Below are 72089 nucleotides of genomic sequence, written 5' to 3'. Positions count from 1 at the left end.
AGTTGTTTGTTCGTTAACATTGCAGCTTGAGAGAGGGTCATCAAAAATTTTCTGTCAAAGGTCACATATAAAATATTTATGCTTTTCATGCTTTTCATATAGTCAGCCATTCAGCTCTGCCAATAAAGTAGACAACTTTGACAATAATAAATGAATGAGTGTAGCCAAGTTGCAATAAGTTATTTAAAAAAAACAGGTGGTGAACTGGATTTGGCTATACATAATTTGTAATTTATTGGTCTATCATAATGCTTCTCAAAGAAGAGTCATCTAATCTCACAAAAGAAAATATGGCCAATATTCCAGGAGCATTGTAAACATATCTTAATGAGAATAGGATAAAAAGAAACCCCTGTACACTGCTGGTGGAGACATAAATTGATGCAAACAGTATGGAAAATATTTAGAGAAATAAAATAATACCTTTTGGGATAAAAATGATGGTAATTATGCTGAGTGGAATCATTAAGAAGTGATTAAAATTATCAAATAGTTTTTTCAATTATATGAGTGACTAAAGCAAAGAAATTGACAAAAACAAACAAGCAAAAAAATAAAACAAACCAAAAAATCAAAACAAAACAAAGCACACACTCTACCAGTGAAAATAGGGAAAGTGGTTAAGAAGAAAGGACAAAGGATCCTTTTGGTAGTGAGATGGCACTAGCACTTTATTGATGAAAATGGTGATGATGTCATATATATACAGGTATAAAGTTAACTCCTGAAATTGCACAATTTTTAAAACAATGATAGTAAATGAGAAATTAAAATAAAGTAAAATGAGAAATGAACTGCAATTGTCTTCTTAGTGTATGTCTAGTTAAAAGAATAATACTTTAAGGCCAGAGAAAGTGTTTGCAAGTAGCTGATGTTGGCATTATCTCCAGAACTGCCTATTGTTATTTCCTAAAGCACAACCATGAGTTACCCCCCAAAAAGACAGGAGTAAGACTGGAATACTATCAGGTTTGGTCCAACCTTCAACCACACATTAAAAATATAATAATAGGGGCCGGAGAGATAGCATGGAGGTAAGGTGTTTGCCTTTCATGCAGAAGGTCATTGGTTCGAATCCCGGCATTTCATATGGTCTCCCATACTTGCCAGGAGCAATTTCTGAGCATGGAGCCAGGAAAAACCCCTGAGGCCTGCCAGGTGTGACCCAAAAACCAAAAAAAAAAAAATATATATATATATATATATATATAATAATATCAAAATACAAATTATCATCTCATTCCATTTGCAATTATGATTTGCAAGAATTTTACAAGATACATTTTCCAATTTAAAAATCTAATCCTTATGATTTGAGTGATAGTGGGTAGGGCACTTGCTTTGCTTTTAGCAGACCTTGATTGGATCTCCTGCATCCCATCTGTTTTCTCAAGTACACCAAGAGTGATCCCTAAAAGTAATCTATGCATATACTAGGAGCAAGCACTGAGTATCACCAATTGTGGTCAGAAAATAAAAACATCTCTGATCCAATAAGAAGTTGCAATTTAGAAATCAATATATTGTCTTCATAAGGCATATTTTCAAACTTAAGTTTAAATAGAATTTAATTTATAAAGAGGCCACATCACTCAATGGTTTCAATTATATTAATTAACTGGAAATTTTAATTTTAAATAATACCAGATATGTCTAGGAATTAGAAAACTTTTATATATAATCTATTTCTCTAAACATTTATATAAAATTACATTTTCTTTGCCGAATGTAGTAGTTTGTCTTTAAAATTTGATGAAAGTAATTAAAATTATTATTCTACCAGGACATGTACAATTTGGTTTATAGAGATTTCATTACATTTCAGATGAAACTTATATAGAAACTTCTTTAAAAGAATCCTGGAATGAAAAAGGACTTGACTTTAGTAGTTGTTTTCTTATTAATTTTAAATCAATTGAAGACATAATGCACTAAACATTTTGCTATTTCCTCTTCTTAAAACATTAGAAAAATCTTTTTGTGATAGAATATAAGCAACCAGAAGAAATGTCTAGCTCAAATTAATGTAGATAGAAAATGAAAAATGCCCTTTGTTAGAAACAAGTTTCACTTTAAGATTCCTATGAAAATTTCCCCATAGTCCATGCAAAAGTCTTATTTTATTCTGGTCTTTATAATGAACAACTCAATTTAGAGCCTTTTATTCAAAAAAGGCATGTCAACTTCCATCTTCTTAGTTAACTTATTGAATGAGATAAGTGTTTAGGGTCTGGAGAGTTAGCAATCTGAGGTCTTCCTTTTATATCAATAGAGTCCTTAGTTCATAACAACTGTGAGAAAACCAATAATTCCATAAGCACTATAAAATTACATAGCATTTTGGAGCCAAAGAGATAGCATGGAGGTAAGACATTTGCCTTGCATGCATAAGGTCAGTGGTTTGAATCTTGGCATCCTATATGGTCCCCCGAACCTGCCAGGAGCGATTTTTAAGCATGGAGCCAGGAGTAATCCCTGAGCACTGCTGGGTGTGACCCAAAAACAACAATTACAAAAAAAGTATATAACATTTTAAAATATATTCCTTTGGGGAAAAATAATTATGTGTATGTAGATAGAAAAAGAGTTCAATAAACTATGGCTTAAAAAATGTTGCAAGATTCCATATTCATCAGATTCATAAATTGCCCAGTTATAATAGCTATCAATGACTTGTTGAAATAATATTAACATTCCATTTTAATTTGACAGTCAAAATTCCATTTATGATTTTTAATTGAAATGACTCTGAGTTAAAAATATAAGAAAAACAAAGAAAAATTCCTCTGAATTCTTCTATTTGAACTACACATTTGATATAAAAACATGGACAGATAAACTAACCTTTTACAAAGACAATTTGTTTCTTTAAACAAAATAAAGAAATAATACTGTATTTAAGGGAGTTTTTTACTATATTAATTCTTCAAATGTCGTTTTAGATCATTTTAAAATTATTGAAACATTTAAAATATATTCTATAAGGGGCCAGAGTTATAGCACAATGGTAAGGCATTTGCCTTGCACATGGCCAACATAGGATGGATCCCAGTTTGAATCCTGGCATCCTATATGGTTCCCTGAGCCTGCCACAAGCTATTTCTGAGCACAGAGCCAGGAGTAATCCCTGAGTGCCACCGAATATGACCCAAAAACCAAAATTAATTAAATAATTTAATTTAATATATTCTATAGACAATCAATAACATTTTTCAAAAATGATTTGATATATAATACATAGGAATAGCAATATGTCTGAATATTCCAAACAGTTGTTTGCAGGAGAAAACCCTGGAGGCATGGACAGTAACGAAAAATTCCTAGATTAATTCCCTCAATTTGACACAGGCATATTAATACTATATTGAATAATTAAAATCTGCCTGTGCAAAATATCTTATCACCACGTTTTGTGTAAATAATAATTATGAAATATTCTACATGTATCTCTACCCTTACAATGAGAATACACATGAAGAAAATTCCAGCCATAGATTTATACTACATCAGGACAAAATATAAGTATGAATTTTTGTTCATTGTATATTCACTAGTTTTACAATTGCACCCTCTGGTGTGAGATGCTGACAATACAGAGAGTTATGCATAGGAGTAGAAGTCCTGGGAAATCTTTACTTTCCTGTCAAATGTGATGTGATCATGCAACTGCTTAAACACTGCAATATTATTTTAAAGGGAAATTTTTTATTTTTGTGTACGATTCTATTTTTATATGCTATAGAGAATTGTTTTTATATACTTAGAACAATTAGGCTAACATTTATACAGATTTTTATTGCTTAAATTTTTATTTTATTATGTTTGTACAACACATTTGTTACTAAACTATGTTTAATTTAATATCTTCTAAAAGCATCAAATATAAAATACTTTAATCAAGCACACATTTGTTTATTTTAATATTTGTTATATATTTCTACTAAATTGAGTTTTAACACATAAACAAAGAAAATTATCAACCAAGTCATATTCTATATTTGCATGTTTGTAGACTTATTTTAATCTGTAAATAATGTCATACATATTGAAACCAGCTAAGATCAAGATCACAGAATATTAGTATTTAGAAGGAACTAAAAATGTTTAATATTTTATATCAATAATGATGCAAGTTTTTATTGTAACTTATTTATTTCCTTAAAAACTTAAGTATTGTCATTCATTATGCAGCTAACATATCTGAAAAATGATCTGAATAACAATAAACTTCATTAAAGTTTATTGGTGGTGATTTGGGGTTTGAACCAAGTAATCCAAGTACAGATCTCATGCTACTAATTTCTAATTCATAAAACTTCCTGAATGAAAATTATTTAGATATTTAATTACTAGATGGTATGTACCATACTGTCTTTATAGAATCTTTCTTATGATCTTAGAACTTTGTTTGAATCATGTTTCCTTGTATTTTATATTTATTGGTTTTAATACTTTCATTCTAAAACAGCTATAAGAATACAGAGGGGGCCGGGCGGTGGCGCTGGAGGTAAGGTGCCTGCCTTACCTGCGCTAGCCTAGGAGACGGACCGCGGTTCGATCCCCCGGCGTCCCATATGGTCCCCCAAGCCAGGAGCGACTTCTGAGCGCATAGCCAGGAGTAACCCCTGAGTGTTACCGGGTGTGGCCCAAAAACCAAAAAAAAAAAAAAAAAAAAAAGAATACAGAGAACCAAATTTTGAGCCAAAAAGACAATATTAATCTTTCTGATTTTCCATCAAGAGCATTTAATTTAAATTTAAATTTAAAAAGACTTAGCCTGCCTAATTAAAATACTCTCCAAATCCTTTAAACTGATTTCTCTTTTCAAGACACAGCAAATTGTCAAAATTATTTTAAATTTTGGTATGCAAAATTAAATTTGACATATAAGATACAGCATATTGCCAAAATCAGAAACATTTTAATGCAAGTGATAGTATGGTGTTATGGAAAAGAAGTACCTTTTCTGCTTATATGTATCATGTACAAAAATTAGAAAAGTATACTGTGACACAGTGGTTCTTTTAAGATCAAAGTCTATTCCAATGTTATTATATAAGTACAAATTGAGTCTTTTATTTTTAAAAGCATATAAACTGTAAATTTTTTTATTTAAACCATTGTGATTTAAAGTTACTTTAGGAGGGTTTTAGATATACAATGTGTCAGGACCAATTCCACCAACAGTGTCAACCACTCTTTACAAATAATCCCAGCATTTATCCAGTGACACTACACCCACCCCAGCCTGCCATCATAACAGGTATCTTTTTAAGTTTGGTTGTTAAAGTTTGGGTTTCATGATTTCATTCTTGACTCTGAATATTTGACAGGAGCCCTTAAAAACAGGCAGAAAGCTCACTGGATATATGACACTTCTTTTTGTATTGGTGGAGTGTTTCACTTTTTTCTCCTTCGTCTCTCTGAGGAGGAGACCCTCTAGAAGAATTCCGCTTATTTTCTACATATTAGACCTTTACCCCTGTTTACTACTATTCCCTACTTCAAACAAAACCACGTAAATGGAACTAGCTACTCCTGCCCCCCAGTTAGAGGGGGAAATAAGGGAGGCACCAGGACCAAACAGGTGCAAGACTACTAAGTATTAGCCTAGATACAGAGGGAACAACATATTCTGGCAGCCCTAAGGGTGAGGGAAGAGCATATGGGAGGCAGGACAAAAATGGAGGTGTAGGGAGGACAAATTGGTGATGGAAATCCCCCCTGATTTTATGTAAATATGTACCTAAAATATTATTGTCAACAATATGTAAACCACTATGATCAAAATAAAAATTAAATTAAAAAAAACAGGCAGAAAGCTTAGCTAAAAAGCAGGGCCTTGTGACAAACACAGAACTATGGTAAAAGCAGGCAGACTTGAGAATTAAATGTAAACATTTAAGATTTAAGGCTTAAAGGACAACAAACAGAGAGCTATAATAAAAGCAGACAGCCTTGAGAATTAAATGTAAACATTTAAGATCTAAAGCTTCTTCAGAAACAAAGAAGGCACAGGACTTTGATTCTGGGAAACTAAGTCTAATCTATAAGGTCCCCTTATCTGTACATTCCACCTGTAGGAGATAGGTTCCATTATCAATGCATCATGGTCTGATGGAGACAGGTCTTATTATCTGCGTATTCCATCTCACTTGCCAATGGGTCCTATTATTTGGCCTGTTCATTATATCTATCCCCTATTGACACACTTATGAGTGGAACTGTGCCCACAAAAAGTATATAAGCCGGGCCTTGAGTTTCAATAAAAGGAATTGGATTTGGATTTGGCTGGAATCCTTTTCCCACTTTTGTCTGTCTCCGTATCTGTCTTTGTCTCTTTGTGTATGCACGATCTCCCTCCAAAAAAGAATAATCACATCTTAATTGGTGTCCCTGCAGGAGGGGCACCCATAGGTATTTAGTTCTGTTCTTAATATCACCAATGCACCTGAGATCCCTTAACCCATCCCATTATTTCATATGTGTCTTTATCCTCCTCCACTCAATTTCTTTACTTCTCACTATATTCTTGTTAGTTTACATACTGCTTTTACACAAAACAAAGGCATTCCCCCAAATGCCTCTTTTCTTTTCACATTTTCATACTTTTGATATGTGGATGTCCACCTATGAAGTAGCTTGATATAGGTACATGTGTCATTCACTCAACCTTCTCCCCTTCTGGTTGGAAAATTAGGAGGTTTAGGTTTGGCTTGGTGCATGGAAAGAAACCACAAGCTAGAAACTAACCCAACTTCATGATTATATTCTGACTGGCTTGGTTTATTAATTCTTCACAGCTACTCTTTTTCAGACCCATTCACCTGAAGTTGGAATCGGAAATATGGCCTCACATATTCTGAGACCTAGAGTGTTCTCTACAATCCTCATTTAAGTCATCGCATTTTTTCATGCAATTATTCTAAGTACCACATATAAGTGATAAATCTTGTATTTATCCTTTTCTTCTGACTTATTTAATATATTTATTTATATTCTGGCTTATTTCATATATTATTTTCCTGTTCCACACATGTTGCATGATTGCATCATTCCTTACAGCTATGTAATATTCCATAAATTGAGTCTTAATTAAATATAAAATAGTTATTCCTTTTATTAGTTATCTGTTAAAAAGATATGTCCTGGTAGTTCATTTATCATTTGAAAAAAGATTCAAGAAGAGAAAGAACTGGATTATATTTTTCTCCATCACTGTACTTATTTAAGTGTTTAAATTGTTTAAAGGCCTTTTGACAAAGAAAAAACTAGACACTGCCATGGTGGCAAAATTAGTGCCTAGCAAGGATATATATTCACAAGGAAGTCATATCCACAGGGAAAAACCAAGGTTCTGTTCTCTGAGAAAGTGTATTCTCAAGGGCCAGGTAGACTTGCGGGAATTTCCCTGCAGTTTTCAGGAGCACTTATTTAAATATTCGCTTATGTCAAAGTAAAATTATATGTAATAGAAATGATGGTACCAGAAGAATGAATTTTTATTTTTGTTAATAAGTGCTTATTTGTATTTTTTGTTACATTTATATTTTAATCATCATGATTTGTAAGTTATTGAGTTTACCTTTGTAACACCACACCCTCCTGCCTCAGGGTTTCTTTCTTCTATAGGTCTTTCCACCCTTAGTAAACCAGTTCTGCAAATCAGCCCTTCTGTCTGACCAGATCTTAAAGATCTGTCAGGAATGACTTTCTTAAGCAAATGAAAACACTGGATGGCTTCTAGCTAGAGTTAAAGATATTGTTGGATTTTAATCTGCTTGTTCACTCAAAATGCTGTAATAATGGAGGGTAATAGTGATTCCAGAACAAATGAGATCATCCTTTGCGTTTAATTCTGGTCAGAAGTTAGAGGTTTGAAAACAATACAAAGGTAGAAAACAAATAAACCAAAACCCCACAAAAACAAAAAACAACAGCAATAATAATAACAACAAAAAAAGAAAACAAACTTAACTCTGGCAGAATTTTACTTGTTTGTTTTTATTGTTCGTTTGTTTTTTGTTTTTTGGGGTCGGGGGTAAAGTGGTGTCTCACTTGGCTGTATTTAGGGCTTACTTTTGGCTGTGTGATTGCTTCTGCCTTTGAGATATTATAGGGCTCCAGGTATCCTACATCTTCCAGCAATATTCAAAGCACCCTATTCACCGTACTATATCACTAGCTGTATATTAAAAAAAAAATTGAAGCCACAAACTAGCTCGCCCTTCAATTTGGCTTGATTACTTTATCTTTTCTAAGTAAAATTATTCTTCACTGAGAAAAATATATGAGGTTTGACAACCTTCCCTAATTGGATAATTTCTGTTCATTACCATACCAGAAGTACTAGAAAGTCTTTATATTAAGGAAACTGGTGAATTTCCTCATAGCATACTCATTCTTTTTGTATTTTTTCACAATTATACTATACCTCATAGTTGTGATCAACTTTTAAATAGGGAAGGAAATTTAGTAGAGAACTAAGTTAAGCATGGCTTGCCATGTGAGTTTTTAATAGGAACACTAGGTTTTTCTGTTACTTACCAAATTATGAGAGGACTACCAGTTTTTCCTCAGATGCCTTATCTACTCCAGACCTATTTGAAAATGCCAACATTGTTCATTCATAAACCTTTTTTCTTTTATAGACGGCAACACTGTCTTGTTGGCTGAGAATTACAAGGAGTGTCCTCTGCAACCTCAAATGAGCACCATTTAGAAAGTCCCCAAATAAATTTTTGTTGTTTTAGTTTTACTTCTTTATTGTTTTTGTTGTTCTTAATTTTTACTTTTATTTAGAGCTACCTCCAACAATACACAGGATTTATACCTACCTCTGTATTTAGGAATGACCTTTGGTGGTGCTTAGTTTTAGGATAAAATCAAGGTTGGATTGAAGCAGTTTTATGCCAACCAATTTGTCTTGTGGCCTGTACCATCTGCTCCCCAAATTCATTTTTTACATATATAATTCAATAATGAGCCTTGCTAAATGTATTATACTACTGTATTATCACCAGCACAATCATAACTGTCATAGATTCTTCTTGCCTATAAGTCTCCTATTCCACCCACCCTAACACCTGAGCACACATTAATCTGCTCTATCTCACTATAGTTACATATTTTCTAAAGCTCTAAATAAATTGAACCATTCATTCTAGCTTTTGTCCCTGACTTTCTTTGATTAGCTCTATGCTTTTTGTATTTATCAAATTATTAAATAGATTAGTATTTAATTCTTTATTTTTGCTGAGTAGTTTTTCATTGAACAGAGGAAACCAAAACTTGTCATTTGTGAAAAATACACAATAACAGATTAGTGAGCATTTGGGATGTTTTTAGTTTGAGGTTTTTAAAGGCATTAAAACCTTTGTGGGTTTTTTTTTTTCTCTTGAATGGAAATGTGTGGTATCTAGAAGTATTTTTAGACAATGTTACTTTTTTAAAGTGAGAAATTTGCATTTCAGAGTCTCATATGCAATGTGCGAGAGTTCTAATTGCTCTGTACCCTCACTAGAATTTTAAATGTTAGCCTTTTGGTGACTATCTTTAAACATCTCATTGTAGCTAACTTTTATATTTCTTAGTAGCTACACTATTCAGTTTTATTCTTTCGTTTTTACCAATGGGTTCTGGGAAAATAAGATTGAATAAGGCTATGTCTTCTATATCAACTTACTCCAGATACCAATAGTGAGGAGTTTATCAGAGTGACTTCCAAGCACAAAAACTGAAACTCATTCAAGATCATAAAGCATGGTAATATTAAAGTTAAAAGATGAAGAAATAGATACAGAGAATAAGAGAAAAGCACTTTAGGAATATGTCCTAGCAGGTGAAAAGAATTGGAAAATAGAATTAGTATATTATCTATAAGCCATAGAGGCTCCATGAATGTCTCTAGTTGAAGTGAAGGAAAGAAGATAACGTAAAAGATTAGAAGAGCAAAAACTACACTCCATTGAAGAGAAAATGGAGTTGGTGTTAGAGAACTAATACAAATAATACAATATCTCATTTCTATTTTTTGTTTGTTTGTTTGTTTGTTTTTGTTTTTTGGGGGGCCACACCCGGTGATGCTCAGGGGTTACTCCTGACTATGTTCTCAGAAGTCGGTCCTGGCTTGGGGGACCATATGGGACGCCTGGGGATCGAACCTCGGTCTGTTCCTTGGCTAGCGCTGGCAAGGCAGACACCTTACTTCCAGAGCCACCACGCCGGCCTCACAATATCTCATTTCCAAAAACCATTAATAGATCCTTTCTCAAGATGTTTAAATACCTTCATATTGAGAAATGAGCTTTATTATGTCTGCAAAAATGCCAAAAATCCATTTAAATAAAAAATAACAAGGTCCTTATAGTAGAGGGAGCAAACTACCACACCGACAACATGTAAATCATGATTGTTGGCAAATAATTTTTCATCTCCATTGTTTTCATTGCAGTCACTGAACATCACAGCCTGGGTGAATTTGAACCCCAGGCCTGTCCATCATAATTTGCCGGTTACCTTGAAATCAGTGAAACCTCTATTAATGTCTTTGTTCTTTGAATGGTGTCCTATAATATTTTGCTATAATAAAATCATTTTGATTACAAAAATTTTTCCTTTCTGGGTCAAACCAATTCTTTTTTTTTTTTTTTTTTTTTTTTTTTTTTTGGTTTTTGGGCCACACCCGGCAGTGCTCAGGGGTTACTCCTGGCTGTCTGCTCAGAAATAGCTCCTGGCAGGCACGGGGGACCATATGGTCCACCAGGATTCCAACCAACCACCTTTGGTCCTGGATTGGCTGCTTGCAAGGCAAACGCCGCTGTGCTATCTCTCCGGGCTGTCAAACGAATTCTTAAGGCAAGAACAAGGTTCTTTTGATATGGAGCTACACATTCCAGAGCCTTATCTTGCCTCTTTGGTTTGTATACAGTAGAGGGCAATAATAGTCTGCCTTAATCATCCCAGAGCCAGGGATTAAATAATTTGAAACTGAAAACTCCAAATCCTTGGAATTAATTTATACTATTCCTAAACTACCTTTCCAAGCACTAATTTTCCTATATAAATCTCAGTAAAGTTCATGTCCTACATTATTACCATGCTCTTTCTTTACTGCAGCTTCTTTTTACTCCATGTGACCGAGCATGGCAAACTTTAACCTTTGTTTCTAGGGAAACTAAGAGGCAAATTCAGGTTTTCAATAGTCAACAATTACTTTTATAAATTCAGAACTGGAAACAAAACAAATCTCTCCCTAGCATGCTCTTGTTTTCTTCACTGCCCCAGGATTAAATTTAGTGTCTTAGTTCAATAAGATGCACCACCAGCACTAATCATTCTTTTTAGACCTGTTCCTAACTAAATGTTCCATTCTACTCTTCCATCCTCAACACTAATTATCTCCTTGCTAGCCTCTTAACCTGCACTTTACCTTTTATTCCTGCTTGCTTCTTCTCCCCACCCTACCCTTTTCTCCTGCCATTGCATGCTGATTCCTCCTCAATCTGACAATAGTCACATGACAGATTTTTTTGCATTGCTATCACGGAAATATTGCTGGTAATCCTCCCATATCATAAAGCCATACCTGTGGCCCTTTCATTCAGTTGTCTTCCAGCTTGACCAAAAATTGCAAATGGGTTCCTGGGTCTCCTGAGCACTGCTTAAGAGAAGCTGAACCCTCTGGGAAAAAAAAATAGACCAGTGATAAAAAAAAAGATTAGGAAATAAAATACAGGGATTAACCATTGCCTTGCATGAGGACCTGAGTTTAATCCCTGACACTACATATGGTTTCTTGGTCAACAATTGAGTGATCTCTGATACCTAAACACAACCAAGAATGGCATGCCTTCCAGCAACTCCCCCACACACCCCAAAAACCTATCTTTTAAACAAACTATGATCTACCCTATCCTAAATATCCTAAATAGCAACAAAATAACTGGTGTAAGTTGTGAAATTCCAAAAAGACAAAGCACCTCAAAAAAACCTAATGCCCTTTTTGCTCCTCCAAAAAAGGAAAGTAGAATGTGGTTTGGAATAGAGATAATAGCTAAATGAATATTTTTGTGGTATATGATGGAGGAATTAAAAGCTTTAATCTACTAGCTGATGCACTCAGAAATTCACATTTTCTAAGATTTTTAAAATCAAAATTTATCAAAATCTTTATATGCTGTAAGATTACTATTAAATAAAAGTCACCAGATTCTCTGTGATATATATACATAACACCTGTGGCAATTGTATAGCACTACATTGGAGGTCTTAGGCAGACAGCACCATGGCTACTGATTTCTGTGTCTGCCTATCTATATAAAGGTGTCAACTTGGATAAACTTGGATAAACGCCAGAACCTTTGATCATTGTCTTTTAAAAATGTTAAACATGAAATAAAAGCAGAATATAAACTCCTTCTTTACAAAGCTGTGATTCAGAAACCTGCAGATAACTTAAAATACCAAATAACTCTTCCTTAAGTACTTCTGCTTAGACATGCTGAAAATTGAAACATGGGCTCTTAATTCTTCTTATACTGGCATCATCTTCATCCCTTGCTGAAAATAAAAGTTAGTGATGTGAAACCAATAGAAATTGAAGAACATAAATCCAATTTAGGTAGTCTTGGAATACCTTGGTGTTCCCTTGTCACAGGTCATTGTCCTACTTATGATCATTTATTGATTCTGTGTACTTCTGATATGCTTTTTTGAGCCCACTTTTCTGTCTGTTATCCTCAAAACAGAAATGTAACAAGAAAAAAGCAATGCTTGTATGAGGGAACTGCTATGTATAAATTGCATACATGGGATCAATTGTAAAATGGTAGCTAGAAAGTTGACCTCTAATATATATATATAGATTCTGATCTCTAAATCTGTATAGCTAAATCTTATATAAAGTTATAAATCAATATTATTCCAAAAATACAAACCCAAAACAAATAAAATACCCTCAGAAAAATCTACAAAAGAGCTTTGGCATAAAGCCATAAAATAGTACTCAATAATTTCAACTTCTCTACCTAGTTAAGGATGAACAAGGGGTCTTTTTCACTGAAACCTAAATTTTAATAAAACTAAGAATATTTCAACATTTATTTGCATTACTTGGATTCCTTTATTTCTCCCCTTTTTATTTAAAGCATTATTATTTACAAAGTTATTCAGATTAAGTTTTAGATATAAAATGTTTCAGAACATATCCCAATAATAGTGTCAACTCTCCAAAACCAATGTTCCCAAAATCTATCCAATACCAACTCTTTTCCTCTTTCCCCAGCCTACTATCATAAAAGGCCCCTTTTAAAGTTTGGTTGCTAAAGTTTGGGTTCATGATTTCATTGTCATTGATTTTGTGGCTAAAATATTTATTTCTGTCCTATATTAACAGCCCCCCAATCTACCCGAGTTTCCTTGGCCCTTATCACCATTATTTTACATTTTCTTGTCTTCCTCTACAAAATTTCTTTCCTTATCATTACTATAATTTGGGGCCAAGAGTGTTCTAGACAATCCATATTTAAACCATCACATTCCTACAGGCACATATAAACAAGTTATTATTTATAACTTTATAACTTATAATATATAATGTATAATTATATGTAAGTTATTACACCCTATTTAATCTTCTTCTGGCTTACTTCATTTAATATAGTATCTTCCAGTTTCATCCATGTTAAAGCAAATTCCTTACAGCTTTGTAGTATTCCATTGTATATATGTACCAAATCTTTATGATCCACTCATCTAATTTTGGACATCAAGGTTGATTCCAACTCTTAGCTATTTTACTGAGTACTGTCATGAACAGTGGTGCGCATATATCCTTTTAAATGAATGTTTTTCTTTCTTGTGGATAGATACCCATTGCTGGGCTGTATGTTAAATCAATTCTAAGTTTACAGAGAATCCTCCATACTTTTGATAAAGACAGCATTCCTACCAGCAGTGAATGAGAGTTTCTTTTTCACCAAATGCACATCTACATAGATTGTTTTACAGTATTTTTTATGTGTCAACCTCACCAGTGTAAGAATATCTCATTGGTTGGTCTTCCTCAGAGAGGTATCTATTCATTTTCTTTTCCTATTTTCTGATGGGTTTTTATGTTTTTGGAGGTTAATATTTTTATGTTGTATACCTAGGTATTAACCCTTTTATTTATACAACTTCATAAATCAACATGTAACTGTTCTTGCTCTTCGGGTTTGCATAGAATGCCATCAATCTTAACATCTAACAAATTTGGGTTAAAGGCTACTGCTTATATTCACTCTACTTAGCATCCACAGGTGTGGTTTCATGAAAAGCATTTTGTCTATTTCTATCACATAGAAAATTTCCCACAAATTTGAGCCTGATATGTTGAATGCAAATATTTTCTCTGAGTCATCTGTCTTTTAGTTTTAGTTTGCATTTATTTTTCTATAAAGAAACTTTTTAGCTTGATGTAGTTCATTTGTTCAGATTTGATCCTGTAGCCTTTGCCATTGGCATCACATTATTAAAAGCTCTGTTGAGGTCTAGGTCTTGGAGAGTTCTGTATTTTTCCCTCAATATACTTTATAGATTTAGGTCTGATCTAAAGGTCTTTGGTCCAATTTGATTTGACTTTTTGTAAGGTATGAGTTATTCATCTAGCATTAATTTTTACATGTGATTATCCAATGGTCTTAACATCATCTCTTCAGGAGGCTGTCATTTCATGTTATTAAATCCTTTGTCAAAAGTAGTTGACTGGGGCCGGTGAGGTGGCTCTAGAGGTAAGGTGTCTGCCTTGCAAGCGCTAGCCAAGGAAGAATCGTGGTTCGATCCCCCGGCGTCCCATATGGTCGCCCCAAGCCAGGAACAATTTCTGAGCACTTAGCCAGAAGTAACCCCTGAGCATCAAATGGGTGTGGCCGAAAAACCAAAAAAAAAAAAAAGTAGTTGACTAATCAATTTAAGGTTTGTCATAGGATACTCTATTCTGATCCATTGTCTGGAACAAAGTCAGTCTTTGTTCCAATATCATGATGTTTTGAACACTATATGGCTTTGTAGTTGAACTTCAAATTAGGTAATGAGATGCCTTCAGTTTCTTCTTTTTCAGTATTATTTATACTTTTGAATTAAAATACTTAGAACATTAAATAAAATTAAGCTTCTAGGCCCAAAAGCAAAGTGCACTCTATATTTTACAAAATGTATTTTGAAAATATGCAATAAATCTTGGAAATTTTATTTTTACTATTACATAAATGTTTTTTTCAGACTTGCAAAGACTTCCAAAGACTCCCATTGTAGCTTGGACAGTCTCTGAAAGACTGTAAGTTATGAGAGTCATGAATAGCTTTCCCACTTCCTAAATACTATTGATCACAGTAAAAATGTCTGGCTGAATAAACACATATATCTTTATAACTTTAAATCTAACTGCACATTTTTACTCCTTATCAAATGAAGGAAAGCTTTACTATGATATTATAAATTTGAAGATCTAACTTAATGGTATTTTAAATGTAATTTTATCTTTTTTGATAAGACAAAATGATGGATTATAAAATGTATCTCTATTTTTCTTCTTTTCCACTCAGGATTCATCAAGTTTTTTTAACAAGTAAAGAAACATAATCAGAATATTGAAATACTATTGGATAAATTTTGACTTTATAAAACAACCCATATCTACTCTCTGTGTCTAATAATATGACCTTTACTTGTAGACATAGTCTTTATAGAGGTAAAAAGTTACAGGGAGGTCATTTAGGAGAGCCTTAATTAAATATAAACAATGGAAAGGGAATTTGTTTATAGATGGAAGACATAGGGAGAATATGACCATCTATCACTAAAGGGGTAAGATCTGGAATAGATCCTTTCCTTACTTACGCAGAAGGAACCAACCTTGAAGATGCCTTAACATTAGATATCTCCCCCCAACCCCAGCAGAGTGGAAAAAGTAGATTCCTGTGTTTGACACCAGACTATTGCGAATCATTATTGAAGCCTTATAAAATTAATACAGATTTAAAGAGTAAATCCCAGAGTGCTCTAGGCAAAGATTTTGAAACCAGGCAAGAGGACCTTGGAGAAAACTAAACTGGGCAAAATATAATATAGAAATATCTGATGCTACTAGCCAGTAAAAGGAGAAAGATATTTCAATCTAACAGAGAACAGCATCTCTGAGGTTCAGAATATTAGGTGCATTCATCAACATTAAATCTATTACACAGTGGGACAACTCTGGTTCTTCAACGAAGAGGGTGGGCCTTTAAGCATAGACTGAATCCTGACTTTTACAGGTCACAAATACAAATGATAGGCTGATATGTTTCTCTGTTTTCCTTTTGTACCATACTTTTTCATTTTTCATTGTTGTTCTTTGCCATAATCCCCTTCACACACACAGACACACACACAAACACACACGTGTTAGTGTTCTCTGGCCCTGTTCCTTCTCCTTTCTACCCCAGTCTCGTTGTCTCAAATACTGTACCTGGTCTTGGACTCCTGTTGTCCTTCATACTTGAATTTAAATTTTGCCCTTGAGTTTGTATCTATGCCCTTCCTTTCCCAGAGTATTATAGTGGGAAAGTTGACCAGCTTCCTTACTGTGTCTAGGTTTTCTAAGACAATAACAATGATTATAATTGCAGGTTACTATAGATGTTGGTATGGATACATGTGTGATTTGTATGAATTGGGGGAAGAGAGGTGGGTGCTCTAGGAAGTAGCTGGGGAGATCTAGGACTGGGGGCTTTGTTCTTTGCTGTAAAGTCAGTCCTACATCTTACCCAGGTTCATCACTTTTCTCTTAGAAAATAATTTCAGGAGATGATCAGTGAAGTTAAAACAGTTTTATATGAAGGTTCTGATTAAGGGGAGAGAGTGGATCAGAAAGAGGCATGAGCAGGAGGGTGATGAGCTCAAGAGAATGCAGGATTTTTCAAAAGGGGCTGTAGTCTCAGGACACACACTGGTATGAAAGCATGAAAGTATACATCTTGGGAAAGGAGTTGTGGATGTTATGTGCCCAGCTATATATTCCCAGGCAACACATGTGGCACTTTATGTGTTGGCATCCCAACATTCTCCATGTGGAATCTTCTATATAGTTAAGAGTCAGGTTGTTATGGTGGTTGCCAGTGGGTAAGTGATAGAATTAAAAGTAGTTGATAGTCATTTTTTGAACTTTGTTCCAGCTGGAGCTTCTCTTGGCAGGCAGTCAAGTCTTCTTTGGGCCTGTAGTGGCACCAGGTGAGACTCTAATCAATGACAAAATAACTCCTCCAAATAACATCTCTTGGTTTTATTGAATCTCAAGAATGCATGGCCTAATGGGCCCTTCTATGCCTGCCTCACTATATTTAGTATAAAACTGATTCTGTGAACTTAGCCAAGATTTGGCCCAGAGCAATTATCCAATAAAAAAAGTGCTAAAACAAAAACAGAAATAAAACAGAACAAAAAGCCTATGTTGCTTCCTATGGCACTGATCCAATAACTTATTTCTTACAACAAATAAGGAAAGAACTGGCTCACTCCTCAGTGAGTATTTAAGTTCTACCTCTTAAATTAATATACAAACCTTCAATGTTTATAAGATTAAAAATTTTTAGTGCACAGTTTAAGTAGGTACACTGTGGTCCCTTCCAATGTTCAGGTGGCTCTCTCTTTGCTTCCCAATCTCTTAATGCTGGGTCCAGTGGTTTTCTGTCCCTCTGGTCTGAGATCTGCTACTTTGATAACTCCTGCCCTCTGGGCCCACTGCCACTGCATGGTCACTTTTTTTTCCTTTGATGCTCTTTGTTCTGAATCCACATGAATGAGAACTGCTGTTTTACTACCATTTCTCCTGGGTATCAAAAAAGGATCAAAGTCAGTTTCTTTTCTGTGTATCCTTTTGTTTGCTATTTTTACTCCTTAGCAATTTCCATTTTCTTTCCAGACTGACTATCTTTTAGGCTGCTGAAATTATAATAACCATTTACATTCACATGATTACCTAGAGGTCTTTTTCTCGTTCTCTTACCCCTGCACTGAAACACAGAGGTGTTATGCAATTTGCCTGAGCTCACATTAAATGAGATCCAGAGTTCAAACATCAGGTAGTCTGTCTCCATCGGCCACATTCTCAAATGGTTAACTGTGGATGTCTCACCACCCGTACTTTTATTAAGAATATAGCATACTATTATCCCCTGATATTCTAATTCATATGACTTAAAAACAACAACCAACAAAAATTCACCGAAGAGGTATCCAATATGTGCAAAATGTTAAAAAATAAATTGCCTAGGGCTAGAGGGATAGTACAGTGCAGAGGTCACTTGCCTTGCATTTAACCAATCCTAGCTGATGCCCCAAATCCCATATAGTTCCTAGAGGCCCACCAGGAATGATTCCAGAGTGTAGAGGTGGGAATAAGCCTTGAGTACTACTGGGTGAGGCCTAAGAGCAATAAACAAACAATCCCCTCAAAACAAACCTTCTCAGAACAAAGAAAAACAAAAACGAAAACACCTAAATCCCCAAAACCAAAACCTCAGCTCTCCACCTGTGTGGAGATACATGGAATACATGGTATTGCCTGGGGAGAGACTGGCCACCAACTTAGGTTTGCTTCCATTGGCTCTCTCCCAGGCACAGGGTTGGCTGATACCAAGATCCTAATGTCCACTTCTACTTTAAATATAAACTTCAGCATTTAGTCTGAAAAATGAGGATCAAAATTATCAGGTGATGCAAACTTTTAGTAACCTAATTAAATTCCCTCTCTTTGAATGGCTTCTCTTTATATATGCTATTTAAAATGGTAGCAGGTATATATGTGTGTTTGGGTTACACAATTGGGTCACACTTGGTGGTGGTCCTGGGTTATTCCACGTTCTATGATCAGGATTGACCTCTAATGGTACTTGGGGATACCATATATTGTATCAGGGATTTGAATTGAAGCTGACAGAATGCTAGGCAAGAGCCTTAGCACCTATATTCTCTCTCTGGCCCCTGATTTCATTTCTATAATATCCATGAAAGTAAGCTATTGAATGTACATATCAAATTATGTTTCCTTTGCTTTAGCCCAAGGAACTAGATACCAGAAATGGTGTAGTTGGCAGAAACCCAACCATGATCAAATTGTGTTTTGCAGTGGGAGTGAAAAGAAGAAATTTAATAAGCAAAAACGAAAAACTTGTTTTAAATTTTAGGTAGCATGATATTGTTTTCTGTCAGGACCTATGGATGGCAGTAAAGGTTAATGGTTTGGAGCCAAAACCTGCAGGTATTGGCACCCCAATTTTACCTATGATTTTTCTCATATAAAAATAGTTAAAAAGTCTCATGTAAGACATATAATTAATGTTTAAATAATAAAAAATACTTTTTATTGTTGTTAAGATTTCCAGAATAAGAACCGATAATTCAAGCTAATTACTAACATCATCTGAGGACAGGATATCACTAAAATTATTTGTCAGTAAAATCAACTGCTACAAGTTAAGGATTTAAATTTATATTTTGTATAAAATATGTTCATACCTTATATTATAGTCAATATGGTTTTTCCTCCTTTAAAATATGATTAACCCTTATATCTTCATTTCTGCTTTTTAACTAAAATCAACAGAAAAAAAATAAAATAATGGATAGTGACTTCTTTGTTCCCCTAAAATTGCATAATTATAAATTAACCCAAACTCTCCTAATCTCTATATCTTTTATTTAGGATTAGAAAATTTGTGTGAGAAAAACAATATATTTTAACTAATTATATTTGCAGGTCCAATATGAATTGGGGGAAGAGAGGTGGCTGCTCTAGGAAGTGGCTAGGGAGATCTAGGACTCAGATTCCCTCAGGAACTACCAAAGTAATCCTTTAACACAGGATCAAAAGTAATCCCTGAGCATTGCTATATATGGGCCAAATAAATAAATAAATAAATAAATAAATAAAAAGCCATAAATGTTATATACTGCTTCCTACTATGAGGTTTTTTTAAGTGTGTGCTATAATGAAATGATTAAACATTAAATAGGTAAATTAAATTATACTAAAACAATGAATCCTAAAACATTGTTCCAGAATTAGATAATGTGTCACTTTCAGAAAATCAAACGTATTAACTCCCATTAAAAAAGGACAACTATACTATTTGTTTAATTTCCTACTCCTCAAAATAAAAATTATATAGCTAGCTTTAAATTTCAAAGGTAAAAACAAAATTATCTTATTGAGGGAAAATTCTGAAAAGCCTATAAATAATTTAAATAGACAATAATCATAATTAAGTGACAATGATTCTTATAAAAAGCCCTGGGTTAGAGATTTTTTTTTAAATTTTATTTTATCTAAATCACTATGAGATGGTTACAAAGTTGTTCTTTGTTAAAAAAAAAGTGTTTTAGTCTTAAATTTCCACAACCCATCCTTTCACGAGTGCACATTTCCTGCCAACAATGTCTTCAATTTCCCTTCTGCACTCCCTCCAGCCACACCCCATCTCTTCCTCTAGTTCTATGGCTATGTCAGCCATATTTTTCTCTACTGTCTCTCTTTTTCTCTCTCTGTCTCTGTCTCTATCTCTGTTTCTCTCTCTGTCTGTCTCTCTCTGTGTCTCTCTGTCTCTCTGTCTCTCTCTCTCTGTCTCTCTCTCTCTCTGTCTCTCTCTCTCTCTCTCTCTCTCTCTCTCTCTCTCTCTCTCTCTCTCTCTCTCTCTCTCTCCCCTCTTTTGCTTAGGCACTCTTTTATTTCTCTAATTCTTTTTGTAATTGTCCCTGCTTCACAATTCATAAGCTGTGGAAAGTACTCTCTCTTGAGCCTCTCTTGAGCTGGAGGCTAGCTCTAACCGGCATGGGGTTGGGGGAGACCCCATGTGGAAGGCCTTCTCCCTAACTTGGGTGTGCTGGGAGCCTTGATAGGCTCCCAGCCTTCTCCTCTTCTGCCTCCCGGCCTCCAGGCCTTCTGGGGTGGCAGCCCAGGAGGCCAGACTGGGTGGGTGTCGGGGGGTCCCTCCTGGATGGGGTCCCAAACTTTCCCCACCCTTCCCTCAGCTCTAGGGAGGGAAGGGCACAGGGTGTAGGCGGGCAGATCCTGGCTTCCGGCTCTCTCTCGATCCTCTCTTGAGCTGGAGGCTAGCTCTAGCCGGCATGGGGTTGGGGGAGACCCCATGTGGAAGGCCTTCTCCCTAACTTGGGTGTGCTGGGAGCCTTGATAGGCTCCCAGCCTTCCTCTCTTCTGCCCCTGACCTCCAGGCCTTCTCGGGTGGCAGCCCAGGCGGCCAGAAATGGTTGGTCCTAACTTGGGGTGTGCTTAGATTTGCTCAGTTGCACTAAATTTGTCACTGGCAATTTCTAACCACTCTGCATATGGAAAACCTGCTTGTATTAAGAGTATTCCTTATCTTTATGTTATGTTTTGCGTATCCAGAATGTCCATTTTTGTATTCTGCCCTTTCCACACCCCTTCAAAGCTCATTTTTACTCCTTAACTCTCTCACCCAAACATCACTAACCCACATTACTCTTTTTAACTTCAGTATTGCACAATCCTAATCACAGACCAAAGCCATGCATTGTGTGTAACAACCCTGAACTGTTTCAAAAGACATAAAATGGACACGTATGTCTTTAGAATATTTTGTTTTTTCCCTGACAACTATAAGTCTTACTAAATATTCTCTTATACAATGACGATTCTAACCACTTTTTATCTTCTTTTTATGAGCTGTTCAACAAGGAATTTTGGTGAAAGAGTCCCCCAGTTTAATGCTTATGATTGAACCATGTCATGGGGATTATTGGACTTGTTCTTATGTCCCCCATATGCCACGTGGCATAGCTCCTTTTTTGCATAGGCACATTAAAATGAGAAAAATACTATACATACAAATAATATCCTATTTAATAGAGATTGGAAGACACAAATCTTGTAGTGCAAAGGGACCTTACACCCTGAACATTGACATAACGACCTGGCACAGGCCTCAGAAGAAAGGGCATTTTCCATTCACCCCTGAACCAGGGAAGCCAACCATGAAACATCCAGGTTTGTCTATAACATCACCTGGAAGCAATCCTTTACCACGGAAGACCCTACCACTGCTCAGACATCAACCTGCTCAAAAGAGACTTCCCTTAACACTGGGAAGACTTAACAACAACAACGACCTGCTTACAGGACAGGGCTCTCTGCATTGCCCTTTAATGGTGAGGTGAAACGAGAGGATGCTCCACATCCTGACTTCAATGTAGGATATTGCAGATTCCAGGATCTTTAATACAGAAACATGATACCAACAACAGAGACTGTGTGAAAAATAAAAGTGTGTTGGCACTACAGACAATGTCTTGGATTGGACGATAAGTTGCCTGGAGCCTAGAGTTGGTCTTATATCAGGAAACTTCAGGGGTAGGATCTCTTTGTATTTAGGCCAAGGTTATTCCTTTCCATGCCTCTCATATTATGGTGGGCCTATGCAAACAACAATTGCCACTCTAATACCGTTTTTACTGTGCTCCTTTGACTCTAATCCTTTAAAAAAACTCACTTAAAATTTGAGGTTAACTTAAGCTAATATGCATGTACATGGAAAGGTAAAAAATACTATGCCTCTAATGTTTAAGGAGTTACGTAAGTTTTATGGCTTTAGATTGCCTTGTGTGCTGTTAAGAAATATTATAATATGTTACAATCTGGGGACTTGAGGGACAAAGTAATTGTACATGGATTCTGTTTTATTTATCTTAATGTTCTTTGGCTGAAAGTTTAAAGTTAAGATATCAGCAAGGGGACTTCTTCTGAGAATTATGTTATGAGTGATTATCCTTCCACTGTTATTTTTCCTTGTCCTCTTTCTTTGCATCTTTGCTCTCATAATTCAAAATAAAAAAAATTAAAAAAAGATGTGGAAAGTAGGCAACTAACCAGTAGCAAATAATTTAAGCATAGCTAATTTGGGATCAGTGTGTTGTTTTCCTCCAACTAAGAATTTGCTTTTAAGTGCTCCAAACAAGTGTTTCAAAATCTATAGGAGGCCCAATGAATGCATGAATATAAACTTCTCTAGGCAAATGTCCATTAAACAAACTTTTGGGGATCATACAAGTAGATATAGTGTCATTTTTTTTTAGAATAAAGTTAAACCAGGGCCAGAGAGATAGCACAGCCTTGCATGCAGAAGGATGGTGGTTCAAATCCCGGCTTCCTATATGGTCCTTAGAGTTTGCCGGGGGTGTTTTCCGAGCATAGAGCCAGGAGTGGCCCCTGAGCACTGCCTGGTGGGACCCCTCCCCCAGAAAAAGTATAAAGTTGAACCAGGTAATGAAAGTTAATTACCTTTTAAGCCAATATGGCAAGTAAATGTTACAGGTTATGATTTGCCCTTAAAAGTGTTTAATTCTAACATAACCTTTTTATCCTGCTGTTTTCATTCTTTCTAAAGATTGACCATAGACATATAATATTCTAAGTTTATCTATTATCCTTTTTTAGATCATTATCAAATTGTGTTCCTAAGTGGCTTATATAAACACAGCTTTGATAGAAGAATCATAATAAGAAGGGGAAATAAAGGCTAAGACAAAAATTGTGGAAAATAACAATAAGGCCTTCAAATAAAACTATTTAATGGTTTCTTACTGAAACTTTTATTAAAAAAAATTGAGTGATAGTACAATGAATTGGCCATTGCCAATTCACCAGTGTGATCCCTGAATGCAGATCCCTGAGAATTGTCAGTTATGTAATCCAAATCAAATAGAAAAGACACCTGAGGCTTATATTATAAAGATGTGTTAGGGAGGAAAAATAAATAAGTACATAATTATTTCCCTCTTTTATCTTAATTTCCTTTTCAATGTTTGCCTCTTTGAAAACTGCAATAAACTTATTTATATAAAGAAGCTTTTTATATCATCTTGAATTTGTGATGCTTAATACTGAGAAAAGCAGTGTATTAAAATAAAAACTCAATGATGCTCTGTAAGGCTGTGAATTCATGCTGCATTTAAAAAGTATTTTTGACTTAAGTATAAAATTTGATAAACACTAAAAATAATAAATTTAAATTCTAAAGACAGTAAATCATGAACAAAATTTTGATAGGATGATTATATTTTAAATACTACCTTTTATAAACACACTTGAAGCAAATTATTATAATGAAATAGTCATAAAGCAAATAAACATCAATGATTCTGTGTTTACGGCAAATAACTATACTCAGATCATTTTACTTTGAAGCACATAATTTAATTTTTCATCAATCTGAGGGAAATTTTTAATTATAAATTACATACAAAAACATTCCTTTCTAGTAAAATGCATTAAAATATTTATTTTTCTAAACAGAAAATTACAACCTCAAGTGTTATAGATATTATAGACAAGTTATAGACGTCCTTAGGACAGTGAAAGCTTTTGGCCCTTTAGTAGTATGGTGTTAATTATACAGTAAATTTGTATATTCAATGCATAAATATTACCATATTTTCTCCACTTATAAGTAAATAAAAAATTATTTTGGCTATGGAATCATTCTTTGATAGAACCCACAATGTTACTGTTGCCTCTTAATTCTTTCTATAAATTTACATTATGTAAAATATTTGCTATAGGCAATGGCAATTAGAAATAGAAAATTAGGGGCCTGAGCGGTAGCTCTAGAGGTAAGGCGCCTGCCTTGCAAATGCTAGCCTAGGACGGACCGCAGTTCAATCACCCATCATACCATATGGTCCCCCAAGCCAGGAGGGATTTCTGAGTGCATATAATCCATGAGTGTCAATGGGTGTGGCCCAAAAGCCAAAAAAGAAAAAAGGAAAAAAGAAAGAAATTTCAACTTAAAAACTAAATTCTATGCTATTTCAATCAAAATTAAAAATGAATGTCCATTCAATCAAGATGTCATAGTTATATATTTAGGATTAACACCAAATGTGATTTGAAGGTGCTATTAAATATCCTTTATCAATCACTAAAAAATTTTTATTCTTTTTTTTTTTTTGCATATTTTTTTTTATTTAAACACCTTGATTACATACATGATTGTGTTTGGGTTTCAGTCATAAAAGGAACACCACCCATCACCAGTGCAACATTCCCATCACCCAAGTCCCAAATCTCCCTCCTCCCCACCCAACCCCTGCCTGTACCCTAAACAGGCTCTACATTTCCCTCGTACATTCTCAATATTAGGACAGTTCAAAATGTAGTTATTTCTCTAACTAAACTCATCACTCTTTGTGGTGAGCTTCCTGAGGTGAGCTGGAACTTCCAACTCTTTTCTCTTTTGTGTCTGAAAATTATTATTACAAGGGTGTCTTTCATTTTTCTTAAAACCCATAGATGAGTGAGACCATTCTGCGTTTTTCTCTCTCTCTCTGACTTATTTCACTCAGCATAATAGATTCCATGTACATCCATGTATAGGAAAATTTCATGACTTCATCTCTCCTGACAGCTGCATAATATTCCATTGTGTATATGTACCACAGTTTCTTTAGCCATTCGTCTGTTGAAGGGCATCTTGGTTGTTTCCAGAGTCTTGCTATGGTAAATAGAGCTGCAATGAATATAGGTGTAAGGAAGGGGTTTTTGTATTGTACTTTTGTGTTCCTAGGGTATATTCCTAGGAGTGGTATAGCTGGATCGTATGGGAGCTCGATTTCCAGTTTTTGGAGGAATCTCCATATCGCTTTCCATAAAGGTTGAACTAGACAGCATTCCCACCAGCAGTGGATAAGAGTTCCTTTCTCTCCCACATCCCCGCCAACACTGTTTATTCTCATTCTTTGTGATGTGTGTCATTCTCTGGGGTGTGAGGTGGTATCTCATCGTTGTTTTGATTTGCATCTCCCTGATGATTAGTGATGTGGAACATTTTTTCATGTGTCTTTTGGCCATGTGTATTTCTTCTTTGTCAAAGTGTCTGTTCATTTCTTCTCCCCATTTTTTGATGGGGTTAGATGTTTTTTTCTTGTAGAGTTCTGTCAGTGCCTTGTATATTTTGGAGATTAGCCCCTTATCTGATGGGTATTGGGTTAATAGTTTCTCCCACTCAGTGGGTGGCTCTTGTATCCTGGGCACTATTTCCTTTGAGGTGCAGAAGCTTCTCAGCTTAATATATTCCCATCAGTTAATCTCTGCTTTCACTTGCTTGGAGAGTGCAGTTTTCTCCTTGAAGATGCCTGTAATGTCCTGGAGTGTTTTGCCTATGTGCTGTTCTATATATCTTATGGTTTTGGGGCTGATATCGAGGTCTTTAATCCATTTGGATTTTACCTTTGTACATGATGTTAGCTGGGAGTCTAAGTTCAATTTTTTGCAAGTGGCTATCCAATTGTGCCAACACCACTTGTTGAAGAGGCTTTCCCTGCTTCATTTAGGATTTCCTGCTCCTTTATCAAAAATTAGGTGATTGTATCTCTGGGGAACATTTTCTGAGTATTCAAGCCTATTCCACTGATCTGAGGACCTGTCCTTATTCCAATACCATGCTGTTTTGATAACTATTGCTTTGTAGTACACTTTAAAGTTGGGGAAAGTAATCCCTCCCATATTCTTTTTCCCAATGATTGCTTTAGCTATTCGAGAGTGTTTATTGTACCAAATGAATTTCAAAAGTGTCTGATCCACTTCTTTGAAGAATGTCATGGGTATCTTTAGAGGGATGGCATTAAATCTGTATAATGCCTTGGGGAGTATTGCCATTTTGATGATGTAAATCCTGCAAATCCATGAGAAGGGTATGTGTTTCCATTTCCGTGTGTCCTCTCTTATTTCTTGGAGCAGAGTTTTATAGTTTTTCTTGTATAGGTCCTTCACATATTTAGTCAAGTTGATTCCAAGATATTTGAGTTTGTGTGGCACTATTGTGACTGGGGTTGTTTTCTTAATGTCCATTTCATCCTTATTACTATTGGTGTATAGAAAGGCCATTGATTTTTGTGTGTTAATTTTGTAGCCTGCCAACTTGCTATATGAGTCTTTTGTTTCTAGAAGCTTTTTGATAGAGTCTTTAGGGTTTTCTAAGTAAAGTATCATGTCATCTGCAAACAGTGAGAGCTTGACTTCTTCCTTTCCTATCTGGATTCCCTTGATATCCTGTTCTTGCCTAATCGCTATAGCAAATACTTCCAATGCTATGTTGAATAGGAGTGGTGAGAGAGGACAGCCTTGTCTTGTGCCAGAATTTAGAGGGAAGGCTTTTAGATTTTCTCCATTGAGGATAATATTTGCCACTGGCTTGTGGTAGATGGTCTTCACTATATTGAGAAAGGTTTTCTCCGTTCCCATCTTGCTGAGAGTTTTGATCAAAAATGGGTGTTGGACCTTATCAAATGCTTTCTCTGCATCTATTGATATGATCATGTGGTTTTTATTTTTCTTGTTATTGATGTTGTGTATTATGTTGATAGATTTACGGATGTTAAACCAGCCTTGCATTCCTGGGATGAAACCTACTTGATCGTAGTGGATGATCATTTTAACGAGGCATTGAATCCTATTTGCCAGGGTTTGGTTGAGGATCTTTGCATCTGCATTCATCAGTGATATTGGTCTGTAATTTTCTTTTTTGGTAGCATCTCTGTCTGGATTAGGTATCAAGGTGATGTTGGCTTCATAAAAGCCATTTGGAAGTGTTTCTGTTTGTTCAATTTCATGAAAGAGTCTTGCCAAGATTGGCAGTAGTTCCTCTTGGAAAGTTTGATAGAATTCATTAGTGAATCCATCTGGACCTGGGCTTTTGTTTTTTGGCAGACATTTGATTACTGTTTTAATTTCATCAATGGTGATGGGGGTGTTTAGATATGCTACATCCTCTTCCTTCAACCGTGGAAGATTATGAGTTCAAGAATTTATCCATTTCTTCCAGGTTCTCATTTTTAGTGGTGTACAGTTTTTCAAAGTAGTTTCTGATTACCCTTTGAATCTCTGTCATATCAGTAGTGATCTCTCCTTTTTCATTCCTGATACGAGTTATCAAGTTTCTCTCTCTCTCTCTTTCTTTGTTAGGTTTGCCAGTGGTCTATCAATCTTGTTTATTTTTTCAAAGAACCAACTTCTGCTTTCGTTGATCTTTCGGATTGTTTTTTGAGTTTCCACTTCGTTGATTTCTGCTCTCAGCTTTGTTATTTCCTTCTGTCTTCCTATTCTTGGGTCCTTTTGTTGAGCATTTTCTAGTTCTATTAGCTGTGTCATTAAGCTACTCAGGTAAGCTCCTTCTTCCTTCCTGATGTGTGCTTGCAAAGCTATAAATTTTCCTCTCAGTACTGCTTTTGCTGTGTCCCATAAGTTCTGATAGTTTGTGTCTTTATTGTCATTTGTTTCCAGGAACCTTTTTATTTCCTCCTTGATTTCATCTCGGACCCACTGGTTATTGAGCATGAGGCTGTTTAACTTCCAGGTGTTAAAGTGTTTCTTCTGAGTCCCTTTGGAGTTCACAAATAATTTCAGATTCTTGTGGTCAGCGAAGGTAGTCTGCAAAATTTCTATCCTCTTGATCTTATGGAGGTATGTTTTATGTGCCAGCATGTAGTCTATCCTGGAGAATGTCCCATGTACATTGGAGAAGAATGTGTATCCAGGTTACTGGGGATGGAGTGTCCTATATATATCCACTAGGCCTCTTTCTTCCATTTCTCTCCTCAGGTCTAGTATATTCTTGTTGGGTTTCAGTCTGGTTGACCTATCCAGTGTTGACAAAGCCGTGTTAAGTTCCCCCACAATTATTGTGTTGTTGTTGATATTATTTTTCAGATTTGTCAACAGTTGTATTAAATATTTTGCTGGCCCCTCATTCGGTGCATATATGTTTAGGAGAGTGAATTCTTCCTGCTCTACGTACCCCTTGACTAATATAAAATGTCCATCATTGTCCCTTACAACCTTCCTGAGTATAAAGTTTGCATTATCTGATATTAGTATGACCACTCCAGCTTTTTTATGGGTGTTGTTTGCTTGGATAATTTTTCTCCAGCCTTTTATTTTGAGTCTATGTTTGTTCTGACTATTCAGGTGCGTTTCTTGTAGGCAGCAAAAGGTTGGATTGAGTTTTTTGATCCATTTAGCCACTCTGTGTCTCTTGACTGGTGCATTTAGTCCATTGACGTTGAGAGAAAGAATTGTCCTGGGATTTAACGACATCTTTATTTCGAAATTTGGTGTGTCTTTTGGTTAGTCTTGTCTTATATTAGGTCTTTCAGTTTTTCTCTTAAGTCTGGTTTTGTGTCTGTGAAGTTTCTGAGCTGTTTTTTGTCTGTGAAACCATGTATTCTTCCGTCAAACCGGAAAGTGAGTTTTGCTGGGTATAGTATTCTGGGTGAAGCATTCATTTCATTCAGTCTTGTCACAATATCCCACCACTTCTTTCTGGCATTGAGTGTTTCTGGTGACAGGTCTGCTGTAAAACTCAGGGAAGCTTGCTTGAACGTGATTTCCCCTTTTGATCTTGCTGTTTTCAGAATTCTGTCTCTATCTGTGGGATTTGTCATTGTGACTAGGATGTGTCTTGGGGTGGTTTTTCTGGGGTTTCTTTTGGTTGGTACTCTTCGGGCATGCAGGATTTGATCACATATATTCTTTAGCTCTGGAAGTTTCTCTTTAATGATGTTCTTGACCGTTGATTCTTCCTGGAAATTTTCTTCCTGGGTCTCTGGGACTCCAATGATTCTTAAGTTGTTTCTGTTGATCTTATCATAGACTTCTATTTTCATCTGTTCCCATTCTTTGACTAATTTTTCCATTGTCTGCTCATTTGCTTTAAGTTTTTTGTCCAATCTCTCCTGCTGTATGGAATTGTTATGTATCTCATCTTCCACAGCACCAAGTCTATTCTCAGCTTCTGATACCCTGTCCCAGAGCTTGTCCATTTTGTCATTCACTTTGTTTACTGACTTTTTCAGTCCTGTTAGTTGACATGTTATTTCAGTTTGGAGTTTTGTGATTTCTGTCTTCATATTTTCTTGGTTCTTATTAGTGTTCTGTTCAACTCGATCCATGGTTTCTTGGAGATCTTTGAGCATCTTCCATATTGCTAGTCTAAAGTCCTTATCTGAGAGGTTGATTAGTTGGTTGGTCATTATCTGGTCCTCAGAATTGTCATCTTCATTCTCTATGTCTGATGCTGGCCTGCGTTGTTTCCCCATTGTCACACTTGTATTGTGGGTTTTTCTACGTGTTGTGGTGGTATTCATTGTCTATATGATGCAGGCAGCACACTCCTCTGGCTCCTCCCTTTCTGGATGGGCTGACTTGCCTCTAAGGGAGGGGAGTCCTCTGTGGATGAAGCCTCACACTGGGTCAAATCTTAGGCCCGAGCATGCAACAGAGAAGACAGTCCAGAGAGAAATGTTTGCTTCTGTGATATAGCGCCATTCTTAGTGTGATTTTTCCCTCTTGTTGCAATGGTATTCTTTCCTTAGAAAGATTGCACAGCAGCGTAGCGAAGCGGAGCAGCCTTGCTCTGCTGGAGCCTCTTTTTGCCCCACTCGCAAGAGTTTCACGCAAGAGGACAGTAGACAGACATAGACAGGTCACACTCACAGTTTTTCACAGTTGGGCCCCACTGGGCCGGTGTACTTTCATGGATTTTCCCCACCTGGTGTCACACACAGGGAGCCGGCTTTTGCCCAGATAGCATTGTTATCTCTTCCCGAATGTAGTTTCTTTGGAGTTAGCTTTCCAGGGCTCTGAGGAGAGCTTCCAGAGTTCAGGAAAGACAGAGAAGGGTAGGACAGGGCTCCCTTCCGGTGCTCAGTTCCTCAGAAGAAGCACAGCCCGGTGGAGATTCTGCAGGTAGAGCAGTCAGCACTCTGCCTGGAAACCCCCACCTGCAGCCTTTTCTCACTCACTCACTGGCTCGCTGGGTAGCTCCCGAATGTAGTTTCTTTGGGGTTCACTTCCCAGGGCTCTGAGGAGAGCTTCCAGAGTTCAGGAAAGACAGAGAAGGGTAGGACAGGGCTCCCTTCCGGTGCTCAGTTCCTCAGAAGAGGCACAGCCCGGTGGAGATTCTGCAGGTAGAGCAGTCAGCACTCTGCCTGGAAACCCCCACCTGCAGCCATTTCTCACTCACTCACTGGCTCGCTGGGTAGCTTCTGAATATAGTTTCTTTGGGGTTCGCTTCCCAGGGCTCTGAAGAGAGCTTCCAGAGTTCAGGAAAGACAGAGAAGGGTAGGACAGGGCTCCCTTCCGGTGCTCAGTTCCTCAGAAGAGGCACAGCCCGGTGGAGATTCTGCAGGTAGAGCAGTCAGCACTCTGCCTGGAAACCCCCACCTGCAGCCATTTCTCACTCACTCACTGGCTCGCTGGGTAGCTCCCGAATGTAGTTTCTTTGGGGTTCGCTTCCCAGGGCTCTGAGGAGAGCTTCCAGAGTTCAGGAAAGACAGAGAAGGGTAGGACAGGGCTCCCTTCCGGTGCTCAGTTCCTCAGAAGAAGCACAGCCCGGTGGAGATTCTGCAGGTAGAGCAGTCAGCACTCTGCCTGGAAACCCCCACCTGCAGCCATTTCTCACTCACTCACTGGCTCGCTGGGTAGCTTCTGAATGTAGTTTCTTTGGGGTTCGCTTCCCAGGGCTCTGAGGAGAGCTTCCAGAGTTCAGGAAAGACAGAGAAGGGTAGGACAGGGCTCCCTTCCGGTGCTCAGTTCCTCAGAAGAGGCACAGCCCGGTGGAGATTCTGCAGGTAGAGCAGTCAGCACTCTGCCTGGAAACCCCCACCTGCAGCCATTTCTCACTCACTCACTGGCTCGCTGGGTAGCTCCCGAATGTAGTTTCTTTGGGGTTCGCTTCCCAGGGCTCTGAGGAGAGCTTCCAGAGTTCAGGAAAGACAGAGAAGGGTAGGACAGGGCTCCCTTCCGGTGCTCAGTTCCTCAGAAGAAGCACAGCCCGGTGGAGATTCTGCAGGTAGAGCAGTCAGCACTCTGCCTGGAAACCCCCACCTGCAGCCATTTCTCCAAAAATTTTTATTCTAATGATTGTGTACTCTCTCTTTTGCCCTGGTTTAATTCCTGGTAACATATATAAACTTTTTACCCAAAGGGGAGAAATTCCTGAACAACCATGAGTAAGTGCTGAATACCACTCATTAGGTATAGATCACAAACCAAAACAATCATACAAAAAATAAGATCAATCTATGATCAAATCTATCAATTTGAAATTATTTATATTAGCATTTTAAAATCTAAAATTTCAACTATATGTCTAATGGCTGTTCTGAAAAAAATAATCTAATCTAGGTAATTTATGAAATATAAGAATATAAAAGATATCAAAACATAAAATATGTAGATAATAAATTTAATTAGCATTGAACTGGTGCTGACATAAAATATTTCATTTTTCTTGTTTGAATAATGTGATTAAAAGTGCTTTTAGATAAAACTCTGAAATCCTTCATAGGTGCTGCTAGACCTGACTCTAAGACATCAACTGATATTATTTCCATGAATACCTGGTGTATTGTGGCCGATGGCAAGGATGATGAGACTTTTGTGGAATTGCTAGAAAGCCACTCTTTCTACTGGAACAAGGCCATAATTTCTGGTTTACACAGGATTTTATGCAAACATCTCTACCAACACAGACATGAACAAAATGAATGTCTTGTACATCAACTCTTTCCTTACACTGCTTGTTGGCAAAACAGCTGCATTGAAATTTTTTAGAAAATTCATACAGGTCTCTGAGCTTGGGTTTTCCATAAACTTTGTATTTTCCAAGTTTCCCAGTTTTAATAGTAAAACTAGTTGGGTTCAGGTGAAGATAGTCACTTGAATTCCAGTTTTTCCTTATACATATTCCTTTATCATAGCAAAGCACTTGGTTACACAATTTGGCTGCTAGGGTGACGTTGATTAAATAAGGGTTCATTACAATCTTCATGTATTTTTGTATTCTTAAACAGGCATCCTACAAAATTATAAGAAGACCAGAATATTAGAGGACAAGTTAGTTCGTTTTTAAATCAATTTACCTTGATAAGCAGTTCTAAAGACATGAATGTGCACACACACACACACACACACACACACACACACACACACATATGTACTTATGAATACCTAAATAATCTAAACACAATCCAAACACAGGCCCTGGGAAAGGTTGAAAAATGTATTTTTTTTACATTAACAAGTTGCTTTTCAAGTGCTTTTCCTAAAACAGTTGTTAGTTGTTTTTTTTTTTTTTTTTTGGGTCACACCCGGCTGTGCTCAGGGGTTACTCCTGGCTGTCTGCTCAGAAATAGCTCCTGGCAGGCACGGGGGGCCCTATGGGACACCGGGATTCGAACCAACCACCTTTGGTCCTGGATCGGCTTCTTGCAAGGCAAACGCCGCTGTGCTATCTCTCCGGGCCCCAACAGTTGTTAGTTTTTTGTTTGTTTGTTTGTTTGTTTTTTAAATTTTTATTTTGATCATAGTGGTTTACATAGTGTTGACAATAATATTTTAGGTACATATTTACATAAAATCAGGGGGGATTCCCATCACCAAATTGTCCTCCCTACACCTCCGTTTCTGTCCTACCTCCCATTTCCTCTTCCCTCACCCCAGGTCGGCTAGAATATGTGGTCCCCTCTGTATCTAACCCACAACTTAGTAGTCTTGCACCTGTTTGGTCTTGATGCTGTTAGTTTTACAAACCATTTCATATCACTGAATTAAGTTCTAACATGCCCTAGCTTAGCCATCTCCAAAAATTTATAAACCAATAGTAGAATGGAGAAATACATTTGGTTCATATTGTCCTGGCTGAAGTTTGATTTCATTAGTGTCTAGCTTTATGTATTAAGAAATCTCTCAATATTTCTAATTATTATAAATTATTATTATTTATTTATTTATTTATTTATTTTTTGGTTTTTGGGTCACACCCGATGACGCTCAGGGGTTACTCCTGGCTATGCACTCAGAAGTCGCTCCTGGCTTGGGGGACCATATGGGACGCCGGGGGATCGAACCGCAGTCCGTCCTAGGCTAGCGCAGGCAAAGCAGGCACCTTACCTTTAGCGCCACCGCCCGGCCCAAATTATTGTTATTTAGATGATCTTGGGTAATCTTAATTAACCTAACTTTTCATAATCTTTAAAGACCATTATAGCACATAGGGTTGTTGTGAAGAAAATAAGATGCAATATATAGAAAAAGGTTCATCACAAGGCCCATCATAAAATTGTTTAGCTATCAGTAAATTATAAAGAAATACTTTGAGCATGACATTTATCAGACAAATTTAAACAGCATTAGTAAGTAATTTTGAGACTGTCAGCTCAAAACAACTAAACATGTTCTTCTCAGCTGCATGTTAATTGTTACATATTCTTTGAGTTTGGGTGAGTCATGGAAGTCTTTTATTTACAAATAAAAATAAAATATGTGTCAGAGTTTAAGTGTTTAGTAACTCAAATGACTCATTCTGAGAGAACTATATTTTAAACTATGGGCATGGCTCTTTTAAAACCACAGAAGTCACTTTATTTCACAAGCAAGAGTTCTTTTGAGTGAGTGGTTGCATTATTCCTTTACCAAAGGACATGATGGTGGTAGGAGATAATGAGTGGAGGCATTTTGACAGCTTCCACTGAATATATTTCTTATTAGATTCTTGAGATGAATCCATAAATAGCAATTAGAATAATAGTTTTCAAAGAATGCCCAGATTATTTCTCTAAAGCTTGTAAACAAGTTACTTTACACAACTAAATTTTATAAAAATGAGTCCCTTGGGGCCAGAGCTATAGCACAGCAGTAGGGTGTTTGCCTTGCATGTAGAAGATCCAGGATGGACCTCGGTTTGATCTCCTGGTGTCCCATATGGTCCCCCAAGTAAGGAGTGATTTCTGAGCACAAAGCCAGGAGTAACCTGAGCATCACCGGGTGTGGCCCAAAACTTAAAAAAAAAAAAATGAGTCCCTTATATTTTTTATAGGGAGCTTATTCTTAATTGTTTCAAACATTTTAGTCTAATTACATACTTTCTTAAAATCATAAATGCTTCCAGCTGATATTTTAAAACATGAGATGGAAGAAACGGTCTAAGAAAAGAGACTAACCCATATTGCTGACTTGGAGGATAGGGATATGACTCGTTAGTTAGACAATGTCAGGTTAGTAGTCAGCAGAGAAGAGAAAGAGCTCTCATAGCTACAATCAGAAAGAAATTTATACTCTTAAAACTACCTAAATGAGCAAGTCAGGATCCTTCCTTCCCTAGAAAGATAGCAACCCTGTTGACTAAGCTCCATTATATCATTTTCTATTGACATGTAGAATTGTCAGATAAATTTTCATTCCTTAAATTACTGCCTTTATGTTGTCAGATCTTTGTTAACCCTCCCAAAATGTTGTGTGATATTTAGAATAATAGTCACTTTCTTTTGTATATTTTTGTTTGTTTGTTTTTGGGTGACACCCAGTGTCGCTCAAGGATTACTCCTGCTATGCGCTCAGAAATCGCTCCTGGCTTGGGGACCATATGGGGTGCCTAGTGTGAGCAAGGCAGATGCCTTACCCCTTGTGCCAAATCTCAGGCCCCATTCTTTTGTATATTTTTACAGTGTAGATTTAGTTCTTTTTTTCTTTCTATAGAACAATTACCCCACCCACTGGACATATGAGTTGTTTTTAAGCATGACAAGTTAATTTCATACTTCTTTAATTGCTCCCTCTGTTTGGAATGCTTTCATTTGTAATTCTAATATGCTTGATATTATTTTGTCATTCATATTAAGTCTTAAAAAAACAGTGCCTATATATATATATGTTTGTGGCTATATATATATATATATATATATATATATATATATATATATATATATATATATATATATATTCATGGATTTTTATCTCCTCAAAACTGAAGACACATTCTTTTCCAAAACACATGGGACATCATCAAATATAGACCACATGCTGGGCCACAAATCATACTTCCATAAAAGCAAATGGATAGTTGTATCAACTATCTTCTCAGATCATAATGTATTGAAAACAGAAGTGATTATAAACAGAACCCAAGAAGTAACTTTAACATTTGGAAATTAAACAGCATACTAGTAAACAACCAGTAGGTCAGAGAGAAAATCAGTAGATTCCTGGAAACAGATGATAATGAGAACACAAATAAAATATCCAAATTTGTGAGACACTTTAAAATAGTATTAAGAGAAACAGCTATATTTTGTAAAAGCATTCTTTGTGCTACATAAACAACTTTACTGCAATGCTTAAAAAGTAATCAAAAACAATAACCAACAAAATATGCTGAAAGCTGGTAGAAAAAAATTATAAAACTTAGAGCTGAAATTACTAAACTGTTAAACCTCCAAATTTCTATGAAATCAAGAGCTGGTTCTTTGAAAAAATAAAAAAGACAAATAAAACATTTGTAACACTCACAAACACCTTAATAAACTGAATCAATAATGAAAGGGAGATGTCATATCAGATACCACAAATATTCAAAGGATAACTTTGAGAATTTTTATGACACAAAATTTGAAAACCTAGAAATAATCAACAAATTTCTAAAAGCAAATCCCTCCCCCACCGAAGTTGAACAAAGATGTTTTGAAATATGTGAATAGAACTATCTACTATCAGGGAAATTGAAATGTAATCAAGTATTCCCCAAAACAAAAACCAGGGCCTAGATAGATTAACCAGTGAATTCTTTTAGACCTTTAAGTGAACCTACTGCCAACCCTTTTTAAAGTTTTGTCAGAAAATTGAAAAATATAAAAAACAAACAGAAACTCTCCCAGACAGTTTTTATGACAACTATTCTCACTCTGATACCAATATATAGACACTACAGAAAAAGAGATGTACAGGCTAATATTCTTGATGAGCACAGATTCAAAGATCCTGAACAAAATACTAACAAATATAATCCAACAAGTTCAACAACATAAATCATGTACCATGACCAAGAAAGATTCCCCGAGGGTGCAAGGTTGGTATAATTGCATAACTCAATCAACGTATTGAACAATACCAATAAAAGTGAATATAAAAATTATATTATCATACCAATAGATGCAGAGAAATCATGTGACAAGATCCAGCAACCATTCATGATAAAATGTTCTAAAAAATGGGAATTGAAGCGATTTTTCTCAATATAGTAAAAGTCATTTGTCACAAGACTGCAGGCAAACACTAAACTCAATGGGGAAAGTAAACGTCTTTTCTCTAAAATCTGTCAAAAAACAAGTTTGCCCACTTTCAACACTTCTATGTACTGTCATACCGGAAGTACCTCTCATAGCAATTAATCAAAAAATCATAGATGTATATAAATATATGTGTGTCAAGCTCTATTTGTGAATGACATGATTCTATATTTAGAAAAACCTAAATACTCAACAAAAAAGCTTTTAAAAACAATATATTTGTATAGTAAAGAGTCAGGCAACAAGGTTGTTGTGTAAAATTTATGACCTTTCTATATACCAAATAATAAAAGAGAAGAAAGATATAAATGATCCATTAATAATTTCAGAAAGTCAAATACTTTGGAATCAGCTTATTTAAAGAAGTGAAAGAGCTGTACAAAGAAAACTGTAAAAGCACTACACTTCAAGAAATAGAAGACACTAGGAAATTAAAAAAACTTGCCCTGCTCATGGATTGCTCATTATTAAAATGGCAATACTTCCAAAATATTGTCAAGATTTATTTTAATTCCTGACATCTTTTAAAAAAATAGATTAAACACTTCTGAAATTCATAGAAAATTAGAACTACAAATAGCTAAAGTGATCCTAGGGAAGAAGATGGATGGCATTATTTTCTCCAACCTCCAAGTGGTACTATAAAACAGTAGTATTAAAACAACCTGGTATTTAAAATAAAGATGAACATAAAGATCAATGGATAGAATTGAATATCCTATGGCAAATTCTTAAGTATCTGATCAATTACTTTTTAATAAAGGAGCTAAGAAAGATGAAATGGAGCAAGGAAAGCCTTTTTCAACAAGTCGTGTTGATATAACTGTCATCTACTTGCCAAAATAATTCAGACCTCTTTTTAATGCCATGCACAAAAAAAAAAAAATGGATTAAAGACCTTGATATCAGACCTGGAACTATAAGTTACATAGAGGAAAACAGGAAAAACTCATCATGATATTAAAGCTAAAGTCATTTTATAAGAAAAAAAAACATTCACCAAGCAAATGTAAGCAATAATTAGGAATAGAACTATATTATACTACCAAGCTTCTGCACCTCAAAGGAAATGGGTGACTAGGATAAAAAGGCTGAACATGGGTTGGGGAGAAACCTATTCATCCATATCTGATAAGCAGTTAATATCTAGAATATAGAAGATACTTAGTAAAAACTTAAGAGAAAAATTCTAGCCCCATAAAAAAAATGGGGAGATGAGATGAACGGAAACTTCCTCCAAGAAAGAACTACAGATGGCCAGAGATGCACGTGAATATATGGCTCCATATATTAATCATCAGGATGATGCAAATAAAAAATATTATATATCATCTCAAAGCAGAGAGACTGGTATACAAACAAACAGCACAAAATCATTTCTTCTGGGTGCAAGTGTAGAGATAATGGCACCTTATTCACTGCTACTGGAACTATGAATTGGTCCAGCCTTTTTTGAGAACAATTCTGACCATCATCAAAACACTAGACCTGAGCCCTGAAATTTCACACTTGAGAATATAACCTAACAGCCCAAAAACATAATGCAGAGAATCATCTGGACCTCCTATGTTCATTGTAACATTATTCAAAATATCCAGAATCTAGAAAGCAAGTAGTCAGTGAATCAGCAGAAACGACAGTCAAGATACCATTAAACACAAATTGCTTAAAAAGGAGATGTTGCTTTTTATAACTTTCAAAAACAATTCAAGGATACCATTAATCACAAAGAGCTTAAAAGGAGGTGTTGCTTTTTATATAACTAGCTTTCAAAAAATCTTAAATGAGGAATAATGCTAGAAAAAATTAAATATTATAAAAAAGGCGAGTGTCACTGAATAGAAAATAGTCATGTTACAATAGAAGGACCAGGGGCCAGAGAGGTGGGACTAGAGTTAAAGTGTCTGCCTTGCAAGCTCTAGCCTAGAACTGAACATGAATTCTATTACCCCAGGCATCCCATATGATTTCCCCAGCCAGGGGCTATTTTTTGAGCACATAGCCAGGGAATTTTACCCTGAGTGTCCAAATGGTTGTTGCCCCAAAACCCCAAAATAAACAAACAAACCAAACAAACAAATAATAGAAGGACAGCCACTGCATAAACGAGCTATATGTAAATCTCAATTATGAAGAATGTGAAGCTAAAATTTAAATACATTAGAAACAAATTGTGAGGAGCCAGTTGCAATAGCATATTAGATAGGGCATTTGCCTTTCATGACACCAACTTGGGTTTGTTCCCTGGTATCCATATGGTCCCATGAGAATCACTAGATATGACCCATCGATTACAGGAGCCTGGAATATCCCTGAGAACATCCAGATGTGACCCAAAATTTAAATAAAAATTGTTACAGGTCTTTCTCATTCTAGAGTCAACACCTTCACACCAGATGCTGTGAGGTCATCGTTATTTCTCTTAGCACTCTACTTAACTTACCTTTAACATTTTAGGATTTTTTTGTGATAAGAGATTAATTTTACGTATCTGTATTTTCACAGCTATTGTCATTATTACTTTTCATAAGTTGATGTCCTTTTTCTCAGTCTCTGAATTCCTTACCAAAAAGTGGATCTTATTTGGGGGTGGTAATTTTGGTTCATACTTGGTAATACTCCTGAGTTTTTGTGCTCAAGAGTTATTTATTTATTTAGTATATTTTGTATTTCATATAAACATCTTTAATTACAAATATGATTCTGATTAAGTTTCAGTCATGTAAGAACACCCCCCTTCACCAGTGCAACATTCCCACCACCAATGTCCCAAATCTCCCTCCATCCCACCCACTCACACCTGTACTCTAGATAGCTTGTCCAGTTCCCTCATTCATTCACATGGTTATGGTAGTTCTCAGGTGTAGTTATTTCTAATAGCTGCACTCACAACTCGTTGTGGTGAGCTTCAATGAAGTGATCAGGAAGTTCCAGCCCCTCCCCTCATTGTCTCTGAGAATTGTTGCAAAGATAACTTTTATTTTTCTTAAAACCCATAGATCAGTGAGACCTATTCCTGCATCTCACTCTCTCCTTCTGACTTATTTCACTCAGCATAATAGACTCCATGTACATCCATGTATAGGAAAATTTCATTACTTTATTTCTCCTGACGTCTGCATAATATTCCGTTGTGTATATGTACCACAGTTTCTTTAGCCATTCGTCTGGTGAAGGGCATCTTGGTTGTTTCCAGAGCCTGGCTATTGTAATAGTGCTGCAATAAACATAGGTGTGAGGAAGGGTTTTTTGTATTGTATTCTTGTGTTCCTAGGATATATTCCTAGGAGTGGTACAGCTGGATCATATGGAAGCTCAATTTCTAATTTTTGGAGGAATCTCCATATCGCTTTCCATAGACGTTGCACTAGACAGCATTCCCACCAGCAGTGCGTAAGAGTTCCTTTCTCTCCACATCCCCGCCAGCATCGCTTGTTCTCATTCTTTGTGATGTGTGTCAGTCTCTGTGGTGTGGGATGGTATCTCATCGTTGTTTTGATTTGCATTTCCCTGCCTGATGATCAGTGATGAGGAGCATTTTTTCATGTGACATTTGGCCATTTGTATTTCTTTTTCATCAAAGTGTCTGTTCATTTCTTCTCCCCATTTTTTTGATGGGATTAGACGTTTTTTTCTTCTAAAGTTCTGTCAGTGCCCTGGATATTTTGGATCTTAGCCCTTTATCTGATGGGTATTTGGTGAATAGTTTCTCCCACATGGTGGGTGCTCTTGTATCCTGGGCACTATTTCTTTTGAGGTGCAGAAGCTTCTCAGCTTAATGTATTTCCATCTGTTGATCTCTGCTTCCACTTTTTTGGAAAGTGCAGTTTCGTCCTTGAAGATGCCTTTAGTCTCAATGTCATGGAGTGTTTTACCTATGTGTTGTTCTATATACCTAGTATCAGGTCTGATATCAAGGTCTTTAATCCATTTGGATTTTACCTTCGTACATGATGTTAACTGGGGGTCTATGTTCGCTTTTTTGCAAGTGGCTAACCAGTTCTGACAGCACCACTTGTTGAAGAGGTTTTTCCTGCTCCACTTAGGATTTCTTGTTCCCTAGTCAAAAATTAGGTGATTATATGTCTGGGGAACATTGTATGAGAACTCAAGCCTATTCCACTGATCTGAGGGTCTGTCTTTATTCTAATACCATGCTGTTTTGATAACTATTGCTTTGTAGTACAGTTTAAAGTTGGGAAAAGTAATGCCTCCCATACTCCTTTTCTCTAGGAGTGCTTCAGCTATTCGAGGGTGTTTATTGTTCCAGATGAACTTCATAAGTGTTTGATCCACTTTGAAGAATGTTATGGGTATCTTTAGGATCGCATTAAATCTGTGCAATGCTTTGGGAAGAATTGCCATTTTAATGATGTTAATCCTGCTAATCCATGAGCACGGTATGTGTTTCCATTTCCGTGTGTCCTCTCTTATTTCTTGAAGCAGGGCTTTATAGTTTTCTTTGTAATGGTCATTCATGTCTTTGGTCAAGTTGACTCCAAGATATTTGAGTTTGTGTTCACTAATGTAAATGGGATTGCCTTCTTGACGTCCATCTCCTCCGTATCATTATTGGTGTATAAAAAGGCCATTGATTTCTGTGTTTTAATTTTGTAGCCTGCCACCTTACTATATGAGTCTATTGTTTTAAGAAGCTTTTTGGTGGAGACGTTAGGGTTTTCTAAGTAAAGTATCATGTCATTTGCAAACAGTGAGAGCTTGACTTCTTCCTTTCCTATCTGGATTCCCTTGATATCTTTTTCTTGCCTGATTGCTATAGCAAGCACTTCCAGTACTATGTTGAAGAGGAGTGGTGGCATTTTAGATTTGACTTCAAAATTTATGCATCTGTCTTCCCTTCCTTTTTCCAGTCTAGTATATTTCAATGATTTTCTCAAAGATTCATTCTAAAATGAATTAATTTTAGATTAACTCTAAAATTAAATTTTAAATCTTCTGTCTTTACTTGCTAGCAACTTCTGTCTCAGATAAAGTATTTTCATGGCTTATGAAGCATTCCATCCTATCTCCATTATCCTGCGGACCACATCCAGTACCACTATCTTCCTTGCACATGCTAACACTTTTACTTCTTCTTTGAAGAATATACCTCAACAATATAATAATTCAACAAAGGCATTGCATGGGTTCAAAGACTTGATTTTTATTTTAGTTTCTCTGATCCAGTTTACCCTCATCATAAATGTAACTTATAACTATCTCATCTAAAAATGTCACATCATGTTTACATTGTTTTATTGCTCTTTATAGTGCATGTCACTACCTTACAGTGAACTATGTCTCTGCTTGTTTGGTTTTTGTCATGAGAATTAAGTCATTTGGTAAAGGGGTTTTGCTTTGCTCAGTGCTACATTTCTACATTCTAGACAATTGCTTCATTTTTAATTATTAAATTATTACTGTAGTTCAATAAATCAAGGATTCATACACCTTTTCAGCTAAGGTCAAGATGGAAAATATTTTAGGTTTTGAAATGAATCTGATTTTGTCTTAATTAGTTAATTATGCATTAGATATCAAATACATTCATGAACACCTAAACAAATGAGCATAACTATATTCCTCACTACCTTTATTATTAAAAATGGAAACACTAACTTTACATATTATGAAATACTATTTTATTTTGGCTTTTAAAATTCAGGTCTAAAAGGATAGGTAGGGGCAAGTCTTGCATGCTGCCCATCCAGTTTTCAACCTCCTGAAAACCATATGCTCTTCAAGCCCACAAGGAGTAATTCCTGAGCACAGAGATAAGAGTAAGTCCTGAGCATAGCTAGGTGTTACCCCAAAACAAAATAAAATTCATTAAAATGTAAAATTCATGACCAAAGACCTCAGGAGTGTACTGGAAAAATGCCAACACGTATCTTTATATCAATAATTTTACTAAATCTAAATGAATCTAAATATTATCAAAAGGTACACTATGACATACTGGATTAGAAAACAAAATCAAACTCTGAATTATAGATGGATTCTCACAGTTAACACAGGCTTAGAGTAAAAGGTTGGAAATAAAAGGTGAACTGAAAGAGTAGAGGTGGAAATATTTATATCAAACCAAATATGTTCAATCTAAAGAAGACATTAAGTCATATGGATAAATTTTTCTGTCTAGTTATGTAATCAATATATCATGTTAATACACTTTTATATTTATGCATCAGTCTAAAGGGGCACAAATTTATTAAAATATTTCTAACAGATTTGAGAATATACATCTGTCAAAACAACAGCAGTAGAAGAATAACTTTATACTGTTGGCATATGTTCAAAATATAGGCAAAGCATACGGAAAATAAATTAGAAAAAAACAAAAAAGAGAAATTAAATTATTCATAAATATATATATAATCCACCTTACAAGTCAAATATACTTTAAAGTCAGAGTTTTTTCAAGAACAGACCATTTACTAGTACAAAATAATCATCTTCATCATGTCATAAAAATAAAAAATATATTAAATATCTTTTTAGACAATGGTGCCATGAAGTTAGAAATTAACCATAAATAGAAAATTAGAAAAACTCACATATTCCAAAAATAAAAAAACTATTGAGAAAGTATTGGGTCAGAGGATATTAAAGAAATATTAGAAAAAATTTTGAAATAAACAAGAATGAAAACAAACTATCAGAATATAGGGACATAACAAGAGCATATCCTAATTTAAAATTACTTAGCTCTATAGATTTACATAAGGAAACTAGAATAAAATAAAATTACCTAATCTTACATTTCAAGGAACTAAAATATAATTGTAGATAAAACCCAAATTAAAAGAAAGCAACAAAAAAAAACTAAGAACAAAATAATAATATGGAAGCATGAAAGTAACCAGGGACTTTTTTTTTTTTAAAGAATTAGCAAGATTAGTTTCTCCCACTCAGTGGGGGGGCTCTTCTATCCTGGACACTATTTATTTTGAGGTGCAGAAGCTTCTCAGTTTAATATATTTCCATCTGTTAATCTCTGCTTTCACTTGCTTGGAGAGTGCAATTTCCTTATGAAGATGCCTTTAGTCTCAATGTCCTGGCAGTGGTCCTCAAACTATGGCCTGCAGGCCACATATTGTATTTGTATCTGTTTTATTTCTCCATTGCAAAATAAGATATATGCAATGTGCATAAGAATTTGTTCATAAGTTTTGTTTTTACTATAGTCAGACCCTCCAATGGTCTGAGGACAGTGAACTGGCCCCCTGTTTAAAAAGTTTGAGGACCCCTGTGACCTGGAGTGTTTTACCTATGTGTTGTTCTATATATCTTATGGTTTCAGGTCTGATATCAAGGTCTTTCATTCATTTGGATTGAACTTTCGTACATGATGTTAGCTGGGGGTCTAAGTTCAATTTTTTGCAAGTGGCTTACCAGTTGTGCCAACACCACTTGTTGAAGAGGCTTTCCCTGCTCCATTTAGGATTTCCTGCTTCTTTATCAAAAATTAGGTGATTGTATGTCTGGGGAACATTCTCTGAGTATTCAAGCCTAGTCCACTGATCTGAGGGACTGTCTTTATTCCAATACCATGCTGTTTTGATAACTATTGCTTTGTAGTACAGTTTAAAGTTGGAGAAAGTAATTCCTCCCATATTCTTTTTCCCTCCCATATTCTTTTTCCCAATGATTGCTTTAGCTATTCTTGTTGTTTATTGTTCCAAATGAATTTCAAAAGTGCTGATCCACTTCTTTGAAGAATGTCATGGGTATCTTTAGAGGGATCGCATTAAATCTGTACAATGCTTTGGGGAGTATTGCCATTTTAATGATGTTAATCCTGCCAATCCATGAGCAGTGTATGTACTTCCATTTCTGCGTGTCCTCTCTCATTTCTTTTTCTTTTTTCTTTTTTTTTTTTTTTTTTGGTTTTTGGGCCACACCCGTTTGACGCTCAGGGGTTACTCCTGGCTATGTGCTCAGAAATTGCCCCTGGCTTGGGGGGACCATATGGGACGCCGGGGTATCGAACCGCGGTCCTTCCTTGGCTAGCGCTTGCAAGGCAGACACCTTACCTCCAGCACCACCTACCCGGCCCCCTCTCTCATTTCTTGAAACAGTGTTTTATAGTTTTCTTTGTATAGGTCCTTCACATTTTTAGTCAAGTTTATTCCTAGATATTTGAGTTTGTGTGGCACTATTGTGAATGGGGTTGTTTTCTTAATGTCCATTTCTTCCTTATTACTATTGCTGTATAGAAAGGCCATTGATTTTGGTGTGTTAATTTTGTAGACTGTCACCTTGCTATATGAGTCTATTGTTTCTAGAAGCTTTTCTGTAGAGACTTTAGGGTTTTCTAGGTAGAGTATCATGTCATCTGCAAACAGCTAGAGCTTGACTTCTTCCTTTCTTATCTGGATTCCCTTGATATCTTTTTCTTGCCTAATCACTATAGCAAGTACTTCCAGTGCTATGTTGAATAGAAGTGGTGAGAGAGGACAGCCTTTACTTGTGCAAGAATTTAGAGGAAAGGCTTTCAGTTTTTCTCCATTGAGGACAATATTTGTGTCTGTCTTGTGGTAGATAGCCTTAACTATATTGAAAAAGGTTCCTTCCATTCCCATCTTGCTGAGAGTTTTGATCAAGATTGATCAAGAATGGTGTTGGACCTTATCAAATGTTTTCTCTGCATCTATTGATATGATCATGTGATTTTTATTTTTCTTGTTGTTGATGTTGTGTATTATGTTGATAGATTTATGGGTGTTAAACAAGCCTTGCATTCCTGGGATGAAACCTAAACTATTCACCCAATACCCATCAGACAAGGGGCTAATATCCAAAATATACAAAGCACTGACAGAAATTTACAAGAAAAAATCATCTAATCCCATCAAAAAATGGGGAGAAGAAATGAACAGACACTTTGACAAAGAAGAAATAAAATTGCCAAAAGATACATGAAAAAATGCTCCACATCACTAATCATCAGGGAGATGCAAATCAAAACAACTATGAGGTACCACCTCACACCCCAGAGATTGGCACACATCACAAAGAATGAGAACAAGCTGTGTTGGCGAGGATGTGGAGAGAAAGGAACTCTTAGCCACTGCTAGTGGGAATGCCATCTAGTTCAACCTTTGTGGAAAGCAATATAGAGATTCCTCCAAAAACTGGAAATCGAGCTCCCATACGACCCAGCTATACCACTCCTAGGAATATACCCTAGGAACACAAAAATACCAATACAAAAATCAGTTCCTTACACCTATATTCATTGCAGCACTATTTACCATAGCAAGACTCTGGAAACAGCCAAGATACCCTTCAACAGATGAATGGCTAAAGAAACTGTGGTACATATAGACGATGGAATATTATGCAGCTGTCAGGAGAGATGAAGTCATGAAATTTTCCTATACATGGATGTACATAAAATCTATTATGCTGAGTGAAATAAGTCAGAGAGAGGGAAAGATCCAGAATGGTCTCACTCATCTATGGGTTTTAAGAAAAATGAAAGACATTCTTGCTATAATAACTTTCAGACACAAAAGAGAAAAGAGCTGGAAGTTCCAGCTCACCTCATGAAGCTCACCACAAACAGGGATGAGTTTAGTTAGAGAAATAACTACGTTTTGAACTATCCTTATAATGAGAATGTACGAGGGAAATAGAAAGCCTGTCTAGAGTACAGGCGGGGGTTGTGTGGGAAGGAGGGAGATTTGGGACATTGGTGATGGGAATGTTGCACTGGTGATGGGAGGTGTTCTTTACATGACTGAAACCCAAATAAAATCATGCATGTAATAAAGTTGTTTGAAAAAAAATTAAAAAAAAGAATCAGCAAGATTAACAAACTCTTAGCTAAACAAATACTATAGTGTGTCCCATCAAAACTTTACAAGAAATGCATTAGGCATATTCCTCAAGTTCTTCCAGGATATTTAAAAAAACAACAACCAGAAATCCTTCAGAACAGATTTTTATGAGGCCAATGTTACTAATAAAAACAAAGACATATTACAAAAAATATAAATTCCCAAATAATATCTCAGATGACCACCAATGTAAAAGTTCTCAATAAAATATTAGCAAATTGCAACAATATATTGAATTATCATACACCATATTCAAATAACTTTCACTTCAAGGATGTTTGGATATATCAAATAAATTAGTAATACACTATGTTAAAAAAAGGAAAGATCAAAAGTGTATAGATATCCCAATAAATGCAAATATTAAGGAGATGCTCATAGAAAAAAATATCTAAAACCAGTATGCACAATGGCGAAAATGTGATATCCTTTCATCCAAGATTGGGAACAACAGGATGTGAACTTTCTTGACTATTATTTGATATAGTTTTATATGTCAAACCAACCAAATAGGCAAGAAATATAGATCAAAAAAATTTGAATTGAAAAATTATTTAAACTATAAAAGTTTGCAAATGAAATAACATACAAAGAATAACCAAAGACTTTAAGATGCTTTTATAAATAGTTGAGTTATACAGTAAACTAAAATTATCAAAATTACAAGCAATATATTGATTCAGTGCAATTCCTAACAAATCTCCAATGGTATTCTATAAACACATTAATAAATAAATGCTGCTAAAATTTATATAGAATCATAAAGTTTTTCTATTAAAACCGAAATTATTTATTTTTTATGGATCAGAGGACATCCTAAGTGGTAATCAGGAGAACTGGGTTGAATCTGCCAGTGATATTTGATCACCAGCCTGAAGTTCAAATTAAAAAGATCCAAGACTCCTAAGGTACTGCAGTGCTGGATATGGCATGGTAAATTGGACTAGCACAGGGGCCTGAGCGATAGCATAGGATAGGGCAGTTGCCTTGCACTTGGCTGACCCAGGAGAGACCATGATTTGATCCCCTGAGTCCCATATAGTCCCCCAAGCCAGGAACAATTTTAGAGCCAGGAATAACCCCTGAGCGTCACCTGGTGATGCTCCCACCTGGTGCCCTCCTCCACAAAAATTTTTGGATTAGCACAGGCAAAAGTGAAGAAAGGAAATAAAATTTTATTTTACACATAGTACAAAAGTTAATCTGCTTTTTTGTTTGTTTGGGGGCCATACCCGGTGGCGCTCAGGGGTTACCCCTAGCTATGAGCTCAGAAATCGCTTCTGGCTTGGGATGCCAGGGGATCAAACAGCGGTCTCTCCTAGGTTAGCAAGTGCAAGGCAAAAGCCCTACCGCTGTACCACTGCTCTGGCCCCTAGAAATGTTAATTCAAAATGTATTAGAGGTTTTGGTATTAGCTGATAGTACATAATATATATATATATGTATATATATATACACATATATATAGGAAAGTCTAAAACTCTCCAGAATATTAACCTTAGAGGTTCTGACTGATTCAAATAATTTATTATAAAAATTATAAGTCATATGGCAATAGATTACCACTTTACCCCAGAGAAAATGACCTATATTAGAAACATGAGAGGGATAAAAAGATAGTTCAAAGGCCCACTGCTCATGTTTTTCATGTTGAGTTCAATTCTCAGAACCACGTTTCTCCAAGTTATCTGAAAAGATAGTGTCCTTGAATACTGCTGGGTGTGATGCAAGAACCAAACAAAGTACAAGAAACAATCATTGCTCAATGGGATGCAGTGAAAAAATAATACTCATTAACCTTTAGAAGTAATATTATCTGGGTTACCTCTGTGAAAACCAGCATAGAGGATTCTCTAATAATTTAAAAATAGAATTACCACATGCCCCCAAATTCCACTACTTTGTGTTCATTTATTTATATTTATTTCTATACAGTGCAATTTACACTAGCTAAGGTTTGGAAAATAAACAAATGTACAATATAAAGAAGAGTTATTTTATTCACTAATTTGGAAAAAGGAATTATATATATATATATATATATATATATATATATATACAATGGAATACTACATAGATATAAGGAAATATACAATATTACCTTTGGTTACTGATTGGATAAAATTGGGAATCATGTTAATAATATAAGTTAGAGAAGAAAAGGCAAATTATCAGATTAACTCAGTCACATATATTTAACAATATAAGTGGTATATAATGAAACAAAGTAGGGGAATAGAAATAGTATTCAAAGGACCTTGGACTTTGACTATAGATCAGAGTTTATTTGGTATTGAAAAAGGCAGGGATTAGTAGTCTATGTATTGGATGGGCCTTAGAACTTTGGTTGTGGTAAGTTACAGTAATGTTGTACATAAAAAGCATAAATTTTAGCAATAATATAGCCATATCAACACTATTGCAATAGAAATTTTAAACTAAAAATGTAAAAATTATTCTTAACTTAGATGTGGAATGCAAGAATTAGGTCAGATTTGATCCAGGCCATAGTTTGCTAAACTCTAAAAGGGACTATGGTTATTTTATAAGTAAATAAAAGATATTACTACCCAATATATGGATTAAATGCATAATACATATACGGTAATTATAGCTTTTAAGAGACAAAGAACATAGTTAATAAAATAAAAGACAAAAAGGTCAGAATTTTCAGTACTAATCTTTGTTATTTACTAGTCATATAACTTAACTAACTTGAGTTAATACCATAGATGTATTTTCTTACTAAAAACACAAACAACATTGTCTTTTTATAGTAACAAATTGATCATTTGGTTCAGTTTTTATTCACTGAATATCCTCAATTTTTAAGCTTATTGCACTTTTATTCAATAGCACAACACAACAATTTACAATACACTAAGAATAGAAATGCTTTCAATAATGTCATACCAATTCAACTTACCTGAGATTCACTTAGATTGGTGCTCCCCCACACTACAATTCCAGAGACACCTAGAGCAATAGCTTCACCAATTGTATTCACAAGGTCAGTCTGGCAAAAACAATAGAGTTAGCATATAGGAATCAAATGATCAGTAACACAAAGCTAAATTTACCAAGACAAGAGCAATAATTTAAACATTTCCCACTATTTCTTTCTACCTTTTGTTTAAGCCACAATCCTACTACAGCATAAACATAACTTCCTATCACTGGTTATTAAACTTGCTCTACTAAAAATACTGATCTGCTTAAAAGAGCAGATTCATAGAATAAAATAAACAAAAGTTAATATATAGCCTATCCTAACTTACTACTCATGAATGAAAAATGTATCTTGCATTTTAAATGAAACAATTTTTTTCATCTAAGAACTACCTGTGTGTGTTCCTCTAACAGCTTTGAACGGCTATATTTCACCTTACCAAAAGTGATGTCCAATTCGACTATGACTGTGAACACTTTTTGTAACCTCCCCATTCACTACCTTCATTTACTTACCTCAGAAAGGTATTCTCCTGTATCAGTAAAAACTGGACGCACATAAGGAAAAATTGGAAGAGGATTTCGAACATCATGGACTTGTGAAACTCGAATTGATTCTAGAATACGATTACGGGAAAAGAGGGCAGCTTTTGGAGTTGACTTTAGGTGGGAATTCAAATAAATGGATGGGTAAAGTGCAGTGCTTTCCTTCCACAACCAATTAAGTCTATCATTTCTAAGCTTTTCTATATCAAAGCAACTTCCATTGTAATTGGGTTTTTTGTAATGATGATTATAACAATCAGGAAATAAATAATAACCCCATAAGTAATTTGGCCGAAGTGATTTTCCCAGCTTTAAGGTCTCTTCCATGAATGCTCTTCCTGCCTTTTCAAACTCCATTTTAGCTACCTCGTAGGCTTTTTTATCGTCAAGATTTATATATTTTTGCTGAACCAGTTCAATAGATAGATTCCGGTAAACATCCTTAGATTTCCAGTTTCTTGCCCAAGTAGGTCTCCAATCTTCCCAGTCAATGACAGCCAAGCCACATTTATCTTTTGGAATGGATTTGTAAATATCTTTATTGGATTTATTCAAATGGTTTTGCAGATGTCCCAATTGGGGAATTCCTCCATTCAAATATTTGCCTGCATATATATGAGGATAATATCCAAGTCTATTAGCATAAAATAATATAATACCTTTTCCTGCATAGCCTTTTCTTGGGCTTCCTATTAAGGAGAAAAGACTTAGATCTAGCAATACTGAATAACTATGTGGACAATTTTCAGTTGGCGCATTCCATGTCCAGAGGTATGTAGCATTTTCTATAAGAGGAGGTGCCCTGAAATTCATAGTAAAGCAAATGGGAAACAGAAGGAAAATGAACACTGTCTGAATGTTTCCAATGAATTCAACAAAGTTCTTCAGGAATATAGGCTTGGCCATTAATATTTTCATGGTAGATAATAACTGAAAATCACTTTTTTATTCCTACACACTTTGATCATTCTATATTTGATGTAAGATGTAAGCACAGAAGTGAGAAAATGATGTTAATCATAGATATTCTTTTTGCTTCATGTTCCACGAATGATTTGCAAGTTGCTCATCCTTAACTGAAAAAGAATATGTTAAAGATTGTTAAAATACATTTTTCTGTACCAGAAGCTGCACCTTATACCAAGTTGCTAATATTAAGTGCCTCAAGTTCAATTTAATTTTGGAAGATCGAGTACCTATTTCATGATTTAATTAAAACACTTAGTACATATGATAAAAACTCTATTAGGTAATATTTGTCTCATCTTTTCAAATTATTATCAAGCTAGTAGTGGTGAATTCAGTTTTTATTTTACTTTTTCTCATTATGTATCATGCTGAACCCAATGGTAACTTACCAAAAGGCAATTGAATGAGAAGAATTTCTAAATTCAACAAAAACTCTAGATTTTTTATTCAGTTCACAGGGCTAATTTTTTTTAAATTTAGTTGAGTTTTGGGCATGCAATGTTACAACACCATCAATGAAAGAGGATCCCTTTTTTCCTATATCTATTCCAACATTGGTTGTTTTGGTTCTTTGTCATTTGTGTCAATTTTATTTTTGTGAAATGTTATCCTATTGTTTTGATATACATTTCCCTGATAAATGTTATAACCTTTCTTTCATATCCATAGGTATGTCTTCTTTGAGCTAGTTTCTGTTTAGTTTTATGCCCATATTTTTATGTGGTTTCTTTTAGAGGAGTAGAGTTCTATGAGTGGTTTATATAGATCAGACATCAAGCTTTTATTTGATGGCTATTAGTGATCTCTGTATCGTAAATTTTAATTTTCTGGAAACATCATTTATTCTGGAAATAAAGCACTTGCTGATGGTAGGAAGCAAACCATTAAGTCTAGAAATTTAAGTTTTCTGCTTGATTTGTTCTGAACTTCATGCCATTGACTTATTCAAAATTTTCAATCACTAAGTCTTCTTCCAAAAATGAAACAAAAATCCTCAGACAACCTTTCTTAGAGGATAAAAAGTAAGGAGGCTATGTAGTCATTTTTTTCCCCTGAAAAAGTTTTGTCAAGTTTTGTCAAGATAGAATTATTTACATGAAATCTTTTTTGTTACGTTTATATATATAAATCTTTATTTAAGCACCATAATTACAAGCATGTTTGTAATTGGGTTTTAGTAATAAACAGAATATCCCACTCACCAGTGCAACATTCCCACCACCAGTGCCCCACCTCTTCCCCCATTTCTGCCTGTATTTGCAATAACACCAGGAAAAAATAAGCTCCATTGGAAGATTTATAACACTGCTCTGGCACCAACTTGTGCCAGTTTTGATGACAACAAGGAAATGACAACTTGATCTAAGACCAGGTTGTCCTATCACATCACCTAACACTAAATGGAAATCAGAAGATATATCGTCCTTTGAACAGTGAAAAATAAGAGCACCAACAACAGAAAACTGACTTTGACAACCGTGACTGAAAAGAACCTACAATGTTCTTAATGATTATAATCTTCATTCAACAAAAGGTTTAATGCCATAATTTGCAGTATCACATCAACCTGTTTTTTCTTCATCATTATTATTGTTGTTGTGTTATCATTATTAACATTCCTCTTCCTTATTTCTTTCTCTTACTCTTGTCTTAACTTAGATTCTCTAGCAGATAAATTTTTCATGGGCTTAAGACTCAAGAATTTATAAATTCTTAATCTGTCTACAACACCTATTTTTCCCCTCCAAGCTATTAGTAGACAGAAACAGAAAAGATAACTTACTTTTGAAGCAAAAATTTACTTCTAAGATGTAACTTCTCCCTCCAGGAAAAAGGCAGGTCTTTGCCTACATCAATTAACAATTTTATGTAGAGATGTTATTTTGTGACAAAGAAAGAGGATTGTGGATTCTGTGTATGTGTATGTGTTGTGTGTGTGTTTGAATTTCAGCAAATTGAGGATACTAGAAGAATAGCAATTCTGCAAGATTGCTAAATTGAAATTGGAATGCTATACATTCTTTATTAGCATTTGAAATGCATATAAAATGCAGGGATTAAACAAGTGCTAATTGCTTCTGTTTTATTAAGCAATTATGATGTCAGTGACAGATTTCAGTAGCATGATATAGACAAGTGAACCTTAAGTCACTGGTTTTAAGAAAATACAACATTCACTAAAAAAAAGTAAGCTAATTAATTTTCCCAAAATTAATAAGAAGAACTAAAACATAAAGTTTCATTTTACACTTGAAAATTTTATAAAATATACTAGTTTCTGATACATTCTCACTTTTCTTAGATAACATAGTAGAGTGGAAAGGAATAAAGTAGCTATTAAATAACAAAATTTTTCAAGAAGTTACCAAAAATCAAAATTTATTTAACACAAACATTTTATATGTGTTAAATTTATATACTCTTATTAAAAACTAATATGTCTAAAATCTATAAAATAAATCTGGCTAAACATCAACTCTAAATACTAAATCCTTAGTCAAAGTTGGAGTTAAAAACATTATTATTGTTTCAACTCTTGAAAATGCTCTGTATGCCAATACCAAGTGAGTTTATTAAAAAGAACAAATAATACGCATTAATGATGCAGTAAAATTCTTTTAAAAATGTAAATGTACCTATCACAATATCTGTGTTTAAAGTATTTTCATAACTTAAAAAGCCTTATTTTGAGACAGAACAGTAGCACAGGGCATAAGGTGTCTGTTTTGCGCACAGTAGCTAGGACGGACAACGATTCTATCCCCCAGGGTCTCATATGTTCCCCCAAGTCAGCAGCAAATTCTGAGCACATAGCCAGGAGTAACCCCTGAGCATCACAGGGTGTGGCCCAAAAAAACAAACAAAAGCCTTATTAAATAACATTTGTAATATAACATTAATTGTAGACTTAAATTATTGTTCAGCTTATGGAACCAGATTATACTCAATGAATATGTGAACAATTACTATATTGTTTATACAAATGTGGTAGGCTTAAAATTAAACTAAAAATTATGATGCATACTGGCATTTTAAAGATAAGATGTTCTAATAGAAAGTGAAAATTATCAAGAAATTCCAGAAACTATCACATTTAGAAACTATCAAAGTGAAAAATAGCTTGGCAACATTTCAGCACTGAAACATATTTAACGAAGAAAAAAATATTACAACAGGGGAAAGAGATGTAAGTATAGGGTTGATCTTATCTCCAAAGTATAGAAGAGAAAGTAGGACTTTAACACTGTTTCACTGGTGATATATTTTTAATGCTGGAAATAGAACCCAGATCTTATGCATCCCATACAGTCACTTGGCCATTGAGCCACAACCTGGTCCTAAAATAAATGGAAATTTAAATACAAAGAGCATGGTATGGGAGCAGGAAGAGTCATGAGTGGATGGTGGTAGGGAATAAAGAAATGGAAGGTAATGACTAAACGGACTTAATGTTTAAGTCAAAGTAGTTCAGCTGTCTCCCAGGGAGAGTGGAAGATTTCCTACATGCTTAATTCTGCAAAGCGGTCAGTTAGTGGGAGACAGACGGGAGAATTCTTTCTAGAACTGGACTCCCTATACCAGGGGTGGCGAACACGCAGCTCTCGAGCCGCATACGGCTCCCGGCCAAAAGGAATGTGGCTCTTTGCCTCTTATCATTATTTTGTATACTGTGGCTCCTTGACAAGTTTGGATTTTGTTCTGCTGCTTCTGAGGAGGGACTTCTGAGGAGAGATCTCCGAGAGTGGAGTCCCGCCCCCAGGCCGCGTCATCCAGTTTCCCATCTCTCGGAAACAACTGCACTTGCCAGCGAGCAGGGAGCCGTGTGGCACATGTTGGGTCACATCTTGCCATTAGTTCTTAGTGAGGAGGGCGCAGCACACCCTCATCATCACTGCAGGATTTTGACCCTCACTCAAAATGGCAAAATGCAATATGTGTTTAATATATTATTGTTAAAATTATATGCTTTTGTGTTTGTCTGTTTTGACAGGTCACTGCGTGGTGTGGCTCTCTGACTCTCACAGTTTAAAATTTTGGCTCTTTGTGTCGAACTTGTTCGCCACCCCTGCCCTATACTATAAGGAAGTACTATAAGTATTTATAGTACTGTAAGTACTATAAGGAAGTACAGTAGAATTTTAGGATATGAAGCCTATATCAAAATAAATCGCGAAGAGTTTATATATCATGGTCATAAAAATGCACTGGTGGGTCCAGAGAGATAAGCACAGCGGTAGGGCATTTGCCTTGCTTTGCAGTTGAGCCAGGACAGGCAGCAGTTCGAATCCTGGCATCCCATATGGTGCCCCAAGCCTATCAGGAGAAATTTCTGAGCTCAGAGCCAGGAATAACACATGAGTGCTGGGTGTGACTAAAAAAACAAAAACAAAGTTTTTTCTCATGTATGAAAAATAAATTAATAAATGAGCTTCATATATTTTGAATTTCAAAAACTTAAACATATGGCCCATAGTGATATTTTGAAAAGATGATCAAACAAGACGAGCTCAGAGTTCAAACATTACTCAGAAGACAAGTATGCTCCAGCATGACATGCTGACACACCTACATATGACTTAAATAATTGAGTTATGTGAAAAAGTCTTCAAGAGTCTGTAAATGCTTGAGGATAATAAAAAGTACAATGGTGCTATTGCGAATGGTTTTTACTGGGTTATGTGTCAAACCTCAGGAGGCATTCAGAGTACTTCACCATCAGATATTGCAATCAAGAATCTCACCATCATCAATTTTAACCAATCCTAGTCCTACTGAAAGTACAGTGGCTCAGTTGTTTAGCAGATATAGGCAATATACCTTTTTTTCTAAGAAGTCAGTATTTTAGAAGTGCCTCTTATTTGGTTTTACTTTTAAAAAAGTTGTGGGTTGCTTTGGTTTTGTTGATAACTTTGGTCTTGTTGATGTTTACATGTTTAGGGGTACAAGGCTTCCACACCACTTTCATCAACAAAATTTCAAAATCCCTACATTATACTCTCCAACTCTTTATTTAGCCTACTTCATTCCAACCTCATTTTTAAATAAAACTCATTTCAATAGTCTGAGTTTGTTTTCAATGAGCATTTTTTATCTGCTTTATTTCTTTTTATACTACTCATAAATGAGATTACTTAGTGTTTGTAATTCTCCTTTTCAACTACTTTAGCTAAGAAGACACCCCACAAGTTTCAGTAATGTAGCAAAGTGTAAGATCTTTTGTTTTCATATTGTTGAGTAAAATCACATTGTGGATATATACCATGATTTTTATTCAAACATATGTGTTTGGACATTTGGAATGTATCCTGATTTTTTTATAAATAGTGTTGCTGTGACTATTTATGCCCTTAAATACATATAAACCAAAAATATTGCTGAATAGCAATGATTTTAATTTTTTTCTATAATTTCCAAACTATTTTTTCCATCAAAAGTGATCCAGCTTACACTCTTACCAGTAGTACATGAGGATTCCTTTACCTCCACACCCTTCCTAACACTTTATTTGATCTTTTTTTTTTTTTGATATAGGCAATTTTTACTGGTGTCAGTGAAATCTCATTTTTTTAAATTACATTTTCCTGATATTCAGTGATGATGACTTTTTTTCATGTATATCTTGCCCATTAAGAAAGCATTCTTTGTGGGAATAACTGATAAATTCTATGTGGTTTTTTGAATATTTCTTTCTGATGCTTCATAAAATAAAGTTCACAAAAAGTATTAAACAGGAGACATGATTATAAAAATTAATGCATGGAGATTTAATTTAAGTATAATTCGGAGACTAGAAAAGAGTTTCTACCATATACAACATGTAATGTAAGACATTCAGGCCTTTTGTATCTCTAGTGAGAAGTAATATTACTTTCCTTCATCAGCATCAGGAAGCAGAGGATTACTTCTGGTTGGCCAATTCAGTGTATAGTGTATGAGATATGTACATGTGTGTTGCCCTGAGACTGCATTTCCCAAGATACCTTGGGAAATCTTTTTTGTTAATGGAAAGACTTGGCTTTCTCTTTGAGGTCAACAGTATACAAGTATTTTTAAAGCAATAGCCAGTGTTACTACTCTTCCCTTGACCTATCAGAGATTTTTTTTATTTTATAATATAAAATTTTAGTCAGAATTAATAACATTTCTACATATGGAGTGCTATCAAAAGTTCATTTATCTCTATAATCTAATATAAACAAACTACCTAACTGTACCTAAATTTTCTTTGTCTCAATGTAATTGGTCTCAATACATCAACTATACAAATCAAATTGCCTATACTACAGATCTAAACTGTAATAGATGATATAAGCTCATTTTCAAAAGATAAGAACATAGATATTTTTAAGAATTAAAAATTAAGTTGCTAACTTTCCTATAATAAGATATTTGGATTCTATAGAGATACCAGGCCTCTAAGGTAGGGAATGAGTGAAAATACTCAATTTACCTTTATCCAAACAGTTTTTTTTTGCCTTGGTTTTACTAAATTACCAAATTTTAATTTCTTACGTTCTTACAAAACACAAGTTTTCTGTTGGATATATATTGTCAGCATGATCAAGAGTTGTAAGATGACACTTATCATATTTAAGTAGCAACAACAATTTCACCTTTTGATTCATATATTTATTTATTTATTTTGAGTCAGCACATCTGGCAGTGTTCAGAGATTCTACTCTGTACTAGTAATCACAAAGCAATACACAGGGTACTAGTATGGTCAAATGCAAGATAACCATCTCATTCCTGTTTTCTATCTCCAGCTTTTAAAAAATTTCTTTAACTTCTATTCCCATGAAAATGAATGCGATTACTATTGACAAGAGCAAATAAATAGTCAATGTAGGAAAATAAAAAGTATGAGAATCAGTATTAATATTATAGGAATGACTATCTAAGCCACAAGAAAATACTAAACATAATGGTCATAATGGAATATAGAAACAACTCAAATGCTTCTGCCTACATTTATTTTATTGCCTTTTTTATATTTTATATATGATCAAGCTAATACCAGTTTTGTACCACCAGTGACGATCTACCTGCAGCCCTCTACCCAATTTATTGTTTTGCTGTATGGTGTATTGAACACTTTTGAAAGAAAATCTTCATTTCTATTCCCTAAAGATACACTCTTCCTTTTCCTTAAAGATATTTATTTGCTTTAATAAGATTCTTTGTTACTGGATATATTTTCAAGGCCTACCCTGTCATCTTCCATTTGAAAGATAAATTAAATTAGTATTTCTTTGTTGGGGGAGGGACCCACACCCTGTAGTACACAAGAGTTATTCCTGGCTCTGGGCTAAATTCTGGCGATGATTTGGGATGCCAGAGATTGAATCTGGATGAACTGAATGCAAAGCAAAATGCACTATCTGCTGTGCTATCTGATATATCACTCTTAACCCAAGACTTATATTTCTTAAACTTTTCCACTTTATATCTGTTTCAACCAAGAAATATAACAATTACATGCACTACAGAATTTTTTTGATTCATTCTATGGCAGATATTTAAGTTTTATTCTGAAACCTTATGTTTGTTCTCAGATATCCTCCTTAATCTGTGCTCAAAGATCACTTCAGGCTATGCTTAGGCAATCTTCTTGGTGCTGGGTAAAGAACTTTGATCAATGGTGTGCTAGTCACTACCTTACCCCTATATTACCTCTCTGGCTCTTGAATTAATTTTATTAAACATTCAGAAATACTTTATAATATCATTTTTACAATAACAACAATAAATTGTGTTATACAATGTGGAGGTTGTCACCCACAATTTAGAAGCTAAGTCTAAATAAAGAGGAAAAATGCTGAATGAATTCACTCATCTGTAGTAAATAAAGAAACATAGAGAGTATTAGAAGATAACAAATCCTTGGACCTGGATTACATAACTGAGATTTCCAAGGAGTGTGTGAGGAGTAGGTGCATTGGAGGGAGAGGTGGATTGTAAGTAACAGGACATTGGTGGAAGGCTTGGGCATTTTGATATTGGTAAAGCTCAGAAACTGTGTACATCTGAACCATAAATATTTAAATGCTATTATAAACATGTGGCTAAACCAAAATAACAAGAACATAAATTAAAATAGGTAGGATTTAGACTACATAACTCTACATTTCTCTATTGATACCAGTTGAAGTGTTTATGGCACTGGAAAACTGGTACTCAGAACAGAGTGATAAATTAACCCAAGGTTCACCTTTCCAATTTACCTCAGTGTTGATCTATAGCCTAAAATAATGAGTGTAATCAAAGCACCTCCTTTTTTCCCCCCACATACACATAAAATTCTGGCCTCTTTTGTTCAGGTTGCCAACCAAATAAAAGTCATACTTGATCTTATGTTCACATATGTAACTAAAATTATTTTGGAAGTGAATAAAGTTTGAGCTCTCACTCATTCTAATATTATCTTATTTTTCAGAAATGAAGCTACCTGACACTTTTCTCTGTATATCTTGATGAAATAAATCAAGATTGCAATACCTGTGCCAGAGAAAAGCACTAAAACATCTATTGGTGAATTCCTTTGGGGTCTTTATTTCTGTCTCCTGGTTCACTTTTAGATTTTTTTTTTCTCTCTCTGCACCAAGCCTTCCATTTTATGACTCCAATGCAAGAGTAGTGGGATTAAAGAGACTAGATCCAGAAAACAGTGGAACTTGATTTCTGGTTCTCTAATTAAAGAATTCAAATTAATTTGTAGTTGCCACTTAACGCTAAAAATATTCAGGTTATACTGACATCAATTTAATTTCCATGGATATAGGAATAATTTTATCTGCTCAACAATCAAAACAGAATATAGAACACAGGGAGCTGAAATGGGGTGAAAGTGGGGTGGGCTCCCAGTAGAGGGGATCTTTTAGGAGACAATTAATTAACAGGGTCATTACAAGAACAGTTCTATGTTTAGTTCTTAAGGTGAAATTTGATAAGTTCTGCTGTATCTAAAACATCAGTACTATTCTTATTGTTACTCAGAGGTATGCAGGCCTATGCCCAGAAGTCTGAGGGTTATGCAATGCCAGAAATTGCTGCCACTGTGCAGGATAAATTTTTGTCTGCCTGCTGACACCTAAAATTAATTTCACAGATAACAAATAACTGGAGAAGTGAGTTAATTTTCTAATTAGAAACCAAGGAACATGGGATTGAGTGTCTCGATTAATTAGGAAAGCCAACTTGTTCAAATGAGTTAACTTCCTTATTTTATGTTTTCTTTTGATTTTCAGCTGGATATAATAACAACTATATTGCATTTTCTGTAAAGTTTGATGATATAATTAAAAAAATTACTTTTTACTATAGCTGTGACTCCATTTTGAACATGGCAACCCCAAACAAGCTACTTCTGCCTATTAATTTAAGATTAAAAAGCAACTACCAGGGGACAGAACAATAGCATAGTAGTAGGGCATTTGCCTTGCCGATGTAGGACAGACCTTGTTAGATCCCTGGCATCCCAGATGGTCCCCCAAGCTAAGAGTGATTTCTGAGTGTGTAGCCAGGAATAAGTTTTGAACGTCACCAGGTGTGGCCCAAAAAATAAAAAATAAAAAGCAACAAAGGTAGGAAAGTCTCTTTAAGCACCTCTTTTCTTCATGAAGGAGGGCACAGATTTCCCATGTAATAGGTGTATGCCATATGTCAGGAAGAGGAGTACATATGAACAGAGAGAGGAAGTTGATAACAAAACGATTCACAGAAACAAATTTACTCAAATAACTCTGCTGTTCAAATGTTTTTCTTGAATTTTTCCTAGTCACTTTCTCATAAACCACTGCTCCAGTTCAACATTTTTTTTGTCTTCTAAGCATTACATATACTTTGTTAAGTGTATAAAATTCTGATCTTCGGGGGCCAGAGAGATAGTATGGATGTAAGGTGTTTGCCTTGCATGCAGAAGGTCGGTGATTCGAATCCCGTCATCCCATATGGTTCCCTGAGCCTACCAGGAGCTATTTCTGAGCATAGAGCCAGGAGTGACCCCTGAGCACTGCCAAGTGTGACTCAAACTTTCCCCAAATTATTTTTAATCTTCGATGTTCTTTTGACTAATGTTTTTTTTTTACAAGAACTCACCTGTGCATGTAAAAAAAGAATAAAAAAGTTTTAGTGTTTTTTTTCCTATGACTATGTTGCTCTCTTGTCAGTTCAAAAATTCTGCCATAAACCTGAGTGATGAAGAAAATTTCTTTTACTCTTATGCATGAAACATGGTAAGGAAAGAATAAATCAAGTTTATTCATAATTTATTATTAATATTGCTCTCTTCATTTCACTCTTTTATATCTGAAACACAGTGGAAATATTTTTTTGGGGGGGAATCATACTCAGCGGCACTCAGGGGTTCCTCTTGGCTCTAGGTTCAAAAATTGCTCCTGGCAGGTTCGGGGAACCATATGGAATGCTGGGATTTGAACCACTGTTCGTCCTGGATAGACCGCGTGTAAGGCAATGTGCTCTACCACTATCTCTCTGGCCCCATTGGTGGAACATTTTTTAAGAGGAATAACCTAGGATTTTATATATATATATATATATATATGTGTGTGTGTGTGTTCATATTAAATATTTACATATACTTATTTATATATAAAGTATATTTATATATATATCATTCCAATTTTTGTTATATATATAAATAGCTGCTAGCTTAATAGGTCCTTTAGGTAGCTTTTAAATAAAGTCTAAGTTTAAATATGGAAATTACTGGGGAATCATTTTGTTGCAAATGAAATACTGTGAAATTTTAAAGATTAGAGAAGTCAGAGTTTATGATACTATTATGCTTGAGTAGTAGAGTTATTCAACACTAGGTAATGGTTTCATGGATCATGACCATCAGTACACATCAGACTGACTCATAGGCTAAAAGGGTACTGCATTATTCTGGATACTCCCTTACATCTTTGTGGAGGAATCTACTAAGAAAATAACTATTAAAGCTCAGACTTCAACTGATATTTCTATCAGCCTGATTGACTATCTTCCTTACTTATTACATACATTTTATCTGGATAGTTCTTAGCTAGTTTGAGCTAGTGGGACAATTGGAATACAAATTTTATTTTAAAGATAGTAAATTATAAAATGTTTGAAAATAATAATAATATGTAAATTGGATTGCTTCATTTTAAAGGTCATTTAATAGTTTAGTCAAATAGACTATTTACTTTTATTTCATAAGTGTATGAGTAATTATTTAAAAAATCAAAACAAGAAAAGTAAATAAATAGTGTCCTAAAGAAGTCATGTCCACCAGGCCCAGATGTGGGAAAGCTGACATAGATAAGGTTTATAGGAGCACCATAGGCATCTATCAGTTTTATGGTCAGAAGGATGTGTATGTTGTTATCAGAGTCAATCTGTGCCTCCCTGGAGCTTCTTTATTTCTGGGAAGTTTTGTAGGCTCCCAAGTCAGCCTGACCTATTTGTTTACTTTAGATGAAATCTAATTATTACATCTATAAGATGTGACCATTTATTTATAACCATCACCATTATTAACATAAATAATATATTCATATGTATCAACATATATGATCATTGCTATTCAAAATGAAAACAACTTACATTTTTATTTTACTCCTAATTACTTCACTTTATTTTATTTTACACATAATTCTATTACTGAGATAATTTTCAAAATTTCCATAGTTCCTCTCAACAAATACATAAAACTGAAACACATTTATCCTTTTAAATAAGAAAAGCAGGTAGTTATCTTATTGTCAAGAAGTAAGGAACATAGGGGTGTTCTCTGATACTCACCTGAGTATCAGGAACTCAGAGAAACAGGAACTCAGATTTGGAGTGATGGCTGGCGAATAACATGCTCAGATTATGACAAATGGGAGTGTCACTGAGACTCACCAATCAAAAGTCAAAAAGAAGAGAGTGTATCTCTAAGAAGATAGGAAATTCAGCTGTGTACTATCCAAGAATGTTCATTAGGACTTGGAGTTATTCTATTCTAGAATTGTGGAAGATTTTAGACCTATTATGATGTTGGAGAATTGACCAAATATATTAAATAGAATGTATAGACCAAATATAAATTTGAGATATGGGGACAAGATCATTATAAAACCTTTTTTTGGGGGGGTGTTAAAACAAACAAAATGCAATCATTAGAGATGATAAATAATGTGAGATAAAAAAGAAAATTTAAAGTCCCATTGTAAAGACAGGTGGGCACATGAAAATCTAACAATCACAGACACAGACTGATATGCCTGGCTGGTTAGGCCTTAGGCTATGCTTTAACTATGCCTTCTGCTCAGACACATTGTCAGAGGTCAGGCTGACTTGGGAGCCTACAAAACTTCCCAGAAATAAAGAAGCTCCAGGGAGGCACAGATTGACTCTGATAACAACATACACATCCTTCTGACCATAAAACTGATAGATGCCTATGGTGCTCCTATAAACCTTATCTATGTCAGCTTTCCCACATCTGGGCCTGGTGGACATGACTTCTTTAGGACAGACAGCCTTGCTCTATTTAAATTATGTTACTTGTATAATGTGAAATGTGTATCTTTTGCTCTCTGTCTCCTAAGGCTGACTGAACAATGTATATGGTTGACATTAAAAACTATAATATAATATGTAATTATAAAATAATAGATTAATATAATACAATATAATAATTTAATATAATTATAATATCATAGTATATCATAATAATATAATATTAATATAATATAATTTTATAGTGAATATAAAAGCTCTATGAACCACAAGCTTTAGGCCTAACCTACATTATTCTGTGTCAGGAGTGGTTGGACCCCAGCATGCTGGCTTAAAGAACCCTGCTTGCTTTTTACATTGTCTTGTGTACTTTTTGTCTCATCACTCGACTGCCAGAAATGAACCTTAACAACATGCTCACTTTAAAAAATAATTATAGGGCAGTGAGCCTTTTGAGGTAACATCTAATTATTGCTTACCTGCTTAATGAATGCTTTCAGTTTCTACCAAAATATTGTTACATTCATTTTGTTTGTTAATTTTTTTCTTAGCAGACAGTAAAAGTTTTTACAATCATAATAATTTTCAATGATTTCCCAATATTTCAATCAATGAGCAATATTTCTCATATTCATATATTAATAAGTCCAGAAATCCCTTCAGTAAAGTTTCATTAAGAAACAGTCTTTCTGCTCCATGACATCCCAGTTTTGAGATAAGTTCTACTCAAAAACAAAGATCTTTAATTGCAGAAGCCTGACTGTGACAACCTTTATTGAGAGGAATCATGAAGAAAGACCTTGATTAGACAATTAGAATGCCTGAAGCCTGTAGTTGGTCTTATGACCAGATGCTTTATGGGTAGGGACACCTTGTTGGCCAAGGGTATTTCTTTTCTTATTTCCCCAACATCCATTGTCCCAATGAAAACAAACAAACAAACAAACAAAACCCAAAAATCTGCCATCCCCTTTTTTTAATTTTATTTTTATCTTCTAGATAGGGCTCCTGCTTTTTTTTTTATATAAAACCTTGGAACATGAATTACTTTGTTTTATCACATATTTCTGCATTTTTCTATAAATTTGAAGAAAAATAGATGGAGGCCAGGGATCAAGTGGTCTCAGGTACATTGGTGGAGACAAAGAAAATGACAGAACTAAATATCCAAGACGAAGTCAACAACAATAGAATCAAGAGAGCCCATCTATAACAATCTAAACTTAAAATGGGCCTGTTAAACTGGCATGCCAAGAGACTAAAGGCTTGGTATAGGATGCAAGTGGGAACTTTGATGGAGGGAAGTCAACAATGGTGATGTGAATTTCCTAATTCACTGTCACTGTATATCCAGAATCCAACTATGAAGGACTTTTGTAAATCACAATGACTTTAATAATACTAACAAAGAAAAAATAGAAACAGTCTTTCATTGATGTAGGAATAGAAAGGAAATTTCCCCTTATTCATTTAGGGTCCTCTTAGTCTGGGAGGCAAATAAATTACCATTAGACAAATTAACAAAAGCAAAACCACTTCAGTTACAGATAGAATTCACTTGGCTAAGAATTTTAGATAAAATAAGAAAAGTGAGAATTTCTTCTCAAGAGTTATAAATGAGAGAGGACTGAGATCTGGGATTCAGAACAGGCAAGGGAAACTAAATGAAAAAAAAAAAAGGTTAACTCACAAAAATCAATCTAACTAAATTCTGTCTCATATGGAGAATCTTGCTTTTGAATAAGTAACTCTCACTGTCTCTTCCTCATTATATTTATTAAATTATTTTACTTCCAAATATTTATAAGTATCTTCTGTATACAAGGTGCTTGAGCACATGACTGCATATAGCCTCTTGAGATGGGGACCTTCTTACTTCCATGCTGGAAGTGTACCAGGCCTCTCTCCACCTTTGAAGAGCATATTACTCTTTCTTTCTTATCCTTTCTCTTCCCTCCCTCAGTATCTGTAAAACCTGTTGTCTAAAGTGGCTGATAATAGACACTGCTGTCAATGTTCATCACTAGTTTTACTAAAATCTGTCTCACAATTCTGATGACCTGGGTCAGAGCCTCATTTAAAATGCAATTCTCCCTTGTTCCAACTCCTCAACTACTTTACCTTTTGTTTTTATGATATAAAATTTCGTATCTTCATCGATTGCCTTCATTGATTTCCAATATTGCAGAATGATATTGAGATATTCTAGAGTCACTGTGACATTTGAAATCACAACAAAGGTGCCATTACTTGATTTAGTAATTTAGTTATTTGAAATGAAATATTTATATTACCTCATGGACAGGCATTATGGATACCACATACAGCATGCAGGCTCTGCTTTTATTGGGTATATATTCTTGTGGGGAGTTGGGAGAGGCAGGCAACTAACCACTAAATAGTCAATAAATTTCAGAGTTATACAGCATGTTATTGTTCTATTAAGGGTAGGAGCCAAGAAATGAGAGATTATTCCTTTTATGAAAGGAATTAAGAATGGGCAGAAGTGGAGATGGTGAATGGAAATAAACCCAAAGTCTGTAGATTAGGAAGAGGAAAAAAAGGAAGGTGAAGGAAAAGAAATAGATCATTCCACATGGGAGGTTTTTTAGATTGTTGTGAGATAACCAGACAGAGGCAGAATAGAGTGAAAGAATATGTAAATAAAGTAAGCAAGCAGTAAAAGTAAAGCAAAAATAATACAAGTGGGGATAATGATAAGAACTTCCCACAGGGTATATATGAGAAATAAAGTTCTGCAATAGTGTCTCTTAATAACACTGAGAATCTTTCCCAAAAAGCCAGAGATTACATTCCAATGATACTTACTTAGCTATTTCCATTGCAGGTGAGATGAACGTGACCTGTTTTACTCCCTCTTGGGAGCCAAAATGTCGGTTACTGGAAAGTCTCAACACCAACTAAGACAGCAAGAGGGTATCTGGAACTCAGGGGATTTGGAAGTCTCTCTAGCAACGCTGCTCTTATTTGAGGTTGGAAGGATAGAAAGTTCCTTGGCAGTGGTCTGAGAGAGAGCGCGCGCGCGCACAGTCACCTTGGGGGAATTCTGTCAGAGCAGTCCCAACTTTTCTTGAAAAAGTCAGGAGTTTATATATATGAGGCACAGGTTGCCAAAGCTGGCCAAAAGGGATAATTTCATAAAAGGACAATATCAGCTGGGCTTGCAGCATTCTATCTCAGGCATGTCCTGTTTTTCTAAGGGTTGGTGCCATTGACTAATCTTGTTTTGAAAAAAGGTCACATCAGACACATAACTTGTGCCTTTCCCTTATCATGATTAAGTTTTATCAGAGCACATACTCATACTGAGTGAAGGTGGAGGCAGGATGCAAGACTGACATCACATCTCTTTGCTTTGTCGGGGTGAGGGCTGGGGATAGAACACTTTAGTTCGTCTTTTTGTTTTTGATTATTCCTTTGTTTTACTTATCTATATATCACAGATAAGCGAGATCATCCAATGTTTGGTCTCCTGATTTATGGGGGAGAATATTCAGAAAGGAGTTTGGAGCAATCAAGAGAGGAACAATCTCACGTAATCTTTCATAATATATTAAAAAATCATCTTGACATATTCTTCAGTAACAGAAAATAACACCAGGTATTATCACTTTAGCACCACAGACTAATTTTATTTTATTTGGGGGGGGGTGTCACATCCAGCAATTGGTCAGGGATTACTCCTGGATCTCTGTGGTCAGAAATCACTCCTGGCTTGGGGGACCATAAGGGATGGGGGACCATATGAGACGCTAGGTATTGAACTTGTATACTTCCTGGGTCAGCAGCGTACAAGGCAAATGCTCTACCTTTGTGCTACTTTTCCAGCCCCAAGAGAAAATTTAAAAACAAGGTCTTTTATCAAAATGCCTTGATATCTTGGGAGGCATTGGTCCATACCCAACTGTACTAAGACTTGCTCCTTGCTCTGCCCTCAGAACTTATACACATAGCAGTGCTTATGGGAACCATATAGGGTTCCAGGAATCAAATCCAAGCTGGCACATACAAGCTAGCTAACTTTACTGGCTGCACTATCATTCTAGTACCAAGAAATGCCTTTTTTAATATTTTGAAATAAATGATTTCTAGGAGAGTCCCCAACTAGTACCCAGGCACTCCAAGGGTCACTCCTATGTATTTGGCCAGTCAGTTGAGGTTCTTCAATGCTTGAACTCAGCAGTGTTCCCCACATTATATTTTCCACAATGTAGAGGATGTCAAGTTATGCACTTGGATTGCTAATACTGTATGGCTACTTGTCCACTTTAATTCAAACTCCGGTCTGTGTGCCTACTACTAATTCCTAAGCTAGTTTGTTAATATTTTTTGCAATAAAAAGCAATTTTTAAGTACAAACTGAATTTTGCGACCTTACTCTGAAGCAAAGTGATAGTTGAAGAGGCCTTTTGGACATTAATAGAGGATGGTGCATATGGTGTTGCAATTATGAATTTATCAAACTACAATTATTGTAATTATATATAAAATATTATTATTATTATTGATATCTCAGTAAGATTGTGGGGAAAAGTATAAGAATTTAGAAAAGTTTCATGAGCAGTTCGATCCCCCGGCGTCCATATGGTCTCCCAAGCCAGGAGCGATTTCTGAGCACATAGCCAGGAAAACCTCTGAGCGTCATGATCTCTAAAAAATTCGTAATATTGTGATCAATATATAAATCTATAAATATACTGAAATTATTGTATTATATACTTTAAATTGATGAGTTGTAAGTATTTTACATTAGTAAAAGTTTTACCATAAAATATACCTATGTAGGAAATTAACAAAAACTTTGAAATTAAGAATTCCTAAAGACTAAGATAAACACATATGACTTCAGAATCATAGATTGCTAACACACAAATTAATAAGCTTCTATTAATGATATGGAAAGAAATAAAAACACAAGGAGAGATAGTCTTGCTGATTAAGCAATTAACACTGATTAAAACATTGAATATCTATATTTAAAATATTAAAAATGAGGGACATGAAAATGTAAGGATGGTTAAGTAAAAATATTATCAAGAAATTAAGAAAAATATATGCCTACTTACACAGAACCACAACTAGAGTTACTAAATTAATATATAATATTTCATTTACTTTTTGATCCCTATAATTTAGTTTCATATTTGAAGCAATATGATTTATAAAACCATTAATGACAGAATTTTATGCCTACAACATTTAAATGACATACCTTCAAAACTTTTACTATTGTCTCAGTTTTTACCACCAATGTTCCATCTCTACCAGAGGTAGATACTATTCTGTAGATCAATTCTTAAGTGCTATCAGTTATAACACTTAAAAATTAACATGACAAATATATAGTTTACTTACCAAAAACATTCAGACACAATGCAAAATAGTATTTCCCCCCAAACAGAAAACAGACAACTTATTTACAAATTGCTACCAATTCACTGTGTGAAATAGAAATACAGATCATGTTAAATTATTTTTTAAAATAATATTAGGATTTTAAATTGATAATTACTTCAAAATAAATTCTCTTTAAATATAACATAAAGGCATTCTAGTTAAATTATAATAGATAATAGGATCATTTTGATTTTGTATAGAAATTGAAGAGGAATTTTGTGGTTTTCTTTATAATGAATTCATATAGCAATAAGTTAATTCAGAAAAATCTTTCTTACTGAGACTAAAGTAAAAGAAAGATTTCTTCTAAATAAATGTATTAATTTATAGTAACATATGGATTATAAAACAGAAAAATACAGAAACTAAATTATGAAAAATATAACAAAATAGATTCATAATTGCCTTTCAAAATATATTTTTAAAAATCTAGAAAAATAACTTTGCCAACAAAAGACTCGAAATTAAAAATATTGGTTAAAAAGGCTAACAGAAATATATTTCCTGCTCTATGTATTAATGAAATTAAAAGAAATGTACTATTAACATTTTTACATAAGACCATAAAGAAAGAAAAAATTTTGATATGAATCAAAGGAAAATAGCATCAATTTAACAATACAAAAGGAGTTTGTAATGACTCTATTTATGAATCATCTGATAGATATGAATGCCTCATCTCTCTTTATTTGTGGGCAGGGCAGGGAAAATACACACCTAGTGATGCTTATGGGCTTACTCCTAGATCTTCACCCAAGGATCACTCACTCACTCCTCAGAGGTATGTGTCTAAGTGTGTGAGGATGTTGTCTTTATGTGGTATTGGATCACCTTTGTTTCTGTACAAGGAAGCATGTATTATCTTGTTATCTTGGCTTACACTCATTGTAGCTCTAGGCTTGTTGAAACAAAGCAAACAAAGGCAAACATTTGTTTATTTATTTATTTGTTTGTTTGTTTGTTTTTCTTTTTTTTCTTTTTTCTTTTTTTTTTGGCCACACCGGTGATGCTCAGGGGTTACTCTTGGCTATGTGCTCCAAATCACTCCTGGCTTGGGGACCATATGGGATGCAGGGCATCGAACCAGGTCCTTCCTGGGTTAGTCGCATGCAAGGCAAGTGCCCTACTGCTGTGCTACCCACTCTGGCCTCAACAAACATATTTTCTTAAAAACTAGATTATACCATATGACTTCTCAGTTCATTGCCCCAAATTATAACTTATCTCTCTGAAAAACTTAATGATAGCATTCTGTAATGCCCTACACCATTTTGTACCTTTTACTTCTTTGACTTCTTTTTGGGTTTCTTTCCTTTTAGACCATTTTTAGTTAAATTGGCAGGCACAAAAACCACTCAACTGAGTAGGCATTTGTCTCTTCAAAGATTTGACTTTAGCTTAGTTTCTCAACTGCTAGCCCAGAATTTTATGAGTCATCAGGAATCTTTTAAGTAATCTACAGTGTCAAAAATTGAAACAAATACTATTTGGAACATCAGTAATTTTTACAAATGTAAAGAGTTCTAAAATCCAAATATTTAAGTATCTTTTATCATTGAGAATCCTCAACAGTTTTGAGTAATCTTCAAGTTAGATATATTCTGGGCTCATATACTTGAATTTTACTCCCTCAATAGCCAGCTACTCAAAACCAAAATTTCGGATTTGTTCTTATACTGCTCACATTTTTACTTTTTTATACTCTTAATAGCATCAAATTGCTACATAATTTACATCAACACATTCTTCCATCTATCTCTGGAACTGTAGGGCACAAAATAAGAAATGACAGATGTTTTTGTTTATTTTTGTTGTTATCTCTAAAATACATTAATTTGGTAGAAAGATGGTTATTAATTAAATGAATATACAAATAAATAAAAATATGGATACTTGTTCTACATTTATAAAAAAGTTGAAATAATAACTTAATAATAAGGAAAATAAATTATACACTGATCAATGATCAAACTATAACCCAATTGAAGGTGGTTATGTGTCTATAAATACCTAAAGAATGAGCAATCATATAAAACAACATAAGTGTAATGTTAGCTGGTAAACTTAATAGAGAGCATTTTTTTAAATAGTCCCTGTATCACAATTTTATGTTCAGCTTCGAAATAATACATCTACTTTAATCACAGCTCATTACTCATTAACTAGAACAAGTCAATGGGACACACCAAAAATGGGACTAGTTTGTGCTATTTATCTGAAAGCAGGCAGCTGGAAATATGTCCTAAGTAGCACTTCTATGCTATGCAATTGTATTTAAAAATTGGTAAAACAATTCAATTATTGAGGTTAATAATATTTCTAATTAAAATAGTTTAGATTAGAACATACTATGACTCTAAAATGTAACAAAATGTATATGTATTTATGAAATAGTAATTTTTATTATATAATATAGCAAAAAAGTAAATATATATTTATATTGATTGAACAATGGCTCGAGGGTCATAGAGATAGAACAGATATTAAGATACTTTCCTTGCATGTGACCAACCCAGTTTGATTCCTGTTCAATTCACAACATCACATATACTTTACTAAGCAACAACAGGAGCCACCCTTCATCACAGATACAGAAGTAAACCCTGAGCACTACAAAATGTGGTCCAAAACCCCTACACCCCAAGAGGTTTAAATTTAGGAATTTCTCTACACCTATCATCCTTCCTTCCTTTTATCCTT

General features: G+C 35.0%; 1 protein-coding gene across 1 annotated transcript; it reads right to left on the bottom strand.

The window, feature by feature from the left end:
• Positions 1 to 32432: 32432 nt before the first annotated feature.
• Positions 32433 to 51428, bottom strand: LOC126018540 (hyaluronidase PH-20-like). The gene is made up of 3 exons (XM_049780690.1): positions 50481 to 51428; positions 49942 to 50031; positions 32433 to 32906 (listed from the first exon to the last, which is right to left on the bottom strand). Exons 1-3 carry the CDS (start codon positions 51426 to 51428, stop codon positions 32433 to 32435), a joined length of 1512 nt encoding a protein of 503 aa, XP_049636647.1.
• Positions 51429 to 72089: the final 20661 nt, after the last annotated feature.

The sequence above is a fragment of the Suncus etruscus genome, chromosome 1 (assembly GCF_024139225.1).
Source record: "Suncus etruscus isolate mSunEtr1 chromosome 1, mSunEtr1.pri.cur, whole genome shotgun sequence".
NCBI classification, from domain to species: domain Eukaryota; kingdom Metazoa; phylum Chordata; class Mammalia; order Eulipotyphla; family Soricidae; genus Suncus; species Suncus etruscus.
This window is presented reverse-complemented; position numbering and strand designations above follow the sequence as displayed.

Coding starts and splice junctions, on each gene's coding strand:
- LOC126018540 (XM_049780690.1), bottom strand. CDS start 51,428: ATGAAAATATTAATGGCCAAGCCTATATTCCTGAAGAACTTTGTTGAA. Junction 50,032..50,480: donor CAGGAGAATACCTTTCTGAG/GTAAGTAAATGA, acceptor TGTTTTTGCCAG/ACTGACCTTGTGAATACAAT. Junction 32,907..49,941: donor CCAATCTAAGTGAATCTCAG/GTAAGTTGAATT, acceptor ATAATTTTGTAG/GATGCCTGTTTAAGAATACA.